This window comes from Styela clava, chromosome 12 (assembly GCF_964204865.1).
Source record: "Styela clava chromosome 12, kaStyClav1.hap1.2, whole genome shotgun sequence".
In the NCBI taxonomy this organism is placed as follows: domain Eukaryota; kingdom Metazoa; phylum Chordata; class Ascidiacea; order Stolidobranchia; family Styelidae; genus Styela; species Styela clava.
The window spans coordinates 9584065-9655931 of record NC_135261.1 but is presented as its reverse complement, the minus strand read 5'-3'; the positions used below and the strand labels follow the sequence as shown (position 1 = coordinate 9655931).

At 37.5% G+C, this 71867-nt stretch overlaps 6 protein-coding genes across 6 annotated transcripts; 5 read left to right on the top strand and 1 right to left on the bottom strand.

The window, feature by feature from the left end:
• The first annotated feature begins 27952 nt into the window (after window positions 1–27952).
• Window positions 27953–30220, top strand: LOC120329610 (uncharacterized). The gene is made up of 5 exons (XM_039396318.2): window positions 27953–28113; window positions 28266–28385; window positions 28612–28739; window positions 29037–29196; window positions 29811–30220. The coding sequence occupies exons 1-5, from the start codon at window positions 28062–28064 to the stop codon at window positions 30125–30127; spliced, it is 777 nt and encodes a 258-aa protein (XP_039252252.2). The 5' UTR covers window positions 27953–28061; the 3' UTR covers window positions 30128–30220.
• Window positions 30221–30334: 114 nt separating this feature from the next.
• LOC144430746 (CD320 antigen-like) lies at window positions 30335–33973 on the top strand. The gene is made up of 5 exons (XM_078118818.1): window positions 30335–30743; window positions 31902–32021; window positions 32231–32358; window positions 32673–32832; window positions 33438–33973. Exons 1-5 carry the CDS (start codon window positions 30695–30697, stop codon window positions 33620–33622), a joined length of 642 nt encoding a protein of 213 aa, XP_077974944.1. The 5' UTR covers window positions 30335–30694; the 3' UTR covers window positions 33623–33973.
• Window positions 33974–34648: 675 nt separating this feature from the next.
• Window positions 34649–43726, bottom strand: LOC120329972 (uncharacterized). Its single transcript, XM_039396779.2, has 10 exons — window positions 43611–43726; window positions 40387–40479; window positions 38803–38900; window positions 38578–38659; window positions 38380–38451; window positions 37743–37862; window positions 37206–37228; window positions 36611–36769; window positions 36133–36329; window positions 34649–35631 (listed from the first exon to the last, which is right to left on the bottom strand). Exons 1-10 carry the CDS (start codon window positions 43680–43682, stop codon window positions 35549–35551), a joined length of 999 nt encoding a protein of 332 aa, XP_039252713.2. The 5' UTR covers window positions 43683–43726; the 3' UTR covers window positions 34649–35548.
• Window positions 43727–48605: 4879 nt separating this feature from the next.
• Window positions 48606–60978, top strand: LOC120329609 (beta-1-syntrophin-like). The gene is made up of 11 exons (XM_039396317.2): window positions 48606–48884; window positions 50272–50471; window positions 50828–51062; window positions 51550–51633; window positions 52201–52341; window positions 53171–53272; window positions 55199–55338; window positions 56351–56461; window positions 57155–57246; window positions 58112–58305; window positions 58839–60978. The coding sequence occupies exons 1-11, from the start codon at window positions 48723–48725 to the stop codon at window positions 58938–58940; spliced, it is 1563 nt and encodes a 520-aa protein (XP_039252251.2). The 5' UTR covers window positions 48606–48722; the 3' UTR covers window positions 58941–60978.
• Window positions 60979–62462: 1484 nt separating this feature from the next.
• LOC120330075 (cytochrome c oxidase subunit 7C, mitochondrial-like) lies at window positions 62463–63362 on the top strand. The gene is made up of 2 exons (XM_078118246.1): window positions 62463–62654; window positions 63191–63362. Exons 1-2 carry the CDS (start codon window positions 62533–62535, stop codon window positions 63297–63299), a joined length of 231 nt encoding a protein of 76 aa, XP_077974372.1. The 5' UTR covers window positions 62463–62532; the 3' UTR covers window positions 63300–63362.
• Window positions 63363–66512: 3150 nt separating this feature from the next.
• On the top strand, window positions 66513–70788 carry LOC120329682 (uncharacterized). Its single transcript, XM_078118596.1, has 5 exons — window positions 66513–67003; window positions 67600–67719; window positions 68560–69010; window positions 69249–69359; window positions 69551–70788. The coding sequence occupies exons 1-3, from the start codon at window positions 66858–66860 to the stop codon at window positions 68765–68767; spliced, it is 474 nt and encodes a 157-aa protein (XP_077974722.1). The 5' UTR covers window positions 66513–66857; the 3' UTR covers window positions 68768–69010; window positions 69249–69359; window positions 69551–70788.
• The last annotated feature ends 1079 nt before the right edge of the window (window positions 70789–71867 follow it).

Below are 71867 nucleotides of genomic sequence, written 5' to 3'. Positions count from 1 at the left end.
CGACAAGAGAGAGTGCAACGGTTTTCGGACCCGAGCACCAGGCCCTCGGCCCAAGAAGTATAACTGCTTTAAGGACGTAATAATTCAGTTCATCTGCCGAAAGCCTAGGTAACTTGAAGATTGGAATCTGATTTACTTGGACTATTAACTCGGACTAATTGGATTACTAACACTTGGACAATACATTGGGATTTATCGGACCTGAAGATGGCTTACGCTGCAGCTCTATCCAAAGGACAGGCGCCCGAACCAAAATCGAGGGAGAGGACACTACTTGTAGAAACCTCCAAAGAGCTGACGTTCCCTCAAATCTACGAAATATTTCGGAAGTCACCACAAACGGCAATATACGCCAAAGATATAGTATGCTTGTGGGAGTCGTCGCAAAACAAATGGATTTTATCTTTCAAGCCCCTGGTTGACGGGACGGACAATCGCCGAGAGACCCTCCTAGACAAAACTGACGGCCGTTTGGTCTATGGAGACGTCACCATCACCCTCTCCTTGCCTTCTCCACCGCCAGTCAGGATTTCCGTCCGCGGAATCGCGTACGAAACATCCCGGGAAGCAGCGATTGCAGCTGTGAAACGCACCGGATGTGGAGAAATAACCAAGGCTGTGCGACTTTGGCACAAAGGTACTGATGTCCACAATGGGCACACGGCTTTCATCATCAGGAATTTTAAGATCGATAAACTACCTCCATTCGTTACCATCGATGGCATGAGGTGCAGGACGTTCCTGCCAAAACAACTTTATGTACCACGCTGTAACAACTGTTTTGAAAGTGGGCACACAACGGCGTCTTGTGTGAACGAGGTTCGATGTCGTGCCTGCAAACAACCAGGTCACCTACAGAGACATTTCACTAGTGGGAAACCAAATCAACCAATAGAAGAAGAGATAAGAACGAATCGAAGGTCAAAACCAATTGGAACAGAAGCTTTGACATCTATGTCTGTAGTTCCAGCGGTATTTAATCAAACAATTTACCACAAAATTGATGATGACGTCTCGATAGGGCTGGACACAGCTACCTCCTTCAAACCAAGAGGTTTCAGTTCTGTTAAAGCGCCAACAACCCAACATAAAAATATTGTCACAGAGGTACAAATACACAACGAAGACGCCGAAGTAAATAAAGATAAATCTGAACCCAGGAAACCTGTTCCATTTGAAATTACAGAAATAATATCACCGATAATTGAAGCTTTGCCCAGAAATAACAGCCAAGGAATCACTTTGGACTCGCAAGAACCAGAAATTCAGCTTGCCCAAAACGTGCCTCCAACACAATGGGGAGAGGATAGGACGTTCTTATGTACGCCGCCTTCCCAGCTTAACACAGATAATGTTTTCGAAGCCAGAGAAAGTGAAGACGGAGGTCCAATGGCATACTTATTTGCCCCAAGGTCACAGCAAACTTCTCGGAAGAATGCTATTGCCAACAAGAATGTGACTCTGTTAAAATCGTCGAACCCAGTAGCTGCTCTAAACCGACCAAGGAGTCACAGCGACCTGAGAGGGAGACCGGATTCACCATCACAAAAAAGAATGAATACCAGTCCCGAAAAACCCGACTCCAGCGAAAGGAAAAAAAACCAAACCGGTTAAAAAAGCAGTCAACACCGAAAAGAAATAAACTTACTAGATGCGGTTGTGCTCCATCAACGTAAACGGATTTAGTATACACAGGGCAGAAATAGAAACTCTTATCAAAAACTACAAACCGGATATCTTACTCATACAGGAAATGCACAAAATTAATATAGTTACAATAGAGTCATGGTCCAAAAATCTTCATTACAAATTATATCACAATACGCTATCTCATAACAGGTCGGACATCAAATTCTTTGAATCGGGTACTGGTATCCTAGTTCACGAAAAAACTGAAAATACTGTTATCAACTATGAAATCATAACTGAAAACAGGGTTGATCTGCTACGTATAAAACTCGACGAAACACCTTTAAACATCGTGAACGTTTATGTCCCATCAGGAAGACAAGGTGCTCAAACCACCTTTTTTCGAGATTTATCGGAAAAATTGACTGAAAAGTTGCAATGTATGCAGCATCTTGTGATGTGCGGTGATTTTAACTCTATATTGGACAAAAAGGATGCTTATTTTGTAAAGGAATTTACTCTCTCCAAAGCCGAAAAAATTTTTGAAGCCTTCCTTACGGAACATGATATTATCGACCCATTTAGATATAGATACCCGGATAAAAAAGTGTTTACAATGAAAATCCATAAACAATCTCGACGTATTGATCGAATCCATCACTCAAGAAACTTGGATCCAATAGTCAGAAAATTTCAATATTATCCAAATCTCGTTTCGGACCACATGCTATTCTCATTCCTTGAAATTGGGGAGTACACACAACCTCGGTGGGGAAAAGGTGCATGGCGAAACAACGTGTCGCATTACGCCGACGATATTTATATTGAAATCATAACCCATAAGTTTGAGGAGTGCCTTGATTTCATGGGCCACTTCGTTACAGCCCAACAGTGGTGGGACTACTTTAAACACCAAATTAAAAGTGAGACAATCAACTTCTCGATATATAAAGCAAAATATAAAAGGGATCAAAAACTTCAAATTGAACAAGAATTAGCGGAGCTGATTAGAAACGGAAATGACTCGGACACCAATGAAATTTATGAATTAAAATCAAAATTACAGGCCATACAGAATCAAAAAGTTGCTTTTACCAAAACAATAACTCATATCGAAGCCACTGAGGAGGAAGAAAAACCATCCCGCCTCTTCTATGATAAAATCAGATACAGGAAAAACAAATGCACTCTACGAAAGCTTGTCCTCCCCAATGGGGAAACTACAACAGACAAAGAAACCATCTTAAAAACAACTCATGAATTTTATAGCGACCTCTGGGGAATGAAATCAAACACAGATGAAATACAACAGCGACACCTAGTTGACCTAATGAGTGAACCTAAAATCATACATGAAGTTTCCGAAAATCTGGACGTACCTATAACTGAAGAGGAAATTTATAATACTATCAAACAAATGGACAATTATAAATCACCTGGTTTTGACAGTCTAGCAAAAGAGTTTTACATCACTTTTTGGCCTTTAATAAAATTACAGTTCACCCAATTGATGAATAATATCTTGATATCCGGACAAATACCGAACAGTTGGCGCTACGCAAGGATTATTCTGTGTCATAAAAAGGGGGGAAAGGACGATGCTAAAAAACTGGCGTCCAATTGCGAACCTTAACGTCGATTACAAAATCATGACAAAAATTCTGTCCAACCGCCTTAAAATCGCTTTGGACGGGGTAATCTCAAGTACTCAAAAATCGACTTTACCCGGAAGATCAATACAGGATATCCATAACAACCTGGATAGCGTAATTCGTTACTCTCACAAAAAAAATATTCCGTCATGCATCATGACAGTCGACCAACTCAAGGCATTCGATACGGTTGACCACCAGTTTCTTTTCAATCTCCTGGAAACGGTAGGAGTGACCGAAAAAACAACCAATCTGATAAAAGGCCTATACTCCAATATCGTAAGCATCGTTGATGTTAATGGTGCATTCACCGAGGTCATTCTACCCCTCCAGGACAGCATTCTTGGTTTAGTGCAGTTAAGGATTTGCCTGACATTTGCACACTTTTCCTTCCTTGTAGTTTCAATAGATCCTCGACCGAAGTAAACTCCCAGAATTTTTATTCTATTTTTCCCAAATCTTTTGTATTGCGTTAAGTTTAATGAAGTTTCAGCTGGGTATGTAATGCACAAAATCGCAGTTTTATCCGTGTTCACCCTCTGTCCTGTTGCTTCTGAGTATCTCCCTAATTCATTGAAAATGTGTTCCAGTGAAAAAGGGGAGCATGTTATAAAGGTGGCGTCGTCAGCATATTGTTCTAATTTTTCTTCTTTCCTCCCCAGCATAACTCCATTGATACGTTTATTTGCGAGAACAAGCCTGGCCAGCGGTTCCGCATTCAACGTATAAAGGAGCATGCTGAGGGGGCATCCTTGTCGTATCCCACGCAGGATCCGGTTTCGGTGGTTAGGTCAGGTACCGAATAGTATAGCACCGTAGGTCAAAGATAGTTGAGTTGTCGGAGGATAGGTAGGTTCATGGAGATAGGACAGTAGGTCGAAAAGAGAGAGGTTGAGGGAGATAAAGCGGTGGTTCGAGGATTTGAAAGTTGGGGAGATAGAGCAGTGGGTCGAGGATAGGAAGGTTGAAGGAGCTAGGGCAGTGGGTCGAGAATAGGAACGTTGAGGAAGGTCGGGCAGTGGGTCCGAGGATAGGTAGGTTGAGGGAGATAGGACAGTAGGTCGAAAAGAGAGAAGTTGATGGAGATAGAGCGGTGGTTCGAGGATGTGAAAGTTGAGGGAGGTCGGGCATTCTCAATCCTCTGCCCTGTCTCCCTCGACCAACCTCTCCACCTTCCTATTCTCGACCCACGGCCCTATCTCCCTCCCGTCCTATCCTCGACCCACTGTCCTATTTCCCATCCCCTTCGACCTCTTTATCCTCGTATCATTGCCATATCTCCCTCAACTTTTCTTTCCTCTATCCACTGCACTACCTGCCTCAAATTTCCCATCCTCGACCCACTTTCCGACCTCCATCAACTTACTAATCTTCGACCTACGACACTATAAAACTCAGCCCCTAACCTAACCGCGCTACCATCACGACTAGATCGTCAAAAAGAACTCCGTCATCTTGCAACCAACTTCATGTGTTATACTGGTCGAGTATGCCAATGAGATGATTCAATCGTACGTCGACAAAACATGATTGACAGCATTCGTAAATGTAGGCTGGAATCTCAATTGGTAATCAATAACCATAATGAGTGGCTTAAAAATGTGCTACTAATTAAGCTACTGATGGCGTCGGGTTTGAGGTGACTGTTTTTAAAATTTTGAAATGCCATTCGATATCGACATACCTGAGTTCATTTTCCGAAACTCATTCAATGTCGCTTGTATTTCCGTTCAAGGCAAAACGATAAGGAAATAATAAAATATTTGCACGCTTAGTCATTTTCAACGAATGTTCTGCCATATTCTGTTGTATATACAAATTTCTTTTATGTGACTGAGAAGGCTGAAAAGTCAAAAACAGTCAAAAATATAATTCGCTCAGTGAGTGTAATCCCTTCCAAACTATTTTAGAGCCATGAAATGTTTTGTCGTAGCTAGCGTTGCCAACTGCCCTTTAATTCAGCGTATAGTCCTAAAACTAAGCTTATCTTATCTGCAACTTAATGAAGTTGCAAAGGACGCAGTTAGTATGTAATCTTTGGCATCGCTTATACTATAAAATGTTGAAGAAAATTACTTTATACGAATCAGCATCATATTGTCACAAAACTCACGAGATGGCCAATTATTAAAGGCATAAAACGTCCTGTTAGAATTTAGAAAACTGTTATTCCCAACAAAAAACCATCAGTAGCCCAATTAGTAAAACATTTTTAAACTGCCAAGTAAGGTTATTGTTTTATATTTGAGATTTCAGCCTACATTTACGAATGCTGTCAATCATGTTTTGTCGACGTACGATTGAATCATCTCATTGGCATACACGACCAGTATGACCCATGGAAGTTGGTCGCAAGATAGTAAAGTTCAGTGTGGCGATCGGGTCGTGAATAAAGCGCCGTTAGGTCAGGTACCGAATAGTATAGCACCGTAGGTCAAAGATAGTTAAGTTGTGGCAGATAGGGCAGTGGGTCCGAGGATAGGTAGGTTGATGGAGATAGGACAGTAGGTGGAAAAGAGAGAGGTTGAGGGAGATAAAGCGGTGGTTCGAGGATTTGCAAACGACAAAAGTTTCTACCTTCAACATTTTATAGTAAAAGCGATGCCAAATATTACGTACTAACTCCGTCCTTTTCAACTTCATTAAGTTTCAGATAAGATAAGGTCAATTTTGGGACTATACGCTGAATTAAAGAGCAGTTGGCAACGCTAGCTACGACAAAACATTTCATGGCTCTAAAATAGTTTGGAGGGGATTAAACTCACTGAGCGACTTAAATTTTTGACTGTTTTTGACTTTTCAGCCTTCTCAGTCACATTTTGTATATACAACAGAATTTGTAAATACAACAGAAAATGGCAGAACATTCGTTGAAAATGACTAAGCGTGCAAATATTTTATTATTTCCTTATCGTTTTGCCTTGAACGGAAATACAAGCGACATTGAATGAGTTTCTGAAAATGAACTCAGGTATGTCGATATCGAATGGCATTTCAAAATTTTAAAAACAGTCACCTCAAACCCGACGCCATCAGTCGCTTAATTAGTAGCACATTTTCAAGCCACTCATTATGGTTATTGATTAACAATTGAGATTCCAGCCTACATTTACGAATGCTGTCAATCATGTTTTGTCGTTACTTTATACGGATCAGCATCATGTTTGTTACGAGACTCACGACATGGCCAATTATTGAGAGCATAAAATGGCCTGTTAAAATTTAGAAAACTGTTATTCCCAAATAAAAACCATCAGTAGCCCAATTAGTAAAACATTTTTAAACTGCCAATTAAGGTTATTGTTTAATATTTGAGATTCCAGCCTTCATATACAAATGCTGTCAATCATGTTTTGTCGACGTACGATTGAATCATCTCATTGGCATACACGACCAGTATAACCCATGGAAGTTGGTCGCAAAATAGTAAAATTCAGTGTGGCGATCGGGTCGTGAATAAAGCGCCGTTAGGTCAGGTACCGAATAGTATGGCACCGTAGGTCAAAGATAGATAAGTTGTGGCAGATAGGCAGTGGGTCCGAGGATGGGTAGGTTGAGGGAGATAGGAAAGTAGGTCGAAAAGAGAGAGGTTGAGGGAGATAAAGCGGTGGTTCGAGGATTTGAAAGTTGGGGAGATAGAGCAGTTGGTCGAGGATGGGAAGGTTGAGGGAGCTAGGGCAGTGGGTCGAGTATAAATAGGTAAGTAGATGGAGATAGGGCAGTGGGTCGAGGACAGTTTTTTACGTGTCATTAACGGAGTAATTTTGGCCTGCAAACGACAAAAGTTTGCCGGGGAGATAGAGCAGTGGGTCGAGGATAGTAAGGTTGAATGAGCTAGGGCAGTGGGTCGAGAATAGGAACGTTGAGGAAGGTCGGGCAGTGGGTCCGAGGATAGGTAGGTTGAGGGTGATAGGAGAGAGAGGTTGATGGAGATAGAGCGGTGGTTCGAGGATGTGAAAGTTGATGGAGGTCGGGCAGTGGGACATGGAGATAGGGCAGTAATAGTTTGCCGGCCCCTGGTTAGACTTAAGAGCCAGCGAAGTTACTGCCCTTTCTCCCTCCACTTTCCTATTCTCGATCCTCTTCCCTGTCTCCCTCGACCAACTGCTCCACCTTCCTATCCTCGACCCACCGCCCTATCTCCCTCAAACGTCCTATCCTCGACCCACTGTCCTATTTCCCATCCCCTTCGACCTATTTATCCTCGTCTCACTGCCATATCTCCCTCAACTTTTCTTTCCTCTATCAACTGCACTATCTGCCTCAAATTTCCCACCCTCGACCCACTTTTCGACCTCCATCAACTTACTTATCTTCGACCTACGACACTATACAACTCAGCTCCTAACCTAACGGCGCTACAATAACGACCAGATCGTCAAAAGGAACTCCGTCATCTTGCAACCAACTTCCATGTGTTATACTGGTCGAGTATGCCAATGAGATGATTCAATCGTACGTCGACAAAACATGATTGACAGCATTCGTAAATGTAGGCTGGAATGTCAATTGGTAATCAATAACCATAATGAGTGGCTTAAAAATGTGCTACTAATTAAGCGTCTGATGGCGTCGGGTTTGAGGTGACTGTTTTCAAAATTTTGAAATGCCATTCGATATCGACATACCTGAGTTCATTTTCCGAAACTCATTCAATGTCGCTTGTATTTCCGTTCAAGGCAAAACGATAAAGAAATAATAAAATATTTGCACGCTTAGTCATTTTCAACGAATGTTCTGCCATATTCTGTTGTATATACAAATTTCTTTTATGTGACTGAGAAGGCTGAAAAGTCAAAAACAGTCAAAAATAAAAGTCGCTCAGTGAGTGTAATCCCTTCCAAACTATTTTAGAGCCATGAAATGTTTTGTCGTAGCTAGCGTTGCCAACTGCCCTTTAATTTAGCACATAGTCCCAAAACTAAGCTTATCTTATCTGCAACTTAATGAAGTTGCAAAGGACGCAGTTATAATCTTTGGCATCGCTTATACTATAAAATGTTGAAGAAAATTACTTTATACGAATCAGCATCATATTGTCACAAGACTCACGACATGGCCAATTATTAGGGGCATAAAACGGCCTGTTAGAATTTAGAAAACTGTTATTCCCAACAAAAAAACATCAGTAGCCCAATTAGTAAAACATTTTTAAACTGCCAATTAAGGTTATTGTTTTATATTTGAGATTTCAGCCTACATATACGAATGCTGTCAATCATGTTTTGTCGACGTACGATTGAATCATCTCATTGGCATACACGACCAGTATAACCCATGGAAGTTGGTCGCAAGATAGTAAAGTTCAGTGTGGCGATCGGGTCGTGAATAAAGCGCCGTTAGGTCAAAGATAGTTAAGTTGTGGCATATAGGGCAGTGGGTCCGAGGATAGGTAGGTTGATGGAGATAGGACAGTAGGTCGAAAAGAGAGAGGTTGAGGGAGAAAAAGCGGTGGTTCGAGGATTTGAAAGTTGGGGAGATAGAGCAGTTGGTGAGGATAGGAAGGTTGAAGGAGCTAGGGCGGTGGGTCGAGAATAGGAACTTTGAGGAAGGTCGGGCAGAGGGTCCGAGGATAGGTAGGTTGAGGGAGATAGGACAGTAGGTCGAAATGAGAGAGGTTGATGGAGATAGAGCGGTGGTTCAAAGTTGTGAAAGTTGAGGGAGGTCGAGCAGTGGGTCACGGAGATAGGGCAGTAATAATTTGTCGGCCTCTGGTTTAGACCTCAGAGCCAGTGAAGTTACTGCCCTGTCTCCACTTTCCTATTCTCGATCCTCTGCCCTGTCTGCCTCGACCAACTGCTCCACCTTCCTATCCTCGACCCACCGCCCTATCTCCCTCAATCGTCCTATCCTCGACCCACTGTCCTATTTCTCATTCCCTTGGACCTCTTTATCTTCGTCTCTTTGCCATATCTTCCTCAACTTTTCTTTCCTCTATCCACTGCATTATCTGCCTCAAATTTCCCACCCTCGACCCACTTTCCGACCTCCATCAACGTACTTATCTTCGACCTACGACACTATACAACTCAGCCCCTAACCTAACGGCGCTACAATCACGACCAGATCGTCAAAAAGAACTGCGTCATCTTGCAACCAACTTCCATGTGGTATGCTGGTCGAGTATGCCAATGAGATGATTCAATTGTACGTCGAAAAAACATGATTGACAGCATTCGTAAATGTAGGCTGGAATCTCAATTGGTAATCAATAACCATAATGAGTGGCTTAAAAATGTGCTACTAATTAAGCTGCTGATGGCGTCGGGTTTGAGGTGACTGTTTTTAAAATTTTGAAATGCCATTCGATATCGACATACCTGAGTTCATTTTCCGAAACTCATTCAATGTCACTTGTATTTCCGTTCAAGGCAAAACGATAAGGAAATAATAAAATATTTGCACGCTTAGTCATTTTCAACGAATGTTCTGCCATATTCTGTTGTATATACAAATTTCTTTTATGTGACTGAGAAGGCTGAAAAGTCAAAAACAGTCAAAAATATAAGTCGCTCAGTGAGTGTAATCCCTTCCAAACTATTTTAGAGCCATGAAATGTTTTGTCGTAGCTAGCGTTGCCAACTGCCCTTTAATTCAGCGTATAGTCCCAAAATTGACCTTATATTATCTGAAACTTAATGAAGTTGAAAAGGACGGAGTTAGTACGTAATCTTTGGCATCGCTTTTACTATAAAATGTTGAAGATAAATACTTTATACGGATCAGCACCATGTTTGTTACGAGACTCACGACATGGCCAATTATTGAGGGCATAAAATGGCCTGTTAAAATTTAGAAAACTGTTATTCCCAACAAAAAAACATCAGTAGCCCAATTAGTAAAACATTTTTAAACTGCCAATTAAGGCTATTGTTTTATATTTGAGATTTCAACCTACATATACGAATGCTGTCAATCATGTTTTGTCGACGTACGACTGAATCATCTCATTGGCATACACGACCAGTATAACCCATGGAAGTTGGTCGCAAGATAGTAAAGTTCAGTGTGGCGATCGGGTCGTGAAAAAAGCGCCGTTAGGTCAGGTACCGAATAGTATAGCACCGTAGGTCAAAGATAGTTAAGTTGTGGCAGATAGGGCAGTGGGTCCGAGGATAGGTAGGTTGATGGAGATAGGACAGTAGGTCGAAAAGAGAGAGGTTGAGGGAGATAAAGCGGTGGTTCGAGGATTTGAAACTTGGGGAGATAGAGCAGTTGGTGAGGATAGGAAGGTTGAGGGAGCTAGGGCAGTGGGTCGAGGATAGGAAAGTTGAGGGAGGTCGATCAGTGGGTCGAGTATAAATAGGTAAGTAGATGGAGATGGGGCAGTGGGTCGAGGACAGTTTTTTACGTGTCATTAACGGAGTAATTTTGGCCTGCAAACGACAAAAGTTTGCCGGGGAGATAGAGCAGTGGGTCGAGGATAGGAAGGTTGAAGGAGCTAGGGCAGTGGGTCGAAAAGAAAGAGGTTGATGGAGATAGAACGGTGGTTCGAGGATGTGAAAGTTGGGGAGTATAGGAAGGTTGAGGGAGCTAGGGCAGTGGGTCGAGTATAAATAGGTAAGTAGATGGAGATGGGGCAGTGGGTCGATGACTGTTTTTTACGTGTCATTAACGGAGTAATTTTGGCCTGCAAACGACAAAAGTTTGCCGGTGAGATAGAGCAGTGGGTCGAGGATAGGAAGGTTGAAGAAGCTAGGGCAGTGGGTCGAGAATAGGAACGTTGAGGAAGGTCGAGCAGTGGGTCCGAGGATAGGTTGAGGGTGATAGGAGAGTAGGTTGAAAAGAGAGAGGTTGATGGAGATAGAGCGGTGGTTCGAGGATGTGAAAGTTGAGGGAGGTCGGGCAGTGGATCATGGAGATAGGGCGGTAATAGTTTGCCGGCCTCTGGTTTGGACTTCAGAGCCAGTGAAGTTACTGCCCTTTCTCCTTCCACTTTCCTATTCTCGATCCTCTGCCCTGTCTCCCTCGACCAACTGCTCCACCTTCCTATTCTCGACCCACCGCCCTATCTCCCTCAAACGTCCTATCCTCGACCCACTGTCCTATATCCCACCCCCTTCGACCTCTTTATCCTCGTCTCACTGCCATATCTCCCTCAACTTTTCTTTCCGCTATCCACTGCACTATCTGCCTCAAATTTCCCACCCTCGACCTCCATCAACTTACTTATCTTCGACCTACGACACTATACAACTCAGCCCCTAACCTAACGGCGCTAGAATCACGACTAGATCGTCAAAAAGAACTCCGTCCTCTTGCAACCAACTTCCATGTGTTATACTGGTCGAGTATGCCAATGAGATGATTCAATCGAACGTCGACAAAACATGATTGACGGCATTCGTAAATGTAGGCTGGAATCTCAATTGGTAATCAATAACCATAATGAATGGCTTAAAAATGTGCTACTAATTAAATTACTGATGGCGTCGGGTTTGAGGTGATTGTTTTTAAAATTTTGAAAACCATTCGATATCAACATACCTGAGTTCATTTTCCGAAACACATTCAATGTCGCTTGTATTTCCGTTCAAGTCAAAACGTTGAGGAAATAATAAATTAATTGCACGCTTAGTCATTTTCAACGAATGCTCTGCCATATTCTGTTGTATATACAAATTTCTTTCACGTGACTGAGAAGGCTGAAAAGTCAAAAACAGTCAAAAATATAAGTCGCTCAGTGAGTGTAATCCCTTCCAAACTATTTTAGAGCCATGAAATGTTTTGTCGTAGCTAGCGTTGCCAACTGCCCTTTAATTCAGCGCATAGTCCCAAAACTAAGCTTATCTTATCTGCAACTTAATGAAGTTGCAAGTGAAGCAGTTAGTACGAAATCTTTGGCATCGCTTTTACTATAAAATGTTGAAGAAAATTACTTTATACGAATCAGCAGCATATTGTCGCAACACTCACGACATGGCCAATTATTAAGGGCATAAAACGGCCTGTTAGAATTTAGAAAACTGTTGTTCCCAACAAAAAACCATCAGTAGCCCAATTATTGAAACATTTTTAAACTGCCAATTAGGGTTATTGTTTGATATTTGAGATTCCAGCCTACATATACGAATGCTGTCAATCATGTTTTGTCGACGTACGATTGAATCATCTCATTGGCATACACGACCAGTATAACCCATGGAAGTTGGCCGCTAAAAAGTAAAGTTCAGTGTGGCGATCGGGTCGTGAATAAAGCGCCGTTAGGTCAGGTACCGAATAGTATAGCACCGTAGATCAAAGATAGTTAAGTTGTCGGAGGATAGGTAGGTTGATGGAGATAGGACAGTAGGTCGATAAGAGAGAGGTTGAGGGAGATAAAGCGGTGGTTCGAGGATTTGAAAGTTGGGGAGATAGAGCAGTGGGTCGATGATAGGAAGGTTGAGGGAGCTAGGGCAGTGGGTCGAGGATAGGAAGGTTGAAGGAGCTAGGGCAGTGGGTCGAGAATAGGAACGTTGAGGAAGGTCGGGCAGTGGGTCCGAGGATAGGTAGGTTGAGGGAGATAGGACAGTAGGTCGAAAAGAGAGAGTTTGATGGAGATAGAGCGGTGATTCGAGGATGTGAAAGTTGAGGGAGGTCGGGAAGTGGGTCATGGAGATAGGGCAGTAATAGTTTGCCGGCCTCTGGTTTAGACTTCAGAGCCAGTGAAGATACTACCCTTTCTGCCTCCACTTTCCTATTGTCAATCCTCTGCCCTGTCTCCCTCGACCAACTGCTCCACCTTCCTGTCCTCGACCAACCGCCCTATCTCCCTCAACCGTCCTATCCTCGACCCACTGTCCTATTTCCCATCCCCTTCGACCTCTTTATCCTCGTCTCATTGCCATATCTCCCTTAACTTTTCTTTCCTCTATCCACTGCACTACCTGCCTCAAATTTCACACCCTCGACCCATTTTCCGACCTCCATCAACTTACTAATCTTCCACCTACGACACTGTACAACTCAGCCCCTAACCTAACGGCGCTACCATCACGACTAGATCGTCAAATGGAACTGCGTCATCTTGCAACCAACTTCCGTGTGTTATGCTGGTCGAGTATGCCAATGAGATGATTCAATCTTACGTCGACAAACCATGATTGACGGCATTCGTAAATGTAGGCTGGAATCTCAATTGGTATTCAATACCATAATGAGTGGCTTAAAAATGTGCTACTAATTAAGCTACTGATGGCGTCGGGTTTGAGGTGACTGTTTTTAAAATTTTGAAAGGCCATTCGATATCGACATACCTGAGTTCATTTTCAGAAACTCATTCAATGTCGCTTGTATTTCCGTTCAAGGCAAAACGATAAGGAAATAATAAAATATTTGCACGCTTAGTCATTTTCAACGAATGTTCTGCCATATTCTCGTGTATATACAAATTTCTTTCATGTGACTGAGAAGGCTGAAAAGTCAAAAACAGTCAAAAATATAAGTCGTTCAGTGAGTGTAATCCCTTCCAAACTATTTTAGAGCCATGAAATGTTTTGTCGTAGCTAGCGTTGCCAACTGCCCTTTAATTCAGCGTATAGTCCCAAAATTGACCTTATCTTATCTGCAACTTAATGAAGTTGAAAAGGACGGAGTTAGTACGTAATCTTTGGCATCGCTTTTACTATAAAATGTTGAAGATGCTGTCAATCATGTTTTGTCGACGTACGATTGAATCATCTCATTGGCATACACGACCAGTATAACCCATGGAAGTTGGTCGCAAGATAGTAAAGTTCAGTGTGGCGATCGGGTCGTGAATAAAGCGCCGTTAGGTCAGGTACCGAATAGTATGGCACCGTAGGTCGGGCAGTGGGTCACGGAGATAGGGCTGTAATAGTTTGCCGGCCTCTTGTTTAGACTTCAGAGCCAGTGAAGTTACTGCCCTTTCTCCCTCCACTTTCCTATTCTCAATCCTCTGCCCTGTCTCCCTCGACCAACTGTTCCACCTTCCTATCCTCGACCAACCGCCCTATCTCCCTCCCGTCCTATCCTCGACCCACTGTCCTTCTTCCCATCCCCTTCGTCCTCTTTGTCCTCGTCTCATTGCCATATCTCCTTTCAACTTTCCCATCCTCGACCCACTTTCCGACCTCCATCAACTTACTAATCTTCGACCTACGACACTATAAAACTCAGCCCCTAACCTAACGGCGCTACCATCACGACTAGATCGACAAAAAGAACTGCGTCATCTTGCAACCAACTTCCATGTGTTATACTGGTCGAGTATGCCAATGAGATGATTCAATCGTACGTTGACAAAACATGCTTGACGGCATTCGTAAATGTAGGCTGTAATCTCAATTGGTAATCAATAACCATTATTAGTGGCTTAAAATGTGCTACTAATTAAGCTACTGATGGCCTCGGGTTTGAGGAAACTGTTTTTAAAATTTCGAAAGGCCATTCGATATCGACATACCTGAGTTCATTTTCAGAAACTCATTCAATGTCGCTCGTATTTCCGTTCAAGACGAAACGATGAGGAAATAATCAAATATTTGCACGCTTAGTCATTTTCAACGAATGTTCTGCCATATTCTGTTGTATATACAAATTTCTTTTACGTGACTGAGAAGGCTGAAAAGTCACAAACAGTCAAAAATATAAGTCGCTCAGTGAGTGTAATCCCTTCCAAACTATTTTAGAGCCGTGAAATGATTTGTCATAGCTAGCGTTGCCAACTGCCCTTTAATTCAGCGTATAGTCCAAAAATTGAGCTTATCTTATCTGCAACTTAATGAAGTTGCAAAGGACGCAGTTCGTACGTAATCTTTGCCATCGCTTTTACTATAAAACGTAAAAGAAAAATACTTTATACGAATCAGCATCATATTGTAACAAGACTCACGGCATGGCCAATTATTAAAGGCATAAAAGGGCCTGTTAAAATTTAGAAGACTGTTATTCCCAACAAAAAATCATCAGTAGCCCAATTAGTAAAACATTTTTAAACTGCCAATTAAGGTTATTGTTTAATATTTGAGATTCCAGCGAACATATACGAATGCTGTAAATCATGTTTTGTCGACGTACGATTGAATCATCTCATTGGCATACACGACCAGTATAAGCCATGGAAGTTGGTCGCGAGATAGTAAAGTTCAGTGTGGCGATCGGGTCTTGAATAAAGCGCCGTTAGGTCAGGTACCGAATAGTATAGCACAGTAGGTCAAAGATAGTTAAGTTGTCGGAGGATAGGTAGGTTGATGGGGATAGGACAGTACGTCGAAAAGAGAGAGGTTGAGGGAGATAAAGCGGTGGTTCGAGGATTTGAAAGTTGAGGAGATCGAGCAGTGGGTCGAGGATAGGAAGGTTGAGGGAGCTAGGTCAGTGGGTCGAGGATAGGAAAGTTGAGGGAGGTCGAGCAGAGGGTCGAGTATAAATAGGTAAGTAGATGGAGATAGGGCAGTGGGTCGAGGACAGTTTTTTAAGTGTCATTAACGGAATAATTTTGGCCTTCAAACGACAAAAGTTTGCCGGGGAGATAGTGAGTGCCCTGTTTCCCTCGACCAACTGCTCCACCTTCCTATCCTCGACCCACCGCCCTATCTCCCTCAACCGTCCTATCCTCGACCCACTGTCCTATTTCCCATCCCCTTCGACCTCTTTATCCTCGTCTCACCACCATATCTCCCTCAACTTTTCTTTCCTCTATCCACTGCACTATCTGCCTCAAATTTCCCACCCTCGACCCACTTTCCGACCTCCATCAACTTAGTTATCTTCGACCTACGACACTATACAACTCAGCCCCTAACCTAACGGCGCTACAATCACGACCAGATCGTCAAAAAGAACTGCGTCATCTTGCAACCAACTTCCATGTGGTATACTGGTCGAGTATGCCAATGAGATGATTCAATCGTACGTCGACAAAACATGATTGACAGCATTCGTAAATGTAGGCTGGAATCTCAATTGGTAATCAATAACCATAATGAGTGGCTTAAAAATGTGCTACTAATTAAGCTACTGATGGCCTCGGGTTTGAGGGAATTGTTTTTAAAATTTCGAAAGGCCATTCGATATCGACATACCTGAGTTCATTTTCAGAAACTCATTCAATGTCGCTTGTATTTCCGTTCAAGGCAAAACGATAAGGAAATAATAAAATATTTGCACGCTTAGTCATTTTCAACGAATGTTCTGCCATATTCTCGTGTATATACAAACTTCTTTTTTGTGACTGAGAAGGCTGAAAAGTCAAAAACAGTCGAAAATATAAGTCGCTCAGTGAGTGTAATCCCTTCCAAACTATTTTAGAGCCATGAAATGTTTTGTCGTAGCTAGCGTTGCCAACTGCCCTTTAATTCAGCGTATAGTCCCAAAATTGACCTTATCTTATCTGCAACTTAATGAAGTTGAAAAGGACGGAGTTAGTACGTAATCTTTGGCATCGCTTTTACTATAAAATGTTGAAGAAAATTACTTTATACGAATCAGCATCATATTGTCACAAGACTCACGACATGGCCAATTATTGAGGGCAAAGAACAGCCTGTTAGAATTTAGAAAACTGTCATTCCAAAAAAAAAACATCAGTAGCCCAATTAGTAAAACATTTTTAAACTGCCAATTAAGGTTATTGTTTTATATTTGAGATTTCAGCCTACATATACGAATGCTGTCAATCATGTTTTGTCGACGTACGATTGAATCATCTCATTGGCATACACGACCAGTATAACCCATGGAAGTTGGTCGCAAGATAGTAAAGTTCAGTGTGGCGATCGGGTCGTGAATAAAGCGCCGTTAGGTCAGGTACCGAATAGTATAGCACCGTAGGTCAAAGATAGTTAAGTTGTTGGAGATAGGGCAGTGGGTCGGAGGATAGGTAGGTTGATGGAGATAGGACAGTAGGTCGAAAAGAGAGAGGTTGAGGGAGATAAAGCGGTGGTTCGAGGATTTGAAAGTTGGGGAGATAGAGCAATTGGTCGAGAATAGGAAGGTTGAGGGAGCTAGGGCAGTGGGTCGAGGATAGGAAGGTTGAAGGAGCTAGGGCAGTGGGTCGAGGATAGGAAGGTTGAAGGAGCTAGGGCAGTGGGTCGAGAATAGGAACGTTGAGGAAGGTCGAGCAGTGGGTCCGAGGATAGGATAGGTAAAGAGGTTAATGGATATAGAGCGGTGGTTCGAGGATGTGAAAGTTAAGGGAGGTCGGGCAGTGGATCATGGAGATAGGGCAGTAATAGTTTGCCGGCCTCTGGTTTAGACTTCAGAGTCAGTGAAGTTACTGCTCTTTCTCCCTCCACTTTCCTATTCTCGATCCTCTGCCCGGTCGCCCTCGACCAACTGCTCCACCTTCCTATCCTCGACCCACCGCCCTATCTCCCTCAAACGTCCTATCCTCGACCCACTGTCCTATTTCCCATCCCCTTCGACCTCTTCATCCTCGTCTCACAGCCATATCTCCCTCAACTTTTCTTTCCTCTATCCACTGCACTATCTGCCTCAAATTTCCCACCCTCTACCCACTTTCCTACCTCCATCAACTTACTTATCTTCCACCTACGACACTATACAACTCAGCCCCTAACCTAACGGCGCTACAATAACGACCAGATCGTCAAAAAGAACTCCGTCATCTTGCAACCAACTTCCATGGGTTATACTGGTCGTGTATGCCAATGAGATGATTCAATCGTACGTAGACAAACAATGATTGACAGCATTTGTATATGTAGGCTGGAATCTCAAATATTAAACAATAACCTTAATTGGCAGTTTAAAAATGTTTTACTAATTGGGCTACTGATGGTTTTTAGTTGGGAATAGCAGTTTTCTAAATTTTAACAGGCCATTTTATGCCCTTAATAATTGGCCATGTCGTGAGTCTCGTAACAAATATGATGCAGATCCGTATAAAGTATTTATATTCAACATCAGTAGCTTAAATAGTAGCACATTTTTAAGCCACTCATTATGGTTATTGATTACCAATTGAGATTCCAGCCTACATTTACGAGTATGGCACCGTAGGTCAAAGATAGGTAAGTTGTGGCAGATAGTTCGGTGGGTCCAAGGACAGGTAGGTTGAGGGAGATAGAGCAGTGGGTCGAGGATAGGAAGGTTGAGGGAGCTAGGGCAGTGGGTCGAGGATAGGAAAGTTGAGGGAGCTAGGGCAGTGGGTCGAGGACAGTTTTAAGTGTCTTCAACGGAGTACTTTTGGCCCGCAACCTCCTCGACCTCGACCCACCGCCCTATCTCCCTCAACCGTACTATCCTCGAAACACTGTTCTATTTCCCCCAAACTTCCTATCCTCTTCAACCCGTTTATCCTCCTCCCATTGCCATATCTCCCTCAACTTTTTTTCCTCCATCCACTGCACTATCTGCCTCTAATGTCCCTCCCACCCTCGACCCATTTTCCGACCTCCATCAACTTACTTATCTTCGACCTACGACGCTATACCACTCAGCCCCTAACCTAACGGCGCTACACTCACGACTAGATCGTCTAAAAGAACTCCACCATCTCGCAACCAACTTCCATGTGTTATACTGGTCGAGTATGCCAATGATATGATTCAATCGTACGTCGACAAAACATGATTGACAGCATTCGTAAATGTAGGCTGGAATCTCAATTGGTAATCAATAACCATAATGAGTGGCTTAAAAATGTGCTACTAATTAAGCTACTGATGGCGTCGGGTTTGAGGTGACTGTTTTTAAAATTTTGAAATGCCATTCGATATTGACATACCTGAGTTCATTTTCCGAAACTCATTCAATGTCGCTTGTATTTCCGTTCAAGGCAAAACGATAAGGAAATAATAAAATATTTGCACGCGTAGTCATTTTCAACGAATGTTCTGCCATATTCTGTTGTATATACAAATTTCTTTTATGTGACTGAGAAGGCTGAAAAGTCAAAAACAGTCAAAAATATAAGTCGCTCAGTGAGTGTAATCCCTTCCAAACTATTTTAGAGCCATGAAATGTTTTGTCGTAGCTAGCGTTGTCAACTGCCCTTTAATTCAGCGTATAGTCCCAAAACTAAGCTTATCTTATCTGCAACTTAATGAAGTTGCAAAGGACGCAGTTAGTACGTAATCTTTGGCATCGCTTATACTATAAAATGTTGAAGAAAATTACTTTATACGAATCAGCATCATATTGTCAAAAGACTCACGACATGGCCAATTATTAAGGGCATAAAATGGCCTGTTAAAATTTAGAAAACTGCTATTCCCAACTAAAAACCATCAGTAGCCCAATTAGTAAAACATTTTTAAACTGCCAATTAAGGTTATTGTTTAATATTTGAGATTCCAGCCTACATATACAAATGCTGTCAATCATTGTTTGTCTACGTACGATTGAATCATCTCATTGGCATACACGACCAGTATAACCCATGGAAGTTGGTCGCAAGATAGTAAAGTTCAGTGTGGCGATCGGGTCGTGAATGAAGCGCCGTTAGGTCAGGTACCGAATAGTATGGCACCGTAGGTCAAAGATAGGTAAGTTGTGGCAGATAGTTCGGTGGGTCCAAGGACAGGTAGGTTGAGGGAGATAGAGCAGTGGGTCGAGGATAGGAAGGTTGAGGGAGCTAGGGCAGTGGGTCGAGGATAGGAAAGTTGAGGGAGGTCGGGCAGTGGGTCGAGGACAGTTTTAAGTGTCTTCAACGGAGTACTTTTGGCCCGCAACCTCCTCGACCTCGACCCACCGCCCTATCTCCCTCAACCGTCCTATCCTCGAAACACTGTTCTATTTCCCCCAAACTTCCTATCCTCTTCAACCCGTTTATCCTCCTCCCATTGCCATATCTCCCTCAACTTTTTTTCCTCCATCCACTGCACTATCTGCCTCTAATGTCCCTCCCACCCTCGACCTATTTTCCGACCTCCATCAACTTACTTATCTTCGACCTACGACGCTATACCACTCAGCCCCTAACCTAACGGCGCTACACTCACGACTAGATCGTCTAAAAGAACTCCACCATCTCGCAACCAACTTCCATGTGTTATACTGGTCGAGTATGCCAATGATATGATTCAATCGTACGTCGACAAAACATGATTGACAGCATTCGTAAATGTAGGCTGGAATCTCAATTGGTAATCAATAACCATAATGAGTGGCTTAAAAATGTGCTACTAATTAAGCTACTGATGGCGTCGGGTTTGAGGTGACTGTTTTTAAAATTTTGAAATGCCATTCGATATTGACATACCTGAGTTCATTTTCCGAAACTCATTCAATGTCGCTTGTATTTCCGTTCAAGGCAAAACGATAAGGAAATAATAAAATATTTGCACGCGTAGTCATTTTCAACGAATGTTCTGCCATATTCTGTTGTATATACAAATTTCTTTTATGTGACTGAGAAGGCTGAAAAGTCAAAAACAGTCAAAAATATAAGTCGCTCAGTGAGTGTAATCCCTTCCAAACTATTTTAGAGCCATGAAATGTTTTGTCGTAGCTAGCGTTGTCAACTGCCCTTTAATTCAGCGTATAGTCCCAAAACTAAGCTTATCTTATCTGCAACTTAATGAAGTTGCAAAGGACGCAGTTAGTACGTAATCTTTGGCATCGCTTATACTATAAAATGTTGATGAAAATTACTTTATACGAATCAGCATCATATTGTCAAAAGACTCACGACATGGCCAATTATTAAGGGCATAAAACGGCCTGTTAGAATTTAGAAAACTGTTATTCCCAGCAAAAAACCATCAGTAGCCCAATTAGTAAAACATTTTTAAACTGCCAATTAAGGTTATTGTTTTATATTTGAGATTTCAGCCTACATATACGAATGCTGTCAATCATGTTTTGTCGACGTACGATTGAATCATCTCATTGGCATACACGACCAGTATAACCCATGGAAGTTGGTCGCAAGATAGTAAAGTTCAGTGTGGCGATCGGGTCGTGAATAAAGTGCCGTTAGGTCAGGTACCGAATAGTATAGCACCATAGGTCAAAGATAGTTAAGTTGTGGCAGATCGGGCAGTGGGTCCGAGGATAGGTAGGTTGATTGAGATAGGACAGTAGGTGGAAAAGAGAGAGGTTGAGGGAGATAAAGCGGTGGTTCGAGGATTTGCAAACGACAAAAGTTTGCTGGGGAGATAGATCAGTTGGTCGAGGATAGGAAGGTTGAAGGAGCTAGGGCAGTGGGTCGAGAATAGGAACGTTGAGGAAGGTCGGGCAGTGGGTCCGAGGATAGGTAGGTTGAGGGTGATAGGAGAGAGAGGTTGATGGTTCGAGGATGTGAAAGTTGAGGGAGGTCGAGCAGTGGGTCATGGAGATAGGACAGTAATAGTTTGCCGGCCTCTGGTTTAGACTTCAGAGTCAGTGAAGTTACTGCCCTTTCTCCCTCGACCAACTGCTCCACCTTCCTATCCTCGACCCACCGCCCTATCTCCCTCAACCGTCCTATCCTCGACCCACTGTCCTATTTCCAATCCCCTTCGACCTCTTTATCCTCGTCTCACTGCCATATCTCCCTCAACTTTTCTTTCCTCTATCCACTGCACTATCTGCCTCAAATTTCCCACCCTCGACCCACTTTCCGACCTCCATCAACTTACTTATCTTCGACCTACGACACTATACATCTCAGCCCCTAACCTAACGGCGCTACCATCACGACTAGATCGTCAAAAAGAACTGCGTCATCTTGCAACCAACTTCCATGTGTTATACTGGTCGAGTATGCCAATGAGATGATTCAATCGTACGTCGCCAATCAGCAAGATGCAAAAATAAACGTAACAATGCCCCTTTTCGCATACGCTCAGACAATTTCTCGCCCAGACAAATTTTCAGGCGTGGTCGTAAACATTACCTCAATTTCTCGGTTTTTGAATTATATTCGTTAGTTTTTAGTTGTGTTTCGGAAATTTAATATAAATCAAATAATTCAATGATCACTTTGTCTTCCTAAGAGTTTCAGTTTAATTGCAGTAATCAAAAATTAGTGTAGAAATAGCTGTGATAGACTATAGGCTAAAAATCTTTACCGGTAATTTTAAAAAACAGATTGTTGAATGGTATGAATTAGAATAATAGTTTGAAACAAATACCCCATTTTACAGGCCACATCTCGCAAACCACTTTTAAAATAAGAACCGGAAAGGTCGGGGTCTTTTCCGGGGTCAAAGGTCGGGAAAAAGTCCATTTAGTGTGCGTCCCGGGCCAGATTATTTCACTCCGGCCGTATTTTGCCGACCACTGGGATACGCAAACTACCGTACCTTACGGCGGAGACGAGTCCAGCAATCCTTTCGCGTATGATATCGCCCACTTTGGGAATCACTAGACTAAACTACCAATGCATTCGCAAAAAATTATGCAAAATGAACCAAGCTCATTAGTAAACTAACGTCCTGCATTTATGTCAGTAGCTCATGAATTTTTAAAAGGAAACGACAACTAAATAATGAATTTTTAAAGTGTAAATGGGCTCTTTTAAAATTATTCTCGACGTCCTGGACACAGAACATATATATACATCAAGTGGTAATTTACTCCTATTTGAAATTCAATCATAGGAGAATGTAGATTGCTATTTTTATTGAATTCTACTTCACTTTGTAAATACATTTTAATTATAATATACTAATAACGGCATCCAATATAAATGGTTAGTTTTCAGTGCTATCAAATTACAGTGCCGTTCATGGGTTTGCAGATCACACAGCTACATTGCATTTAGACTGGGGGAAACAAATTAAGCCGGCCAGGCAGAATCTGGTAAGACCGGACTCTTTTCAAAATGTAGCTCCCTTCTTTGTGTTGAATTCCAGATTATTGATTTCAATTATTAATTCTCCATGGCATTGGACGAAAAATTTAGATTTATATTTCTTGTAACTCCTGTAGAAATCTTTTATTTAAACTTTATATATGAGGATATATAATTCAAAAACTGTTAATATACAAATATTGTATACCGTGCTATTAATTTGATTTACTGAATTATTGCTATATATCTATCCATCTCAATCCTTGTCCCTAACATGGTGCCATAGTGGTAAATGAGCTTCAGTATCTCAGATCACACTCAAAAATACAATTTTGAAGCCAGTCTGAAATAATGCAACCGAATAAATAATCCCCATGGCTTATATAAATATACACTGTAATTGTCATATTATTAATTGAGAGTATTAACAAGACGCCGAGGCAATTTCCGAAACATTTACTTTAAATTAAATGATCGCCTTGCTGGTAACAGCTTACATAAAATAGAAAAACCAACTGGATGAATCGTGTATTTGCTTGTCCGGGTAACATGATGGATGACTTGAATTAAAGAGGTGCACTTGAAGTCAGATAGGTGCCGAATGTTATAAACCTTTTCCATAAAGACTGACGCAAATGCACTTTATTCGTCTTAATACATTTAACAGACGTCAACAGGCTGGTGAATAATTGTATAAAAGTAAATACCATTCATATATGGGTAGTGGATGTAAAGTAAACAAAACAGTTGAGTTTGTATAAATACATACTTTATAGAATTCATTAGTTTGCGAAAAAAGTAAAATTTTGTTGCTAACTTGTTGTTATTGTTGCCAATAAATCGTTTTCTCCGAAGCTAATGGACCAATCGATCGATTCCAAAGGCACGGGGTTTTATCTGCGGCCGAGGATATGATACTGATGCAATGATGACACAATCTGAACTCAAGCTGTGAACGACCAGATGTGCAATTGCGCAATATATCCCACGCAAAGAGTTACGCATGAAACGTCGCATAAACGTTATCACGACAATGTCGTCGTCGCCCTTTGCGTCGTTACGCAAACTTGGCGTCAAAATAGTTGATCAATTTTGTTCGCAAACCATTTGAATCGATAGTACAAATTCTGCAATAAAATGAGTTATGCGTATGTTAAGAAAGTCATCCGTATATCCTCCGTAAGGTAATTTTGTATACTTTTTAAAAATTTTACTTATATTGATGATACATTTCTAAAAAATGTATTAAATATTACCCAAATACAAAAAAAATAGTAGATGGGGCTAAAAATAGGCTTACACATCTCCTCAAACATCTCGTGAAAAATAATGCCAGTTAAAAATAAAAGACTAGATAAGCTTTTATATGACATATAACAGACCATCTGATATCTAATGGTTTAGAAGTTATTTTGATTTGAAATTAGAGATATTACAATTTTTTAACGCGTCAAATCGATGCGACGCCGTGGAAGGTCAGGGTGAGAGAGTAGCATCGTTCTGGGTATTCAGAGTTCAAGGAGTTAATTACTTATACCTCAAAAAATGTACACGAAGTTTTCTCAATTTTATAAATTTCATTTTCAATCAATACAATGTATTGAAGTAATTAAAATAATTATTCGTGTGAAGTTTTTTTAGAAAAGATTCGGAAATACCAAATCCAAAGCTTTATCCAAACGAGTTATTTTGCGACAATCTGAGACAAGGCGTTAAATACATTCTCGGGATTGAATAAACAAATCGAATTTTTGCTGAAAAATAAGGAAGGTAATATTTGTAATAAAAAGAGATGTCGCAAAATATGTATGTATAAATAAAATATATAAAACGGAAAAATCATTAATTTTGTTTTAGGAGTGTCGCGACAAATTAAAAACTCTATTTTAGACGTGGTTAAATTGCAAAATTTCGCAATTTTCGATCGATTTTCTGATCTATTTCATCATTTTTCATTAAATTACCGCTGGATCGCACATGGCTTCTTTCTGTTTGTGTGCCTTGAAAATAATCTTGGGCGACTCAAATTTAACAAATTACCGAAGTCGCAAAAATGTGAATTAATTCTTTTTATAATCGGGTAGTATATCATCTATTTGTTGTACGTAGATTGGAGTATTTCGGAGCAAAAATATTTTTATTTTATCGTAAGTAAGCGCAACGGCGAGTTACGTTGAAAATGATTAAATTAATATAAAAAAAATAATTGTTAATACTCGTATCGGCCATGGAGTATAATATATCTGGCATTTTAACGAAGTATAACTGTTGATTGTTTCGTCTCTAACATCCTATTTGGTGAAAACGGGGTCATCAACTCAAAGAATGATCATTTGAAATTGTACCTTACTAAATGTCTTCAAATATGAAATAACCTTGTTAAAATTCATCCATCTTATTAAAAACATCATGCACCATGATTAGTGTCTATTCGTTTCATTAATTTGTTTGTCATGTTTTGTTGTAATGCTGGGGGCGACGATACAGAAAAGTTTGAGAATTACTGGTTTAGTTAACGAATATGATTCTACTGTTATTAACATGACAACAATTATTTTGTTCGTTTCTAAAATTTATAATGGTCTTAAAAGTTTACAGTAATACTGTTAAAAATCGCCAGTCGATGGATGTTCGAATGGTATTTTACCGTGACTTCAATACTGTTAAATTGCCAAACGTCGGTCGTTAGGAGTGTGTGCCAACCTTAAAAATACTAACAACAGCAACAAAATAGCAAAAACATAATAACAAAACAATCCATAGCTCATCTTCGTTATCAATAAAGAATACTATACATCAGATTGCCAAGTAAGAATATAATATACAAAAACGCGTATAAGTGGCGCAAAATTCAATTGAGTATTTCAAGTTATTTCCAGTTTCATGCCTAATACTCGGAGAAATGGTCTATTTTAATCCACGAACACTTTTTCTGTGGAATATAGCAACACTCTATCTTTTCAGTAAACTCTGTGCTTAGTCGTGCATTGCTTTATTCTTCGAATAAACGGAGTTCATTTTGGCCAGTACATGTGGGAGTGAATAATTATTGCTAATTTCAATACAATTTGCGACAGAAAACATTCAATCTCAGGAATACATTGGATATTAAAAATCACCTCGATAAGAATTGCAATAAAAAATCAAATATGCATGCAAATTCAATAACAGCATTTTCGTCATAGAAGATAAGAAATTTTGTTTGCTATTATGAATTTATGCAAAAACTTACGGCGAACCCAAATTCCATTTAAAATCCTGAAATATCACAGTTATACTGCAAGATACAAATAGTTACATGTGCTGAAATAGCTATAGGTGATAAAAGGTCGACGTGGAAATCACGAATTATTGACAGAATGTAGTGCAAAGAAGAGACATCGTCAAGCAAGTTTGTATTATTTGTAAATTTCCCGAAAGAAGTTCATATCACCTGACAGGGAAAAAATTACCGAGGACTTGTCAGTAAGAAAACAATTTTCAAATAAATATATATCGAATTCTGAAATAAAATCTTCCGATTCGAACGATTATATAACATTTTCCTTTTTTTGATATTTCACTTAGATTGTGAAAGACTTCGGATCAGTTTCTGAGAAATGAAAGCTAAAGTTAAAACAAGAAAGCATTTATATGGACATGGAGGTAGAGCATCGGTACCGGTACGGTAAGCCTGGAAGAAGTGACCCAAAATTTTTTTGTTCCATTTTATTTGGTGGGAACACTTTGGGCCTTCTTGTTCAATATCTGAAAATTGATCTCATGCTAATCTTTAATTGAAAGTTGGTCTAGTCTTCGAAATACATGGGTGTGCCATAGCATTCTTTTTACATTGCTCAATTTTGTTTTAACCCCCCTTTGTCCTGTTTGCTTTCAGTCTGTACCGGCAGCATCCAGAATAACATAAAGATCCTGAAAATCCTTAGTACAATGTGTCAATACTGGACCTTTAGTCTTTAATTATTTGTGATTACAATCATTGAAACTATGTGAAAATTTATAACCACGAGAGAAGAATTCAAAAATTATGTTTGTATCTATGGGCCCAAAAATAGTGGTGTGTGTTCGGCTGCTAGGTCTTTTGCACCAACTGGGATTTACAGTTCAAATGTATTGACTGCTGCGACAAGTGCGGTGTATGACATAAATTATTTATGTGCTTCTACAAAATGTACACTTATTATTTTTCGCATTGAGTTACATAGACGTACGCCATTCGCCAGACTCCCAGTATCGAGCCGATAAAAATAGCTAATTAGTACGCATGGGACAGACTGGATAGTAAATATATGGAACCCTATTTTGGAGAAGAGAGGGAGGCAAAAGTTTTGCTGCCTTTTCCGTTAGTTGGTGATTTTTTTTTGTATGTTCCATGATAGGGGTGTAATTTCACAAAAAGGAGGTTGTTCGAATAACTCTCGTCATAGAAATTCCATTAACAAGCCGGGACCTCTGCAGTGTATTACATTTTCTTGAATATATTTGAGAGAAGTGATAATCAGGCTGGTATTCTTGGTATCATGATTTTTCTGAGAACCGACTTGGAATTCATATTAAAAGGCTTATCAAAATTCTGATTAGCCTCCCTTCGCTAGAAAATGACCTTTGGATAGGTTCTCACGCGTGCAGAAAAGGCACCGTGGCTATATTTAAGGTTCAACGTTGTTGAGCATTCGCACAACAAAACCAAACACTAATGTGGGCCACGAGGTTGAATTAAGAAAGAAAATATTATAGACCAAATAGGTTCAAATATGAGCTGTGAAGCAGGTCTTCTTGGAAATTTTTTTTGATACAACGGCTGAAATTGATTTAGCTTTGAATCGCCTTGCCGTAAATTATAGTCGGGAATCAAATTGAGTTCTGCAAGAGAATGAAAATACAGTAGTAACCATCCTATATTATTTCAGGCCCTGTTGTGACGAAATAATTGTTTGATTACACCTTCATATTGAAAGTACCTTTCTAATAATAGAGTAATTTTGGTCGTGGTACGGTAGACGTCTCCTCGGCAAGTAGTTTGCAGATGTTTCAGTTGTGTTCAGTTTATGTTTACTTTTAGTTAGGTTATAGTTTTGTTTCTTTGATTTGTACGCACCATGAGTTACTCGACGAGGATATTCCTATTTGTCTGCTTATGTACCTTTGAAGGTGAGTTTATTACCAAATTTTATTTCAAGTAAGCTAGCAAAGATTTTGGCATGAAGAATGTCCCCGAGACTTAGCCCTGGTTCGCAGCCAATCGCATAATTTTCGTCGTTTGTTGAAAAAAAGATAATCTAATCTTTTATTTGAAACTTTAGTGCTTGCAACAGAAGAGCTTGTATTGTGGGATTGCCATAACGGCCAACAAATTGAAGAAATATACCTGTGCGACATGGTTGCAGATTGTTGGGACGGATCTGATGAATTGAGGGAAGTTTGTAAGTATTGCTGATGACGAGTCAGCATGGTTTCCACGCTCTACTGCTAAAGATAGATTGGTACTTTAGCTGATGGGGAAGGAATTTACGAATATAATAGGTGGGCCTGACGCAGGATTGATGTTAATAATATCTAATTAATAATAACAATCGGTTATATATATATATATATATATATTTCCCGGTTTATCAGAAAGGTGATAAATATTATGTTTATGTTATTTAGGTAATTCGAACTGTTCGGCCGAAGAGTTCGCTTGCAAGACGAAAAACGAATGCGTTGCACCGGAGAATGTTTGTGATAAATTCGATGATTGTACAGACGCCAGCGACGAAGCCTTTGATTTGTGCGCTGTAAGTGAACATAGAATAGACCTAGATCTATCTAAACGCTTTATTAACTTGGTCGGCGTGAAAGCCGATTTTCACTAGTTTTTTTTAAATACCACGCCATTCGCGGTTTCCTCCTACTACAGTCTAAAAAACAGGCAATAAGGCGACGAATGCAAGATTAATATGGGTCTTACACGTAAATCATTCAAATTAATCTTGTACATGTATACGGTTCTCAAATTCACGCCGTATACTGTTCAACCCTGTATAAAGCTTGGATAAATGCTCATCCTAACTGACTCAATTTGAATATTACAGCCGGTCGCAACCACCGAACCTCCTGACTACGGTTTATGTCCCGAGTCGGATTTTGGATGTTTGGACGGATCGAGATGCGTGAGCAAAAGATTTGTTTGTGACAATCACCCGGATTGTGCTGATGGTTCAGATGAAAGCAACTGCGAGAATGCCGAAATCGGTGAGTGAAAGTTTGGCGATTCTCTACATATTTCTCTACATCTTCCTTATAATAAAAACTTTGCCCAATTCACCACGGTGTATAACAATTAGTACAATATTTCGCACGTACTATATTGCATACTCACAACGGGTTAAATTTAAATTGGGGTTTGTAAAGCCGTTCAACTGGACCATTGAGTGAGGTGGACCGTTTCAACCGACGAGTGTTATTCTACCCGGGCCATGGGAATCGAACGTCCCATGGGATGGGACAGCACATATTTGTATTTCCCATGGGACACGAAAACCGTATGATTTTGGGGAAAATAATGGTAAAAGATTTCGTTATGGTTTTTGTGTCCATATATTTTGAGCACAGCTCTCTCGTTGGGTATGAAGACCCAAATATATTCTGCATTAACAATATGAAGGGATGATGGACATATGTATAGTGGTTATGGATATAAAGTTGAGGTCTATTAGTACATAGACGTTCAACCTAAATTTAACAATTATTTGATCTTATAAATTTAACATTTGATTTTTTGCTTGATCGACCTAATGTCTCAAATCAGTTGCGCAAAAGAATTACTCGCGTTAAAAATATTTTAATCTTGTTTCAATCTCCTTCAGATGTTGTCGTCGATCCATCTCTGTCACCGACTACCAAGCCATCAATCAACATTTCGAAGAAATGCAACAAGAAGCCTTTTCTTACCAAATGCAAGCCTTTCTGGCCAGCTCTTGCAATGAATCTGAAAGAAAAACTAGTCAAAAAATGCATCAAGAAGCCAAACTCAAAACGATGTATCAAGTACGCTGGTTTATTAGCATTACGCGGACCACCTGCTCCCAAGAAACGAAGGAATAAAAATAAGGCGAAGCTGGCTAAGAAATGCAAAAAAAATCCGAAACGAAAAGGCTGTGACGGACTTCAAGAGTTGAATTAGAATCTGATTGTTCCATCTACAATTGTTATTTGAATCATATTACTTGTGTTGTCGAAAACATGTATCGTAATACAATATTGTAATTTTTGTTGATTTTTGCCTGGTTTCTTTGAGTTTGACAGCGTGTTACAACAAGAGTTTTGTCGTTTCAGGGCTGTTCATTGGAGGTTACATTTGACGGTCGTGGTGTTACCCATATCAATGCGTTCTGATTGCCGTAATGCAGTAAATGTGGTTCGCCTCTTAAGTCGATCTTAATACATGGGCAATATAGTCATCTAGGGAGCGATGAAATAACGCGACCGTATACATGACTTCACTGACGGATCCTGGGTAAGCTTCTCTGTGAATATGTTGGGAATGCTTGGAGCTTATAAAGAGATTCAGGCCCTGTTGTGATGTAATAATTATTTGATTATACCTTTATATTTGAAGTACAGTACTTTGTGATTTTGGTCGTTGTTAGGTAAGAACTCTCTGCGTGTTAAGTTCGCAAATATTTCCCTTGAGTTCAGTTTGTTTACTTTTAGTTGGGTTATAGTTTTGTTACTTTGATTTATACAAACCATGATTTACTCAAAGTTATTCCTTCTTGCCTGCTTCTGTTTCTTTCAAGGTGAGTAGATGGTTAGTGTTATTTCGTCCTCAATTTAACTTAAAGGCCAGCCAACATTTTAGTAGCTATTGCGGCGAAATTATTCTAGTCTGTCACATTTGATTGGCTGTACCCGAGACTTAACCTAATACAAGCGAAAGTGTTGGCATCAGTAAACAAGAGAGTTATGCTCAAATATATGTACACGTTTGAAGTAAATGAAGGTAATAGCTGCCTAAAAATTTTTTTTATCTTTGAGCACTGAAAATTTGAGAGCAATTGGTCCAGTAATGAAAGAGAAAAGCGACTTTTTGGGTTTAGGTAAAAAGTGGGCGTGGCTTTTCACACGTTTTCTCCCCTCTGAGGGGGCGGAGGCACTGTCCCCTCCCAATGCAACTTGAAAAATTCCCAATACTCGGGCAAACGCTTTCCCGCCCCGAGACGGAATTTAACGGCCTCTTAACGCCAAAATCACTCTAGCGTGACTTGATCGATGGCTTGATTGACAGATAGCCTATTCCGGGCCACTAAAAAGCTGTTTTGGTTCACATCCCTTTGCCTGATCGTTCTGAATTTTTTTTTGTTAGTTTGGTAACACTTCCAGGGTTCACACCAAATTTCGTCCAGATCGGCCCGCCAGTTCTCTGGGAAGTGGTCAATCTCACAGGGCTGTGGCTTAGTCTTTAGCTATTGCACTTGCGACTTACGCGCAAAGATTTTTGATCTATACTGTACTACTCAACTACTTCCTACAAGTATATCAAAAGCAAGCGAAGCAGTACTTCACCTTACCTTTAGCATTGCGGTACCGGTAACCTCAAGAAAGTTTCGAGTTTTGAGTAGCGAGAATTTTCGGAATCGGTCGTCACGCTTGGCGGATTAAAATCCGTGTTTCCATGATTAAAAAGTGGTACAGCGAAATTGTGGATGAAATATCAGATCTCATACCATTCATAGAAAATTTAGGAATAAATAAAAGTAATAGCCTTCTGGAAAAAAATTAAACTTTAACCACTGAAAATTTCAAAGCAATTGGTCCAGTATTCGAAAATTAAGGCGATTTTATAATGATGGTGACGAAGAAGAATAACAATAACAACAACATAATATTGAAACGATCGTTATGTACACTTCCGTGTCCAATAAGTCAAAAACCTAATCTTTTTGTTCAAATTTTAGTGCTTGCAACAGAAGAGATTGTAATGTGGGAATGTCACGACGGCCAAAAAATAGAGAAAGCATACAAATGCGACAGGATTAGAGATTGCTGGGACGGGTCCGATGAATTGAGAGAAGTTTGTAAGTGTTTGTGAATTACAATTCAGCATTGCTGATAGTTTCCATTTTCTATGGTTTGAAGGGAGGTTGAAACTTATGTGGTAGGAATTTACGGACGCAAATGGTGGGCCAAAAGCAGGGTTAATGTTATTGATATATATTTAATTAATAATAACTTGCACAGAATAACGGCCATATCAGGAAGATGATAAATGTTATGGTATGTTCAGGTAATTCGAAATGCTCGGTCGAAGAATTCGCTTGCAAGACGAAAAACGAATGCGTTGCACCGGAGAATGTTTGTGATAAATTTGATGATTGTACAGACGCCAGCGACGAAGCCTTCGATTTGTGTGGTGTAAGTGAGCGTAGAATAGATCTATCTTTCATTGCCGATATTAACTTGCTCTACGTAGTCCAACAAGACCAGGGAGGCCAGTTTTCGATAGTCTTTTTTTAATACAGCGCCACTCGAATTTTCTTCCTACTGCAGAGTAAGCAGACAATAGAGCGACGAATGAACTAATTTTATCGGCTTGACATTTTTTGAAGACTTAAGTCAATCGTCGAGTATCCGATATGGTCCTCAAATTCACGCCGTTAATATGCTGAACCCTGTAAGAGCTTAGATAAATCGCTCGCTTTTTAACTCACTGAATTTGAATATTTCAGCCCGTTGCAACCACCGAACCTCCTAAATTCGGATTATGTCCCGAGTCGGATTTTGAATGTTTGGACGGATTGAGATGCGTGAGCAAAACATTTGTTTGTGACAATTTTCCAAATTGTGCCGATGGTTCAGATGAAAGTGACTGCGAAAATGCCGATAACTGTGAGTGAGGGTTATTTTACAAGTCTGTATAAAAATGATTATGTTTTAAACCAGGGGTGTGCAACCTTTAATACATGAAGGCCAGGTACAAATAACTGGGTAAAACCGTGGGCCACATCTTTTTTCAACATAGGCTTTATAGTAGTTGCAAAAACAAAAAAAAATTTGGTTATTGATCCTTTGACATGCGTTGTTCACTTCGCACAAGATAGCTGTTAGGGCATTGTAACGTCATATACATAGATAAAAAAAAAATTGCTAACAATGTAAGTCGCAAAGGGATTGTAATCACTCGCACAAACCAGATTATACCCAATTAAAAACTCGTTTTGCGGGCGCACATCATTCGAAATTGGCACTTCTCTGCGGGCCGCACAATTTTTCTTTGCGGGTCGCAGGTTGTACACCCTTGTTTTAAACCATTGAGTGTTATCAGATCTTAATCCTTGTGGCTGTTTTTTTGTTACAGATAATTGAATAATATAAATAGTTTATAATATATAATAATTTTATAAAATTGAATCTTTTGCTGAACATAATGTCTCGAATAGGATGCACGAAGAAATTACTCGCGTTAAAATATTTCAATCTTGTTCATAATTCAGATGTTGTCGTTGGTCCATCTGAGCCACCAACCACCAAACCACCAGTGAGAATTCCAAAGAAATGCTCCAAGAGGCCTTTTCTTACCAAATGCCAGCCTTTCTGGCCAACTCTTATAGTGGATCTAAATAAAAAACTAGACAAAAAATGCTTCAAGAAGCCAAACTCGAAACGATGTACCAAGTAACGTTCGTTTCTTAAAATCAGCATTGCGCGGACGACCTTATCCCAAGAAACGAAGGAATGAAAATAAGGCAAAGCTTACTAAGAAATGAAAAACGAATCCAAGATAAAAAGGTTGTAATGGACTTCAGGGGTTAAATTAAAACGAATGTAATACTTCAAGCATAGCTATATCAAAGTGTTCCATCTACAATTGTAATTTGAACCATATCACTCGTATTGTTGAAAACTTTTCTTGTAATACAATATTGTAATGTTGGTCTCTTTTGGTATAATTTCCTTGGACAACTGGTTGCACAGTTTTTTGTTGTAACATTGCGAGACTGCTGCACATAGCCAAATTCCATGGAAGATATAGCTTCTTGTTCTGGTTTTGCGGGGGAAAATCTGCGTCCAAATAGGGAATAGGCCATCCGACACGAAGAGATTCCATCCGGCGGTTCTTTACATTTCTCTGTATTAGTACGTTCTGATTGCAGTAAATATGGTTCGTCTTCCCCAGACAGTCTTCATGGTTGAAGCAAGCGCAATTGAACTGTGTATGGATACCGCTGAGATTAAACCTGTTTGCAACGTGTCAGCACTGTAGCTTTTGAACAGCTCACGTAAAACCGCAAGTATCTATCCTTACTGACCCATAGCAGACTTTTTTCAGTATAAGCACGCTCTGAGCTTTAAAAGACCGTGAAAATTTCCAACACTTAGTAAAAAAAACACTACTTGGGTCCCTAATCCAGTGGCTGGATTCAGGGCGTTCGATGAGACACGTTCCTGAAATTCGTGAGCGAGATTCAAATCTCATTATCGGTTATGACGTAACAGTGCGCATGTCTTCTATTCAGCTGTTATGTAATGTTAATTGCGGTTTACTCGTACTATTCTAGAAGGTGATATTCTAGCTAGAGACTTCTAAATTTTTCTTGAACATTACGCTTTTCCAATACGCGACCACTCCTATCTGCTATTTCATGTAAATTTCATGACGTGTCCCGTATAGGTTTGAAGTATAGAAGTCGGCTTTGTTTCTATGATCTCGGGAAATGTATATTTATGAATATATATACCACATGAAAATACCACTTCACAAAAAGTGTACGAATATGGGTATATTTCGATGAACTATAATCGAGGCAAAATGAAAATATGAAACAAAGTTTCAGTGGATCCGGTGTAAATCGGGAAAAATAGAAATCCAAATACAGCAAATATAAATTAAGTAAAACAGCATATTTGAGATTTCAAATTTAGGCTTTTAATGGATTACAGAGTCATCTTTGCTCTACCGAGGGTAAATATATACAAGTGAAAATCTGCAGCAAATTTCTAAATTTTTGCTGTCAATTCAAGGACCCTGTTTAGAACAAATATTTTTCATTTGACAGCGTGTGTAAATACTCCATCATTATTAGCTTATTTTCAAATCAGCGAGTTTCAACAATGCATCGTTCTAAGGGTGATCACAATATTTATGAAAAAAGACTATAATATAATTAGATTATAAAATTACATTTTATCCTCTCCCACTTTTTTCTATGGGGATAACCCACTGTTTTACTATAACGAGGTATGAGTGTGGTTCATGACTGCCAATGTAAATATTTGCTTCAGAAAGTACTGAAAAATCAGTAAGATTTTTGAAAGAAATATTCCTCTTCATCAAATATTATGTCGATCCGGTAATATTCGATATTTCCAAAAACTTAGTACCTTATACCTCCTTTCGATAAACAAGAAGAAGCTATTAACAAGAACAACAACAACATAATAACAAAGCGATCCATATGTATATTTCGTTTGCAATAACTTGTGACATGTGGTATTGCTCGATGGTATTGCCCTTTTTCTTTTATAAGTTTTATAGGGATATGATTCAAAAATTAATCAAAATAGAAACAAAAAATCAACTGTACAAATAAAATAATGAAAAAAATCAATATCTTCTTCCATTATTCTCATACGAAAAGTGGCGCGGACGTCCCGGTAGTTCATTTTCGTAAATCGGGGTATTCGGTCCTGTAATAAAAACACATTTTAAATGTGAATTTTCCTGAGGAAAACTTATAAACTTATTGTGAGAATCGTTAACGAAATTTGATTTTATTTGCTCCTTCTACAGATAGTATAACGGACTGATGAAATTTTTTTTGTACATTTCATTACATTTTCTCTGATTAAATTGAAATAACTTTGAGTCTCGTGTTAATCAATATAAGTTAGCGACTTCAACTGGTTCTTGGTTATTTTGATTCTGCTTTGGGCACTCATCTTATGATTACATCGGTGTCTCAAAATGTCGTATAACATTTGTGCGAAACTTTTTCTATATTTTTCACATTCATACCACTTGTGCCATATGTACCACTGTTCTATAGAACTTTCGGCAAGTAGTTTAGCGTACGAGGTATGGGGGCTATAATACAAGTGGCGCAAGAAGGACATGCGATGCATTTTTGTGACGCTGATTCTCCAGTCATAAACTATACCTCCTTAGAGTAAGCGTTCAATCAATCTTACCTGGAAAGAGTCGTTGTTCATATAAATGCGAGGGTGTTTCAATGGCGACAGAGAGACGACGATATTTATTATTACTTCTAGTTTCGAAATAAGCAATCATAGACTCAAGTGAGTCCAGTCTTGGATGTTTTTCATTTACTAGCTGTATCTGATATTCACCGAGTTGGCGATTGTATTTCACCTTGAAATGTTTGAATCTGTAAGGGAAAAAATTATAATTGAATAATGTGGCGTCAGTTTTTTCTTGACAATTATAGTTAGCAAATTCTTCTCTTGTCGAAATGAGTAAGTCATTTTTCATTAACGACAAAATCCATTATTTTCTCCGAAGCAGAACGTTTATTTAATCTCCGGTAGCTCGATTGATTTATTATGTTTATATATCTGATAAGAAAACCGCACAAAAACTTAAGTATTCTTTATCACAGTTGGACGTGGTCTTATCGGTACAATCAGTCGGTACAATCAAAAATCTCACGGGTTACTGTCAGCAACAGTTTTAGTCGAGATTGCAAAATCGTATTCATCTGCAGTATTATCAAGTTGTCGTCGACGAATCAGCATGTTTCCAGCACCAGTATTTTCGTTCAATATTTGCTCAGCATCATGTCGAGCGTAGATATTTGGATAATACCATCTGTCAATAATAACGTAAAAAGGGTTACAATTACAACCCAACCTGTTACGAAATATAGTTTATACAAATTCTTGGAACAGTGGTTAACAACCCATAGTCCACTGGTTACCCACGGATCCAGAGAAAATATTTTAGATGTTTGAGAGCAGAAAATGTAAACAAATGGCAAAAATGAAAGTCATTGTGATTCAGCTGTGACAAATCAACTGTATTAGCAGGGTAACACTAGATCCCATTTATATAAACAAACATGTTCATTTTCTTCAAGTTTTTCGATCTGCCAGTTAATCCAATATTTTAAATTTAGACATGCATATATTAGTATTAAGCTGTTTTATTCATATTAGTCCACATATTGCAGGCAAAGCCCTAAGAAGTAAATTTGACTGACTATATATCGCATAGTAACAAAATAATCTAAAGATCAAATACTCACGGATATGTTTCTTCTCCGATAAGCTGCAAAAGAAAATAGATAGATATATTAAAATAAAACGTCTAATATTGGAAGGTTGTGTGACAACTTTTGTAATAATTCTACATCAAATGTGTTTGAGACCTGCTTTTCTCGTGATCTGTTCGTACCGAAGCTTAAAAATTATTTTAGTAACAGAGGTAAATTTTTGTCTCCAAACAAGGCCTTACAAGCTTACATATATACATATTTTATCAAGTGTTTCACAATTTTGCTCTAGAAAGAGCTGTTGAGACGAATAGTGTTACAATAGTGTTTGGTTTAAAATATAAGATAGTCAGTATATCAGAGCTAATGCTTACTAAATCGACTGAATGTGTATTAAAAAGCTGATTAAGTTTGTGTGAATAACTGTTTGAATTGTATACATCGCCATTTTTTTTAAATCATCTTTGTTTATTTGAAGTTACTTCATGTTTATCCTTGCACTTTGGTAATGATGTGGAAATCGCGTGTATTAGCTTTACTTATCGTATCAAAACATTTCTGTATATTTACCCCGTTTACGGGATCCATCGGGGTATAATCGGGTGTTTGACTTCCATTTCCTTCTGTCGTCTGTCTTCGCTGGTTTTCTTGCCTTTCCTGTTCCAATCGTTGCTTTTCGGTGTTTTCTTCCTAGAATTTTCGAAATGGGCTTTTAATTGATACTTGTGCCAATCAGAATTAATATTCCCGTATCAAGGTCCAGGGGTGGCCAGGTGATTAGTTTCATGTTTCCATGATTAGAACTGTGGCTAAAATTAATAACGCAGAATGTATGTCAGTTACTGAGTTTATAAAACCTAAAAATTACCGGATTCCGGTATTTCACATATATGTCGCCTAATTAAAGACCAATCAACAGAAAACAGTTTGTTAAAAACTATGCAACCGCAAAAAGTCGACAATGATTCTCATCGGACAAGCTCAACGCACATTGCAGTTCCATGTCCAGCATAATACAGTAATCATGACAGTGTTGCCGAATTGTATTGCCGCCTTGATTCTCTTGGTATATATTTTTAAATGCCTATATGATCAAAAGATAGATCAAAATAAAGAAACAGACACGGTCCGAATCCAATACTCAAAAGGGTTGAATTAGGGCCACGGTCCGCTAGCTGATTATTCCTGTACTATGATTTTGACTTACATTTTCAATAATATCTTTTATTTCGTGTATTTGTCCCGGAAGTAAATTTTCCGTCTTCTGTGGAAGTTTACTCTGAATTATCATAAATTATGTTATATGTTATTATTAGTTTCAGAAATATAAGAAAAAAATCACTTTTTTGAATTTTTATACTTCTTGACTTGCACGATAGCCCTTCTAATGTATTGAATAACTTACCAAACCAGCAGCGCGAATATATCTTTCCCAAACGGCTCTGTCATCAAAATATTGAAACCGCATTTTGATTTCAGGTTGATGCCTGTGGTTAAGAAAAAGGGAATGAATTTGATTGATAATCTCGCGGAGAAAATTGTTTAAAATGTCATCTGTTATATAAATTTTTTTTATTGCAATGATTCAAATCTACCACAAAAATGAAATTTCTAATATTCGAAATTTTACTTGAACTTGAGTATTATGAGATATTCTGCATTTGCTGCTCTTCGATCGCTCCTCATATCAACGTCAGTCAAATATCTGAGATCAACTTGAAATTGACACTAAAAAGAAAAAGAAAACTGTTTACTTGAATTCACATTTTTTATAGGTGATTCGGAAGAATTGACACCTCTATTAAAAAATTCAACGAAATATGTAATTTAAAACATTATTATACGTTTGGATTTATTCAAGTTAATATTCTGCGTTTTCCATAAACTATGCTTGCAATAATTTGCATCGATTAGCGGCAATCGAATCGCGTACCATGACCTAAATGAGGTTTGACATGAACAATTGACTTATTGGCATCCGAAGTCAGATATCAAACTTATAAAACTGTATAAAACGCTCATATGAAAGTTGAAATACTCCTAGAATTAGAGTAATTCTTATTAAAGTTTAGAAAGCTCATTCCAAATTCTCATTTTTATTCGATGTTTTCACGATTTCACCCCGAATAAAGCTCCGTAAATGCACCCACCGATATGTAAAAAGCTGTGATTCTTGTGAAACCAGAGTAAGGTGGTGGACTTGGGTTTGAACCCGAGATATTTAACCCACTGCGCCAATCAAAGTAGTAAAACATTGCTTTTCCAACCTTTTGGTGTAGCGGAAGCCCAATGATACATTCCTAGGCTAGGGCAGTAGTTGCCAAATTTTTTTAAGTGGGGCCCAAATAGTATAATGAAAAAGGTTTCAATTGCGTTGGTATTTCAAATTTAACCACGCAATAAACTTCATTAAGGGACATTGAAATTGTAATTAAAACCAGTGAAACGTACCGGTACACATGGCGGTACAAAGATTGAACAACCGAACGTAACGGTACACGTCCGTTAGCTTGTCCAATTTTGATGGTGTAATGTAATGAAATAACCGTATACGCAAGAATGAACATACTAAAATAGTTGCACTGCCGGAACTGTAAATGAAAAATGAAATAAACTTAAAACGAGAATATCGGTCAGAGACCGACGACTTATCGATCGAAAGTTACAGGATCCCCCAAAACAGCGCTCTTACTCGATAGTGACACCTTGTGTCCCATCACTAATTAATTAATAACTCAGATTCAATCTCGCTTTCGTGAGATATCGCGTGCATCTAACAGACAGACAAATACCTATCAACATACTTACCGATTAAAATCGATAAGTAATGAACGTAATGTATGATAGTTTGATATATGAACAAAAAACATTTAACAAAATATTTGGATTTGTAGTACTTTTTTGTGTATCTCTGCCCATAATTGAAATTTATTAGAGGGCCACAGTTTGCCTACCAGTACCACTGCGCCAGATAAACCTTTGTGTAAAGGCCTAATTAATTTTTATCGTCAGAATTATTTAAACTGTAAATTTATATAAAAGCAAATATAATACTGACAAAACAAAATGATCTTTGGAGTGCAGAAAGTTTAATAATAGTGGCTAACCCAATACACAGTATTTAATCAACGATTATACTTAAAGTAGCGGTACCCTGGACTGAATTGACGGAACCCCGATTGAAAAGCAATGTCGTAGAAGATGGAATACTCACGTTTGAAACAGCCCCAGGTCCAGTTCTTGTTTCATTCTGGTAAAATCGGAGTTCTTTTCCGGACATAAGCTGTGCATACAGTCGACAGTATGTCTGAAAACAAAACAAATAGTCGTTCAGAAAACCTTGAACTGAACTGTAAAATGTCCCTTAAAGGTCATTCATTTTACAACACAAAATAATATATTTCCTGCTATGTAGTTTATGAGATATATATTTCTAATTGTAGGTGTTATAGTACAATACATAGATCAGAATACGGGACAAATAGAACCGAGTACTGCGACCACAAACAAATAGTGTTAATTTTATAATACGGCTCACGCGATGCTGTATGTTACATTCTCTAAAGTCAATTCTATTTTAATATAACACATCACGATTTTATGCTGAAATCCCGTGATTTTGATAAATACGAACAAAAGGAATGCAAAACGGGGTCGAGAAAGTTCATGATATGGGTGTCAATGTTCTTTCACAGCTTTGGTTGAAGCAGCTAGAGATACACAAGACAATTCCAGCCTTAATTGTCAAAACATTCACTCATAACTAACCATATATTTTGCTGATTTCAATAATTTTTCTAGGCCCGCAGAATAACGTGATTTTTGAAAAAATCACTTGATTATTTGAAGTTGTGGATTCGATAAAGAGCTTGGAGTTCATTACAAATCTGGTAAATATTTTGGGGTAGTCCCGTAGTGTGTGTTGTGTACCACGTTAGGGTGAAGATTTCCGATTTCTCTTATTTTAGTTCTATTACAAGTTCGGGGACTGTCTGTGTTAGCCAAGTGAATATACCTCCTGCCCATAGGTTTCAGTCCCTTTACACAACTTGATGTAAAATAGACGAATAAAATTAGTCACCTACATATTGGTACATACACTTTTGGAGCGCCTACTTTCAAATTTCATTCAATTAGCAGTGGCAGCTACCGGCAAAGTTGCTAAAATCTAATTTGTAAACTCCCTTGAACCAAGTTTACGTACCGATTACATGTCTGTACATGGTTTTCCACGAATCACGATCTACCATTTCGCGTTATATACGAACGAGTTACATTCAGGGCAGATACAAAAGGGTTGTGTTGTTTTGTAACGCTTCAAGATATGAATATGCATAACAGACATTCCACTTATTTGTAGTTTATCAATTTGACGTCTATTCGATTGTAATATATCATGGGAGACAAACAATACAAGAAGTAGATTTGGGTCCGTGAATGGCGGTACCGAGTCGTATAAGATTTATTGAACGTGGAGTCACCTTGTTTAATATATACCGTATGTATAAATCGATATGGCTAATGCTGATCGCGTAGTTATATTAATATTGGCAGTATAGTATATTCAGTAAATTATTAACACGATGCCAAATATTGAAATAAATTATCAAATTTCGCACAAGGAATGGCCATTGCATTTATAGCGGATAAGACGCCATCCCTTTAATACAATCTGCTCCATCGCAATGCGTTTAGCAATTATTCTGATTAGCGACGAATGAACTAAAATTATGTTCAATTCTCAGATGCAAATTGGATTACTGAATTAATTTCAGAGATCTGCTATCAGACATTGTTATCATGAAACACTTTCGTGATTATCGCAATATATCATCAGGTAATATTGAGGGGAAAGAATTATGGATTAAATATTGGAAGGGTTAAAAAATGAAGAATGCGAGATACGCATTTTACAACTCTTTAGTTTAGTGAAATGCATGAACGGGCTAACGCAATACTCGTCTGAACAATTGATCACAAGTTGACCTAATCTCAAACACCATTGCGCAACCGCATACATTATAATTCATTTAGCCATCATTTAACCTAAATTTGACAGTAAGTGAACCGTTTCGGTGCATTGTTGAGAGTGAGAACGAGGGAAAACATGGAAACATAAAGTATATAGGTATTCTATCAATTTCAATAATATTCTATTATGGAAAATTGATATTTTAGTACCGTATATTCAACTGAAATCGGATCCTCAAACTTCCCCAGTGCGAGTGGAAAAGCACCGAAAGTGAAAATGAGCTCTCTGATGCGTGACGTCACGGACGATAATCGCAAATGATGATTCCGATGATTTTTGAAGGTGACCAGGACAAAATTTTAAGCCATTATTATTGTTTGGGCTCTATGGGTAAAATACATACTGTTTCGCCTAGGTTTTTATCCATGATTTGTTGAGAAGTAACAGTGGTAAGTAATTCACAATAACCTGATACCAATGCTCAAAATAATGGACATAAAGGTCAAATGTTGAAACAGTGTTCCATACATTTAAATAAAACAAGCAAAAACGTTGGGGAAATATCGTTCCAGTAGTACACCTTGTAGTGGAAATTCTAGAATACCAACAAATAAAACAAAAAATCCTGAAGATTTATGGACACAAAAGTCGAATATTAAGATACTTTTACCATGAATTCAAATAAAACAGCTAAATTTTGGGCGAAGTGTCGGGCGCCGTAGGCCTAAAAAATAAAAGCAATAATCATCTGCAGATTTTTTTTACATCCAACTACTTAAAAATAAAATCGGTTTGCCCATTAGTTTCGAAAAAGGAGAAATGGCTTATATTTTTATAGCGTTACGCCTAAAGTATCAAACCTTTCACACAACTAATCATTTCATACGCATCAGAGCTGAAAGTACATTTGAAAACTGGCAACCATGAAATGAAGTATTTCGCTACACAAAGGGTGACATATTTGTTTCTTTTGACGACGTGCAGATAATGAAAGTGTTTTGCAATGAAGCACGACTTTCAATGTTAAACATTAATCGACTGTTAAAGTTTAAAACACAGCGATGACTATAAGCGCGAAACCGTACATGGAACGCAATTGAAAGCTTGACTTTTCCACGAGTCATACTTGATTGGTACGAATGTGCCTTGACTGTATCTTTTAACATTCTTATAATATTACACCTTGCACTAAATATTGGTTTTAATTTTTTTCTCGTTAGGAAATTTTACTTTTACTCTGAAAAAAATCTTTTAAGCAGTTGTCAAAAAGTAGGGGATTCTGAAAAGGATTCCTGGATGCGCTTGTAATTTTGGTATATTTTACCCAATTTTCACACTCTTTGAGTGAAATACTAAGCTTGAACAAAACAATAAATTTTCGGAAACTGATACTTTTATGTCAACATAGTCAACAAATTTCAAAAAGTAGTGAAGTTTGCATAAAAAATAATGTAAATTTTACTAACATGTCCCTGTTTAACGTTCATCCATCCTCGGTGATAGATTCTGACGCTATGCTTCCTAGCTTGAGTACTCATGTTTGCATTATATTAGTAAGCTTAACAATATCAAATAAAATCCTACAAATTGAAAATAGGATCATATGTTAATTACATAACAAAACATTAAACGAGCTCATAATATTATAGATAGTTATTTTCTGCCGAGTAATAATTTCAAAATATATATGATAGCAAGTCCTTCGATCAAAGGCACAAAGGTTGTTTCGGCTCGTGTTTAGAAAGCTTAGTATTGTCTGGAATTTAATTATTCATTCAAACTTGTCCTTTAAGCTGTTGCTTTTCAAATACGAATATAACCAATACTGAGTGATTATCATCAGTTCTATTTTTAGTATCGCATACACAACTCGTCAGAAGCCAACTACATAATTTAGCTAAAGTTATCGTTTGCTTTTTAGGCCGAAATACATTACCGAAACCGTAGAAAAACGACTATATTTTGTGTCTTAACAATTTCTATATACTGTATTATATTCCAAGTCTTCTTACAGTTCCTCATCTATAGAATTAATTTAAAATGAACTCCGAATTGTTGGCTGGAATGCTATGTCTAAAACGATTCTGTAGTATCGAGTTATCAACGATTCCCATTTGGTGAACCCCACATAAAATAGAGGAAGAGTTTATATTACCATACTATAATATGGGTAACTGATATCATTACACGTCGTACTTTATAGTTTACATGATATACACACATTACCTTACATGTTTCAAGACCTGTGTTATATTTAGCAACTACTAAGGTGAGTGGAAATATACGTCTGTGAAGAGGAAGTTTGTGTTGAGAAATCAGGTTTAAAATAAGTTTGAAACAATTTCTCCCAACCATCCCCATCGTCGTAAAAGGCTACGGATTGTTAGGATAGGGCCTAGGCTATACGGGTACGTTCCTGTTTTATAGATTTCTACCTCAACTTCAGATTGTTGGGGCTATGCTCATCTCAGTTATTTTAATACCCTTTACCTAACACCGGCAGTTAAAACAAGAATGATTTTTATCTGAAACTTCACAGCCTCGTGCTCAGTAACTAACGGCACTGTCTTGTCGTTATTCTAATCCTCGTACATATTTGACAATATTAGGTTGAGCCCAACAATTGCGAATTGTGTTGTTACGTATCTGATTTTTCAATTTAATTTAGAGTTTAGACGACAAAACGAATATGCTTCAGCTTCATTGTCTGATGAAAATACCCGATAATTTCACATCCACAAACCTAAAGCAGTCAAACACATCAAAGTCCCACATCTAGCTAATGGTAGTTGAGCAACAATACGGCAAAGTGAAACTAGCATTGAATACACATGACCATATATATTTATTGAGCGTCGGTTTCTCGGTAAAGTAATTAAAACCTCGCATAAAGTTAATTGCTTTTCGTGGTATATAATCGGATTGTACAACATTAAACATTGACATATCCTCCCCGGGGAAACGTCGTAAATGGTAACCTAAAATTGAGCGATCGGGCCATATTCGATCTTTTTCACTAACCCAAGCTGAATGAAAACACCGGAGACCGATACTTCTAAATTTAAAAATATTGCTGGTTGTTTCCAAGTATATATATCGTGCTGGCTAATGTTTGACGCGTGTAGCCTGCTCCTACAATGATCCAATTCGGGGTATCTATAATATAGATATGGCCCGCAATACTAATGAATAGGTAGTTGGGTCAGAAATTTGGACTCTCAATTGTAATAAATATTTATATTTCAGAAATCTAAATATTTTTTGAAATTACACCGTGACAGAGCTTCAAATGAAAAAATATCATTTCGCTTCTCGTATACACATTCGCGTATAGCTAGAATTTTTACAGAGCATAATGTCACATGATGTTTGTAAGAATGTCGACAAAAAGATATGATAAGGACTTCAATGAAATAATGTTTACCTAGTGTCGCTTGACGAATTATAGCCCCATAAATGCTTGACCCGTGCAGCATATGAAAAACGATTTGGTGGTGTGGCTCAACGGGCTAAGCGTTAGGAATACGCTCGCCACCGCACCTCTAATTACTCTGCTTGGGTTCGCAGGTTCGAATCCCATGCGGGGATGGTTATGTGCGAGAGGATTGCTGGACTCCTCGCCGTCGTTGGGTGGTTCGCGTAACCGCTGGTCGGTTACGGCTTCCTCCACCACCAAGTCCATGCTTCCGAAAAAAAAAACAATATAACTAATCCCATACCCGACTTGGAATGGTAACCGGACGAGAGGCCGTGGTTCGCCATATGGATAAGCCGTCTTATCGGCTTTCCTCTCCCCCGGGATAAATATGTAAATCCTATCCAATCCTATATTTGTGTTCGACGTGATTAATACGTTTTCATGAAAATATTGGAACGGGCAACATGAGCGCCTCTACCAATAGTTCAACATATAGTAGGATGGAATTGTCTTATTTATTGAAAACAAAAATAAAGTGTTTATAACGAATACATTGAATGACGGACTGATCACCTCACCGTTTACCAGCACCAGTCGGTTATTAGTTACAAATGAAGGGCCGGTCGGTATAGACCATAGGGCTATAATACGATTACGACTCGGAACCCTCACTGTCAAATATATATATTTTCGATTACGCTGCTACGTAAATTATATTACCCAAAATTCATATATAAATAAAAACGTAGGTTCGAGTAACTCAAAAAAAGTAACTAGCCTGACAACATAAATTTCAGATCGTACAACGATCTGTTATATATTTATTATTTTTTTAAAATAGCATTGTGATCTACTTGTTGATATCACAACTTATCTACGTGGAAATCCCCAATCTGCGAAGGCTACATGAAAGAACAACGTACGGCAGTACGCTCGACTGACTGATAGGGGTAAATATGTAAATCCTGTTACGAACTTGCCTTATTGTCACGATTACCTCAAAACTAAACGTTAGTTTCTGTCATTTTCCTCATTCGGTTACATTCAGTCTTTTGTTTATTATATAACTACTAATTTTTCAATGCGACCGACTGAGTCCTTTTTGCAATTAACATAACCGCATCGTGTTCTGTGTAAACTTCAACATAAAATATGACAGGTAGTAGTGGCGCAAAATCGATTAGACGAAAAACTAAAGGCATCGTTTTATGAATCCTATGAGGTCTGATATTTCTCCAAAATTTCGTTATATTTTTATTTTTAATAGAAACACGATTTTTAATCCGCCAAGCATGACGACACACCAATTTGATGCGACGCTACGCTAATCGCTCTTTTGTTTATTATATTTAGTTATTTTCTATTATTGGACACGTAAGTGGACATAACGATCGCTTTGCATTTTATGCTGGCACTCTTCTTCTTATTATTCGATTTCTTCTTGATATCGCTTTTCTCATTGATTACTGGGCCATTTGCTTTGAAATTTTCAGTGGTTGAAGATGGAATTTTTCCCTAGAAGGCTATTACTTTTATTTATTTCAAATATTTCGGTGAGCTGCATCGAATTCGTTTTTTTGAGTGCTACGACGTCTTCCGAATTTACGTGTTCATATATTTGTGCGTAGCTCTCTTGTATTTTATGCACTTCAATTGCTGAAGATTTTTTAATGTGACAATTATTTGTAAGGGGTTTCAGTTCCGGTAATTGGCGCATCCTGCTACTCGCTTCGAACACTAACCATTGCCTTATTTTTATTTACTACTAAATCCGAGTCATCCAAAAACAAACCCCACGATGACTCCCGTCCTGGTGCTGACAGCACCTTTTCAAATAACCAAAATTTGACTTCTACTGCAGCTGTCGGCTCCGTAAAAAGTAAATTTTGACCATAAAAAAATTTGAATTATAGTTGTTTTTGTCGTTGTTGAGAAAAAATGGGATTCAACTAATGGATTTATTCATATTCCATTTACAGTACTTGTGCAATGGCTGAAGCCAAAAATGAAGGCTATATTTTTTTCCTGTTGCACCCGATATCTCATCCAAAATCTTGCTGTTTAATTTATAGGTGTTGAGAAGACTGATAAGCAGATTCTTTACAGATCACCAACTTGAGTGTCTTTGTATAAATTCAATGTTTACAAATTGAGCATTTACTCTAACATGAACACATTTAGCATGAACACATTTAATCTAAAGTAAGTCCAACTCCTGGAAAATATGTTAATACAACCAAATGCTCCAATCAGTTAAATAGAAAATGACACAAACATGTTTGATACAGGTAAGGAGAAATGGCATAGAAACAGGATGGGAGAAATGGCATAATGCAATAATGGGTACATTTTTTTAAGAAAGATAGAGAATTTTAATTCCATCACTTTTTTCTGCTTCGTCATGCTTGTTTATCGACTTTTTCAGGTGCCCAGCTAATAGGTTATTAAGGGTACCTACTACCTACCGATGCTCGACTTTCGTGTGTGTAAATATATATTTGGACAAATCTCTCTTGTTGACGTCTGTAGAAAAATTTGAATTTATTGGACACGTCAGTGTACATAACGATTGTTGCAATATTATGTTGTTGTTCTTGTTTTTTTTTTTGTCTCCTTCGTCATGATAAAATCGCTCTTCTCTTCGAATACTGGACCAATTTGCTTTGAAATTTTCAGTGGTTAAAGATTGATTTTTCACGTCAGAAGGCTTTTACTTTTACTTAATTAAAAAAATTCTGTGGACTTTAAAAGATTCGTTTTTTATGTGTCAGAAGAAAAAATAGCGACCTTGTGACGTGTTCATATATTTGAGCATAGCTCTCTTGTTTCAGTTTTTATTATTAATTTTTCAGTGGTCGTCACTTCTAGAATTCACAATTTACGATCCATACTTCTTACTTATAGGAGATGAGAATTTAAGAATCCGGGGAGCTTGAAATTTGATTCCACCTCAAACACTAGCAAATGCTCTAAAACTCCGGCGTCGACTCGCGACCACTTTGTCGTTATAATTCCCCAGGAAATTGAAATCGCCAGTGGGGGTCACAGAGTCTCAATATATTTACAAATTCCGCATTTTTCGGGACAGAGATGACTTTTTAGTCCAAAGCTTTGCAATCCTGTTGCTCGTGTCATCCCCGTGAGTTGTTTTATTACGAGAATGACGTCCCGTGCGTCCCATGATATCATGCCTACAGAGGCTGAAATTCTGACGCAAGGACAATGGTGCCCTGTTAATATTGATGTGCAAGCACTGCACGTTCGGATTAAACTGAGCAGTGAATTAAGGAAAGATTCAGATTCAAATCAAAGTTCTTCCACGGTGAGAAATGGTTTTTATTTCGGGACATTTTTGGGTTATGATAAATTTTGCTTATCGGTCTACAGGTCTGCGCGACTGGGGTCTCATGTAGTTTCGTACCTAACATACTTCTAGTAGGCATAGCATGACAATTTTTTGATATGTCAATCTAACCCCCATCTGACTACGCCATCCAAAAATTACGTCACTACGACATCACAATCACGTCATAGAGCTTGCCAAATATAAGTACGATCGCCCGAAATGGCATTGGCGCCGACGATAAAGAACTGACTGACGTTTTCGATCTCTCTCCTATCGGAATCGTTGCGACGAGAAAACGAGAGAAATAACTGTTTGATTTAGGGTGCTCGTTTGCGCGTCTTGGATGGCAGTTCATATAGTTTGAAGGGCTCTATTACGTTACTGTGACGTCGTAATGATGTAATTTTTGAATGATGTAGTCAGGTGGGGGTTAGGATTGATACGTGAAAAAATTGTCATGCTACGTCTACTAGAAGTATGTTAGGTACGAAACTACATGAGACCCCGCGACTGTTTTACATTCAAATATACATTTAAATTTCATTCGCCAGTTTGTACAGAGCAATGCTTATAGTTTTTCTGCTCTATGATTAACGGGTCTAGTATAGTTTAGTACCACAAGTACTTCCAGTGGGCGTAGCATAACGACTTTTGCATATGTTATTCCTAACCCTCATCTGACTATGCCATCCAAAAATTATGTCACTTCGACGTCACCATCACGTCATAGGGATTGCCAAAGTATAATTACGATCGTCCACAATGGCATATGCGCCGACGATAAGAACTTGCTAAAGCCGGCGATCTCTCTCCTATCGCGATCGTTGCGACGAGAAAACGAGAGAAATATCTTGCTCGATTTCGGGTTATCGTCTGCGCGTTTTGGACGACCACCCGCATACTTCGGTGGGCCTTATTACGTCACTGTGATGCAGGAATGACGTAATTTTTCGGTGACGTAGTCAGATGGGGGTTAGGATTGACATATGCAAAAATTGTTGAGCCAGTCCAACTAGAAGTGGATGTGGTACTAAACTATACCAGATCTGGATTAACTTGGAGCATAATATGTTTATTTATGCCATTACATCGTACTTCTGTGCTTTGTTTATTCCAATAAAGTAGTGAGCTAGTGTAGTTTCGTACCTCAAGTACTTCTAGTGGGCGTAGCATAACAATTTTTACATATAATATTCCTTACCCCCACCTGACTGCCTCATCCAAAAATTACATCACTACGACAGCACAGTAACTTAATAAGGCCCTTTAAACTATAAGAACTGCCCACTAATGCACTAAAAGTACTTGAGGTACACAACTACACAAGACCCAATATTCAACAATAGCGAAATATATTTTTCAGGCAACATCACAAATTCCAACAGATGGCTCCTTTTCTCCAATAACAGTTCCTGAAACAGTTGATTATATTCCGAGTTCTGAGGAAGTATCAGATCAACCTCGTGTGGTCAATGTATTAAAGCAAGATGCCGGTGGATTGGGAATTAGTATCAAAGGAGGCAGTGAAAATGGAATGCCAATATTAATAAGCAAAGTTTTCAAGTAAAAAAATCAACTTATAATATTTTGTATTTGACTATAATCATTTTATAAATATTTGTGATTATTTTGACAACTCATGCCTCTATGATTTCATTTTAATGTTAATCATACCCCATTCTTCATTTTTTCCGATTGTTAAACAGTAAAATCACAGTTAAATCAATAAAGGTGACCAAACTATAAAAATCTTGATTTTTTTATTTAGGGGTCTCGTTTTGAACATTGAATTTAGGTCAACCCTACTTACTGTATAACAATTATTTCAACTTATTGTTTCAACTTTTGAAAATATTCTTGTAATCAAACAAAAAAAGTTGTTCAAACTTCAAATCACAAATTTTTCAATCATTCTGCAGGGGTCTAGCAGCTGACAACACAAAGCAACTATTTGTTGGTGATTGTATAATGTCAGTGAATGAAGAAAGTTTGCAAAATGTAACGCATGATGAAGCCGTCACTGTTTTGAAAAACAGTGGGAAATCTGTACAATTAGAAGTTCGTTTTATGAAAGAAGTTACACCGTTCTTCAGGAAAGGAAGAGTTTTAATGGATATTGGTTGGGATTTACAACCTCCTTACGCTGATCTGCAGGTATTTGATATAGAGGGCTAAATGTTACTTATTTATGCCCAATACCATGTCAGACGAGACAAAAATAATTAGTGCGCCCAACTTCGCAGATTTTATTTATACTTATATATATATCCAGAAAACATACCCAGAAAAACTTGAAGATTGCCATTTTTCATGACCGAGATTTTACTTAGTATATATATATATGCCATATAACTCATGGAATGAATACTTTTCTCTTTAATAGGATATTTTTGAGAGATCTTTTTATCCATCTATCCCTGAATATGATAACTCGTTCATTGATAAGGCTTATTGCTTATTATTAATTTAATGCTATTTCTGAATGGTTTTACTAAAGGGTATTTTGTACATAAATCTTCAAATTTTTCTTGAAAGCTGAGTAACGAGGTTTTATTTTGTGTATTGGATAGTCCTTCTATTGAATTTCTTTTTCGGAAGGGACAAATGTTATTTCTAATGCATATATTCAACCTTATTACAGAACGGGCTAGATCAGTCAGTGTCAGAAAGACAAATTCCATTGAAGTTAAGTTATGTTACAAGGGATTTAACGGTCACTGATCAGGTGGGTTCACACTGCTTTATTACACATTCTATTAGGAGATATATCCATGCAAAGCACACTATTGCTGGTCGTCTTAGTGAGATTGTATGGTTTTGTGTTGTACTAATACCTAATTCTTGGTAACAATTTTTATCTAACTTGAATTCCTTTTTTTAAAATGATGAAAAAAATTAAATCATACAAAAATGTATTCAAAAAATAAAAAAATTCAAAATTGTATCGTGAAAAATTTCATTCATAATTTACTTTTTATATTTTTAGTTGATTTAGTTTTTGGTCATTCCATGAATTGTAGCTTCCTATATAACAGTGGCTGCTTGTACACAGCCTGGACGTGAATAAGCATTGCATTTTATTAAAAAAAATCTCGAGAGAAACCTGAATGCAATTTAAAGTTTGCAATGGATGTATTTTTTTTTTACACTTTTAAAAATCAAAAATATTCCTAACTTCGAATATTATCTATAATAGGCCTACCAATTTTTGTAAAAATACTAGTATTTTCAGCTATTTTTGAGTGAGACTGATAATAATGTTTTGAAATTTTGGTGTTCCTCTTTTTTTCAGGGTAATAGAGTGATTGAAATCCATTCACCTGATGGTAGAAATTCATGTATAATCAGGTTCAGTGAACGGGAGACCGCAATTATATGGTTCGAACATTTACATAAGATATCATTCCAAGCAACACAACATGCTGTTGTACAGGTGCGATATTTATATAATCAATTATTAATGTTTATAGAGATAAAAGGAAATTTTTATATTTTTGAATGTAATTCAAATGCTTGATTATCTGTTTTACTTTCATCTTTAAATAAGTTTTCAAAATCGTTAGTCGTTCTCTGAAATTGGGGTATATTTGACCGATCTTTGTTCATATATGTATAATGAAAAATGTTGAATTTTTGATAACTTTTACGTATATATATCCAAAATTTCTGAATAGTACCGGTAATTGACGATTTCTTGTATTGTGTTATCCTGAGCTGTGCAACACAATTAGGATAATGAGAAAGTTGAAGAGAAAGGCATTTCATGATTATATAGTACATCATAACCTATGGTTCGAAAATGCTCTTTGCAATGCTTTTAAATACACATGATCATGAACTTTGACAGAAGGTGTATTTGATGCTTCTTGTTGACATTTATTTTTGTATAGTAGAACTACACTTTTATGATCTTCATGGAACAGTAAGAAAATATATTGCAGATGTGAAGTTTTCTATGAAAGTTATGCACAAAATTTTGTTTTTGAAAACTTCATGATTTCTTGATTTTGTAATTAGACCTTGACTTGACCTATGGATCGTTTTGCTATTTTGTCGGTGTTGCGATAAAAAATTGTCTGGAAACTAGCTAGGCAGGTCTACTAAAAATCAACTAGAAACCATACTACCTTTATTATATTATGTTAATGTCTTCGATCATTACTCTCTTTATGCTTAACAATTGTTTAGATACTTTGGGGCCTTACTGCTCAAATTATTTGCATTCTTTGTACAACAAATTATCTGTTTTATGTTATATTTAGGCAAACTTGATACTGAATTCAAGTGATGACAGAGGAGACTCGGAAAAAGTCAAACAATTAATGTTGAAACAAATCAGGTTCATGGGATGGCTTTCTGAACAGGTTGGTTAGTGCCGGTAGTGTTAATTAGACTATGCATAGATTATGATGAATATCCAGGCTGGTATTTCTTGAACTATTGTGGCCCATTGCTCTTCTATTGAAATACCTGGCTTTGATTTTAATAATGAGTTACGATTAATTATTCCATGTGTCACATTTGATAATGAAAGCCGGCAAAGAAAAAGCAAAAGAATAAATTCTTCACAGTCGAAGAATTAATCACAGGCAATTGTCCTGGCGAAAGGTACTTGATTGTTCTGTGGATTGAGTTTTTCAAGTTTCCTTGTTTCAAGTGACAATATTTCATGAAACAATTAGCAGCTCATTATCAAGTCTTAATAAAGTGGTAATTTTGTATTCTCACCTCTGTGAGTTGATACTGGAGAATAACCCAATGAATTGATTTAATTATGCGAAAAATAATTTTTTAATCCTTTTGAGATGGTCAAATAAAGCTAATTTTATTTACATTGAAAATTGGTGAAATTTTATATAAGAATTTAGAATATTGGAAATTTGAAAATTTATATCTTCAAGCTGAAATATCAATGGAGTGAAATTGTTATTCCATCACTGGGTTATTTAGGATCCTACTTATCCGAGATGTCTCCAAATAATTATTAAAAAACTTATTGAAAATCACCTAGGTCGTCCATCTCATTAAAAAAAAACACAATATACTATGATTAGTTGATTGATAAATTGATTTTTTTTTTCATCTACGCTTTCATATATTCCCTTGGGAGGAGGGGGCAGTCGTGGTAAATGAAAGTGTGAGTTCATCCTATTTAATTTCAGCCAAACTGCAATTATATCTTTTACCTGTTTTTTTTTGTTAAATATTACGGTATGTATTTTAGTTAGAACATGATCGATATTTCATATTCGAAAAAAATATATATTCCAAATTTAGGCATCCCTGAATTGTTCTCTTGTATTGGTAATTTATGGTTCACCATGCCATATTTCTCTTAGTTATAATTCAGTTTCTAGTATTTTGGCTTTTGTCTGTGACCAATATGTGTGATCTCATGGGTCACGTTTGTTGTTATTGGCAGTAAAATATTGTTTATACAAGAAATCAATTAAACAAACATTTTATGAATATGATATCGCCTCAATTTCACATAGTAATAGGGTGCCATGTTAGTTCTGGTATTTTATTATATTGAAATATCAGCAACCGTCTGCTCAACAAATCTATATATTTAAACAGTTAAAAATCATAAATAAAAACTGTAATTGTTAGCCCCCAATGCAAATTTATCCAGTATTTAAAATTATGTTTAAGATACGCCTTTTGTTATGAAAGATGATGTCTAGTTCTTTTCAACGTTATTGCTAATCCTTATGAGTAAGAAGTATGGTACTTTTCACGATTTTCTTTAATATTTTATGGACTCTGAAGCACATGCTTTATGCACTGTCATATTATATTAGATTTTGTATCACACTTTTATGAGCTTCATTCAACAAGCAACGACTTCCTTTATTGGATCTAATACTGATAATTGGCAATAATTGATTTGCTCAATAGTTCAGGGAAATGTTTTCCTAGTTGATTAGGGACAGAGGATAGAATCTAATGGTTGTTGATTGATTGTATATTAGAAGCTATGTCTTCAATACTTATTAAAAACTTTTTTTCAAATGAAAATTGCAGTCGTCGCCTTTTTTTTCATTTCATATTTTTAATGAAAAGTTCTCATTCCGAACATAACTCTGTTCAGACAGCCACTGAGTGGGGGTTATTTGAAAGGGCCAGAAGCTCTTCTAAACAGAAGATGTTTAACGACCTCAATATAGTCAGATACTATATGCTTCAACCACTATTTTTTCTTCTGTAGGATTTTAATAATCTTAAATATTTTTTATTCTATTCTCCGTTATACAATTTCATCAATTTATATTAAACATTTTTTTTAGATTTGCACAGACACACAGACAATGTATAAACCAGTGTTTGTCGCTGTAACAGATAAAGAAATTTTAATTTATGATTTTGTGCCTTGGACTAGCGAAGATTGGTCAATTCCATTTCTGAGTTTACCATTACTAGCTACGAGGTAAGGGTTACATGTAATAAAAAATTTTAAATCCATGCAAAAATAGATTTTTCAAGTTTGTTAGCGGATGTCTGAAGAACTTAATAATTGTATTTGAGTTGGTGATATTCAATACAGTAAATAAATAATATTATTAATAATTTGAAATATTGTATTTCCAAACTTTATTATGTTGCTGGGATATAAAATAGACTTATTAATTCCACTTCTGACATGTAAAAAAGAATCAATTTAAATAATCTATTCTGTATTACCAATTTACCAACTTCAATTTTTATTAATTTTTTATTGATCTTTCGGCATATTTAAATTGGCGATGCAAACATAATTAGAATCTAACTCTAGCTACAGTACCATCATTAAATTAATTCATATCGAAGAATGCTAAAATGACAGTATTTTGTTAAAAATGTAAACCAACTACAAGAATTTGAAAATATTGTGTTTGCCTCATGTTTACTGTGTTTGGTAGCAGGACAAATTCTTGCGGTTTCTCTGGAATTCTGTGTATTTTGACCATAAACATAGTATTAGGTCTTGATCGGTATTGATATTTTTACGATTATTCGTGGTTGGCCACAGGGTGATTTTGTTGAAATTCCACATTTTAATTGATGGCATATCGTCTGTTGTATTAATAGCGTACTGGATTTAGTTCAGCATTGTAATTGAAGATCAGATGTCTCCTAAAAGCATAAATTGACAATTGGCACATTGTGCTAAGCCCTGAGCCCGCACAACTGATGATTTTTAGTGGTTGTACATGTTGAAATCCCATGTACGATATTTATGTGCGAGAGGATTGCTTGGACCCTCACGATCACAGGGTGGATCATGTAACCTTTAATCAGTTACAGCTTTTTCTATCACCAAAGCCAATGCACATGGAAGCAATTGATAACTATTGTTGTACCCAATTTGGACTGCGGGTTCCTCTTCCCTGGGATAAATATACAAATCCTATCATCATCAGTGTTATGGCAGAATATTTTCATTTTTTTCTTCTGTTCAGGCTTGTTCACAAACAAAATGCAGAAAATGGTGGAATATCACATTCATTCGATAATATTATGTTTAGTGTAAGAACTGGTTCAAGGGAAGGAATCGAAATGCACACATTCAAGTAAGCCGTGATATCAAAATTGTTTATAACAGTTAAATTTTTGAAACACTGTTTGTTATTTGTCTCTAATGATCTCAGAAGCAAAGTTCATGCACATTTATTTACTTTGGCACGATAAGATGCCGTTCCTGTCTTACATTGCATCAAAAATATTTGCTGAAGGGCATTACTGCTGATAATCATTATGTAAATATATGCATCAGGTTTCATGTACTTTTATTATCAGGTAAACATGGTTGTTACTTATTCACATACATAGAAGTCTTTCACATATATACTGAATTAGAATTTGGAGCCATTAATAAATTTGTACATCATGAATCATGATGATTATGTTATGATATTCAACTGCAGTCATTGCCTCTGGATCCAATAATCTAGCGAAAATTTTTTAAATTTTAGGTGGATGATATTTTGATAGCTTAATAAATATGGCAGGACCACCCTTTTGATTTCCCTGTCTTGTATGAAATTATTGTTTTTCACAGTGCATAAGGCGTGCTTCAAATACGTTTTTCTCGGAAATTAATCGTGCACCCTATAAGCTGGCACGCCTGATGTAACGGTTGTGCCTTATGTACGAATAAAAACCCAATCTAAGCGATTTATTGACAGTACGCCTAATGGTCCGTAAAATACGATAAACAAAATTTATGCCAACCTTTATATAAGCCCTATTCAACTCTGTTTCAGATGCGGTACACAAGAACATTTTAAACGATGGAAACAAGCAATTATAAGAAGTTGTCATCGTGCTGTAGAAATTATGAAAGAAATAACAATAAGTGAGTTATCAGCCAAATAATTTGAAATTTTAACATACATCATTGTAGGGATGTCCAAATATAAATTATTTCTTGTTCTGGACACATTCTAAAATAAATAATACTGAATATCGAATAAATTTGGTCATTTCAACAGAAGCACATTTTGAATGTATATTCAATGACACTGATTTGAAAATATGAGGAATATTTAGATAAACAGTGATTTGACTCGTTTTAGATTTTTAATAGTTTTCAGAAATTTAATGAAGGCAAGCCTATTTGATCATAACGTGAGACTTACTGAATGATAATTTTGTTGGTACCATGCAAACTGTTGATGTACTTTTTTTATATGATGTATTTATGTGTCCTTTGCTTCAAACAAGCCTCTGCATGATAAGCCAGCAATATGAAGCGAACTACGAGGATCTTTTTAGTTTGGCATTTCCTACCCAATTTATTACTCTCGGGGTGAGGTGGTGGGCATGGAATTTGAGCCTAAGAGTTTAAACTGAGATATCATTATACCGGGCATAGCCGGGAATTTCCAAAGGTGGAAGGGGGGTTCTGAACTTCCTAATTGCCCCAGCTAGCCGTTCCAGCCAATGGTTTTCAGGAGTCATTACAGTCAAAAAAATCAATTTAAGCTACGAAAAATTATTGCTATGTATGATACAGAAAAGTTCCGACCCGCAAAACCACCCCCATGGGTACGCCCCTGTCATCATACTCAAGTCTAACACTTCAACCACTAATCCAATGATTTAGAATCAAAATTGGGTTCCCACCAGGATATTTGATTTTTTTTCTTTAATATATTTCTAATTGTTTATCGCCCTTTCAACCACAGCTCTTATATATCCTCATATTTTTCTCTGTCTAGAAATCCAATGGAAAGAACGTGAAGCTCGTTTGACAATACATTGGGAAAATGGATTCACTTTACGTGCACTTCCACTAGGATTACTGGATGTAGAGTCTGCTCCTGTAATATGGGAACATCCTTTCCGAGATCTGAGGCATTCGTCTGATGATGGAAAAAGAATTTTGACACTGGATTTTGGAAAAGGACCAGAGGTTGGTTTTGTTTTATTGTAGAGTATGGTATTGTTCGTGATTTCCTACACTTACCAGTTACCATACACAGTCTGGGACCCGCTGCAAGGTCCCAATTTCTTCAAGTATATACTGATTTATATAGTATCCAAACTCTCAGTCATTAAAAAATGACTGTGGTTTAGACTTTCCATGGTTGACAAAAATTCTGACTCCAGGGCGAAGGAAATTTGTTTCAATCGACTCTATCTCCCAACTCTAAGAAAACGAAATTTTGGCCAAGAACTTTGGCGGTGCAAGTCTGTATTTTAGTCTGTTGGGAATGCTAAGTCAACTTGATGCTTTTTGTGTTTTCGTCGAAAAATTTTGACTCAAAAATTCTGACTACAAATAATTCAAAATTTTTACCTATACTCTCAATTCACACTGAGTCGGAGAAAATGACTCCGGCTCAAACTCCAATATTTATAGAAGCATATCGAAGTCGTCATTGCTGCCCTCTGTATCAACAATATATTTTTGTATGCTCATAAATGTATGTTTCTTTGTTCCAGGAATTTGACCTTGGATCCTGTCCAAAGCCCATCGTGTTTGTTCTTCATAATTTTCTATCAGCAAAGGTTACAAGAATGGGATTGATGACACAAGTTTCGTGATTGATTGAAACGATTCGATAACGTCAATAATATGAAGATAGAGCAATATTTTTATATATTTTCAGTCTTTAGAAAGCAAGGGTAATGACACTAAAGAATTACTATAGCATGACATACACCTAAAACGATTTTCAAAATAGTATTTCCAACTCATAAACCAGAAACAAAGATTGCAATGCAATTTTATCTCATTCAGTCTTTCATTATGCAAAAACAGTCTCATGTATTCCATTTCCTTCGACGTATCCAACCATGATTTATAAAAACGACCAATATTGATAAACAGCATACATGATACTGTAGCAGGATACTCACTCAAATTGTAATATAACTCATTCCTTTACAAATCATATCTTCAATCTTCTCAGGCATGTCAACTAATTGTATATTATTTTAGTGTTTTCGATCTTACCTTGTGTTTATGATATTTTTTCTATTTTTGTGGCTTTTTATTAGTATTTTAGCCAAAAATCGCATTTGTTTGCCCATTATTCAATTAAATGTAATCCAATTTTTAAAATATTTTAATTTTATGTATTAATATTATGTAATGAAAATATTATATTTCAAGGTGATGATTTATTTCTGCATTTTGTTGATTGTTTTGTAAAAAAATAGTTCAAAAAATTTGCCAAACGCCAACTTTTTTGAAATGAACAAAATATCAAATTTGGATCCTCACTATTTGGATCAGTTACAAAAAATGACACTGTTTGAAATCAAATATTAAAAATTATAATTTTTTGTATTACTACTTTGAACCTGGCGTCATAAGTTATCAATCCATTGTTTAACCCGGTGCTCTTCAAACTTCTTTCATCACGACCCACATTGCGCAGCCAAATTTTTTCGTGACTCCCAGGAACTAAACTAAAAATAAAGTTGAATTTAATATTACGGAAACGAATAAAAAAAATAAATAATCTTTCAAATTTGATCGATATTTTGTTTTAATATGAGTTAGTGTAGAAAAAGTTTTTATCATGCACCCCATTGAGCCCTTTCGCTACCCACTGGGTCGGGACCACCAGTTTGAAGAGCCCTGTTTTAACCCATGCCTGTAACCCTACCTATATTTTAAACGCTATGTCATACATGAAGAATTTTTTACAGAAATAATAATAATTTGCACAGAACGGTTGGGTATAATGAAGGTTGATGTACCTTATTAAGTATTGCCATACAGTATCTGACAGTGTATTGGTAATGCATCCTGCTTACCATGACGAATATATCAGCATTTGCTGTGTTCCTGCAAAATGGTTACAAGATATATACAACACGCAATATATTTTTGATTTGTTGACACTACAAAAAAAAATTAATAAATTTATGTTCGCACCACTGGTACCTTCTCAATTTTTGGAGGATGTCTCATAACATCATGTCACTCTGTAGTTCTGAAAAATGGCCCCAAATAGGACCCTGACCTTCACATCAATTCTGTACAATTTTTTTATAAACGTTGCACTATTACAAACTATGTACAATAGTTTTATTAGATCTTGTTAATTTTAATTGTTACAAAGTGTCCTCTTTATTTTTACCTATGATGATCTCTCGATTTTGCGTTGCCAGCAAATTTTTTCAGAAAGTTAGTTCGAGCTTAGCGTTGCCATATTGAGCAACTGCAATCCATTCTCATCCAAACTCTTTTATTGAACAATTTAGTCCAGAATAATAAAAATGCTCTAATTCAAGATAAAATTTAGCTCCAAGACAATAATCTTTCGAAAACGAAAGCATTTCCAACAAACTTCGAACTGCTTAGGATTGGCTGGAGCTCCTGCAAAACTAAATTACATTTTACCTCCCAAATGTCTTGATTTATGTGCATGTTTAATTTTCCATTATTATTTTATTGGTATTATAGCCTTTTCAAATGTAATATTTCCAGTGTTCAAATTATTTGAGATCTCTGTATTATTCTGGTAATTTTTTCTATTTAATCTTTTTGCTTCTGCTCAAATCACTTTTCTTTATTTTGTGTTGTTGGGAAGTGCATGCATCAATAAACAATCAAAGATTTTTTGCAGCATCAGTCTCGTTTTACTGTCAATGTAGATGTAATTCATTCGAGGAAATTCTGAAATATTTCATGACACCGAAAAGAATTGTATTAAGTTATTGTTTTTAAAAAAGCAGGTTCGTTGGGTTTGCGCGTGAATGCCAGAGTTACCCACGTAATTTTGCGCCATCGTTTTTTCTTTTACCGTGTGCTCAAAACGGTACAAAATACTTTGTGTAAAAGTAATTACAAAAATAACCAATGGCTTTGCTGACATGGCTTTAGTCTCCGTGCCACCCTTTGTGAAGAGGCCAATACAAGTGTCCGATATCTCACAACTTTTGAGCAAAAAGTCATTTTTAAAATGCTCATTCGAATTACAGTTACGGTATCTGTGGTGCGCATAATAACAAGAGTTCATATTGTTGATGAATACTGGTCTAGATACTATAGGTCCAAGAAGTGAGAAACATGGTCGCAAGTTCAGTGTTCCTTGACTGAGTGTGATGCCATTCGACATACCGGTGATTCAGTAGCCATTATGTGAGGTTTACTAAAGATGTTTAGAAATACCAAAACTTGGTCGTAGGAACTTCTATTCAGCTTGAAGTTTCATATATTATATCCCACTGTATGGACAAGATGGCCCTACTCTGCGTGTCCTAACCCCAGTACTAATTACCCTATTTTAGAGAGTAGTTTCAACTGTTCTCCTTCAGATTGGTTATTTTTTAGGTAATAAACAAGGAAATCGATGCTCAGGGAAATACAAATGTTAAGCAATAGGGTATTGTTGCACACTAAATATTGTATTTCATATGATTTTAATAACAAACACTAGACTAGACATCAAAAAAGCCAAAACGCCAAACGGAAATTATGACGCCAAACGTGTTTTAAAAAGAGCCAAATTGTTAAACTTGGCGTTAAAAAAGCCGATATGAGTATGACAACCCTGAGGTACGAGACTAGTTACATTGTGACTCAATAATGCCGATTGACATGATGCCAACACTTTACGTCCAGCCTTCTCATAGATCAGCGACGAGGATCACAAGAGAAACTGTTAAGACAGTGAACGTCTAAATCACCCCTGAAAATTGACAAATTAGCCCGTTAACGATGACCCAAAGTTTGGAAACCACTTTTAAGTTTATTTATAAGCTAAAAATGATTTATATATGAGTGGACATCTGGCAACTATACAATCTCTGACCGGAGTCTTCTTGACTCTGACGTATGAATGAGAGGTAGAAGTGATGAGGGTTCGCTGGGTGAGTGAAATGAAGCTATTCCGCCGATTGAGAGCGGACAACATCATTTTGTTTTAGTCTATTTGATAGGTAGCTTAAGCGAAGCAAATGTACGCATTCTATATCAATGGTGATCTATGTTTAAAATGCAAAGCCGGTATGTAACAGTAAGTACTGATTAACGTTCATCAAAATTGCTTTGGATACAGCGTTAAAGGGAATGTGAGCCCGATAACACCTCCAATTACCGGCATTGCTTTAATAACCTCCTTTTTGATTATAACATCCAGCATATAAAACTATATCGATAGAGTTAATATCGTCATATGCTATGTTGACAAGACGCTTTGCACCGATCGTCCGAAGGGGTTTCTCCACAACTATCAGGAGAAACGGGGGACATGGAAAACCGACTGCACAAGACATGCTTCCGTTTGATCCTTTCCAGAACCGGTAAGCCTCAGTAGTAGTGAAAAACCCAACGACATTTCTATTTATATTGCATTTTCTGCAAAGTAGGTCATTATTGAAATGTGTATTGCACGAAGTACAAGCTGTTCATACATTCACAATGTCGACTAGAACCCAAGCAGGTATGCATGTTAAATGATAAAAATCCTTTGTTCGGAAAAGGCAGCGAGCTCAAAAGTCGACTTATTATAAGTAATATAAGGAGATAGGGTGACCGTACATTTGAACCCATGTGTATATCCGCGGGTTCAATTTATATGCAGGGGGTTAAAACCCATGGGTTAGGGTTAGTATGGGTTCAAATATCCGCAAAACAAAAAAATTTCCATATGTGCAATAGTATGCAGGTGCAATTGTCGTGGGTTCAAATGCACGGGAACCGTAATAATAAAATGAGGACAAATACGACTTAAAACTTCGACAACTTTTACACGGTACAATTTGCAAGCCTACGATTAGTTTTGATTTTTTTGAGAATAATTTTGTTTTGATAATTAATATTTAACTCATTTTTATAGATACAAACTTCTGATCAAGATGAGCATATATATTGGAACAGCATTCTCTCTACCATTTTTCGCTGTATATTTCCAACTTAGAAAAAAATATGGCGAAGAAACACAGTGACGGATTTGTCAATGGCTTTACTGTTGGGCTTACATTTTGAAATAAAATTTAACTTAATTTGAAGTTGAAAAAATTAGTTATATCGTGGGCTGCAGATATAGTTGGGCAAAGATTATCAGACATTCAGGAAGTATAGGATTTTCCTATTTATTCCGGGGCAGGGAAAAGCTGATAAGACGGGTTAATTGATCATATGATAAACCACGGCCTCTCAACAGGGACTTGATAGGGCAGGAAGCCGTAACCGACCAGTGAGTCAACGGCGACGAGTAGTCCAGCAATCCTCTCATACATAATTATTTATAATAATTCGAACCTGCGAATCTAAACAGGGTGATTAGACGTGGGATTGCGAAATGTAACAGACAAAATGTATTCATGCCAGTGCGACCCGTGTCTATTGTACTTTGCGCTAGGAAGGATTAGCACCAGCAGTTCTTTATTCTTAGAAACTATCGGGTCCATCTCACTCCTATGTTCACTTACGTCTTACGCCATGAATGAGCGTAACAAACAATGAGGTTCTAATATCATTTCTAGCAAATCAGTCATTCGAATTGACCAATTTAAGTGCCTGGTATTTGAACCTTTACTTCTAGAATGAAACAAAAATAAGGACACATGTCAAAATACAGACGTTTCCTAGAAAAAAGGGCAAAAAAGTCTCTAAGACAGAACCCTTCCATATAAGGACAAGTTTTAGAAATAAGGATGTTATGGCAGCCCTGTTTATAAGTATATATATATATATATAGCCTATGACATAGGTCGGCAACCCCTGGCACGCGTGCCAATTGTGGCACGAGAGAGGATTTCTTACGGCACGCCAAGTGATTTGAGGCAGATTCAGGTATTTATTTTAGAATATTTATTATTGAACAAAAATTAACAATTCGACAAATTAATTGAAAAGCATGCAATATTTAACTGCAATCGACGAGAGGCCGAAATCTGTACGGGAAACCAGTGTAATTAAGTATGTGCGGTGCGTTGTTGCCACATTTCGCTTCTTCCGGAAAAACTATGATCAGAGGTCGAAATCTGTACGGGAAATCAGTGTAGATAAGCATGTGCGTGCAGTGGTGCCAGATTTGGCTACTTTCGGAAACGCTTCGCTACTTAAAACTACTCGTTTAACTACTTGCGACTTTTCATACTACTGTTAGGTTACTTTTTGCTATGTAAAAATCGTGTAATATTGAATATTATATTATTAATTCTTACTTTCGGGCAACTTTTCGTACAGCTTTTTGCTAAAATCGCGATTGTTTTTTAGTCAGAGTGACGCGTTAGGCTGTAAACACTTTTAGGTTGGTGTTTATTCTCCCTGATTCAAAAACATTATTTAACGACAACGATAATAATTACTTTCTTTTTCTACTTGTCCAGAATTGTGAATTTATTGAGAGTTAATGAACAATAATCGGCGGCGAGTTGCTTAAGTCAAATAAAGGAGTCAAACGGCGACGCAATTTTTTTCATCGAACAGCGGCAATATAAAATATCAAAAACAAAACCCTGAACAATTTGTTGTAGCTGGCCCGCGACAGATCAAAAATGCTTCTTTAGGCATTGTAACTTGCACAATTTCGTATGCCTATGGCACACATACAGTGAGTTTGAGCGGCGTTGAGAATCATAACGTCACTAAAATCGAAACACAGTTAATTGTGCGCGGATTTTTCTATTTTACTTGCCGTCGGAAATTTTCGTGTTAATATCATACGATTCATATTATAAGGATAGAAACGCTACTTTTTTCCGAGTCGTGGCGATATATGAGATTAGTAATTAGTATATATATTCAATCAATTTCTAACTAAAATAAATTTTATTTTATTGCAGACTTAGGAATTTTTCTAACGGTTTCATCTTAAAAATAATCTGAGTGGCAGCATTGCGATAGAGCGGAGTCATTGTTGCAAGTACATCTTAGATTTGTCGAGTTCGCAAAATGGCAAAAATACGGATCTATATTGTTGACGCAAACGCGGTTTAAATTGAAGACAATTAAATTATAATAAAGCAAGACCTTTTAAATATGGCCGTATCGGTCATGGATTGATTATCTCGCACAGCAGATAAATAATTATTATCCGTCGAAAAAGTCGTTCCGCGGGGATTTCGAGGAGATAAATATGTATTTTTGATTTACTGATATATATACTTCATATGTATTTAATTGTACTCTACGAGATTTTTATTACAGATCTTGAGATTCCTCTAACGGCGATAACGAACTCGTAAGATCACAAAAAAGTATCCACGCTGAATACAATCACGCATGTCTATCTCATATTTAATACACCAACAGATTGAGCGGTATTTCAGACAAGTAATGTTTATATTTTGACACAAGAAGACGGAACCGCGAGTTACGTTGGACACAATTATATCAATATAGAAGAAAATTTTATAGATTCTCGTAGCTGTCCTGAATTGAATATTTTACGGTATACGCTGAAAAAGTCGGCTCTTTTTATGAACGCGTAATCGCGGCGACTGTTTCAGAATGAAATGGAAATTTCCGATTTTGAACCCCCCCTTTTGAAAATCCTGGCTGTGCGCTTGGCTGGCTGGCTACCTCACGGAAGCCAAGATTTTCATCATTTCAGCGTGAGCTACATGTAGCCCTAACAAAGATGATGGGATAAATTTTATCTTATTTAGTATTGTCGCGTTCACATTGTTTCTGGCTACAAAACTAATCGTGAGTGACCTTTATACCTATGTCCTAAGTCGTGCAAAGACAGGTCGAAGGTAGAAATAGTAGTAAGCTAATTTCCATGCACGTAATCTTATAAAATAAATTTGTTTTTTATCCGTTTACTATTCAAATCAGGTAGTTGACTATGCAAACCAAACATAAGAATGTTTGGCACGCGAAGGTGCTCATTATTCATAAAATAATAACTTCACTACTACTGAGGCTTACCGGTTCTGGAAAGGATCAAACGGAAGCATGTCTTGTGAGTTCAAAAGGTTGCCGACCCTTGGCCTATGTTATCAAAATCTCAAATTTCACTATGCGATGTTACCGACGCGTCGCATTGTTTCCATACAATTTGAAAAAATATGCCACTACGTCAATTTTGTGACCTCAAACTTGTCGGTAGGCTATTTACTTTCTGAACTAGTGATGTTCATCAGACATTTATATTGAGTAACAAACTCAGTTGATTGGACCGTAAATATATACTAATTGGACAAATAAAAGACTTATACTTTTTTCCAATGTTTTTTTTTCTGGAATTTGAAAATAACGTATTGAACTAGAATAGAATACAGAAATCAGCATAAATAATTAGGGCGGTGCGGCGTAGATTTGTGACTGATTGTCAGTCCACTTTTATGGCCCGCACCAACATCGTGCATACCGAGGTTCGAGCAAGCTGTGAAGTAATATTTTTGAGGCAGGCGTATTCATACTATTGATCCTCGTAAAATGTTACGTTCTTTAGTGACACGGTCGGTTAGACACCGTCGTTGTGTATAATATCCACCAGTGACTGCGTCGCGTTACCAATTTTAGTCTTCCGGACATGTTTCTCGGGTACAATGGAGTTGGGAGTAATTGATTTCGCCAAATGTAAAATAAACTTTTCTCAGCCTACGTACGAAGATTTAAAAAAAGTTGGTGAAGAAATTTATGAAGCATTTTCAACGATTGGTTTTGTGTATTTAAAAGATACGGGAATTTCAGAGTACGTGTACTGCTTTCTGAATATTGATTAGGCATATTTGTAAACTTAATAATGTATAGTCATATATCAAATGCACAGATTGACAGATGAGTTAACGTGCAATTTCCGTCTAATTGACGTGGCTGCATATTAGAAGCAAGATAATTATCCGCAGTTTGAATGTTATTTTGACTTGAACTTTTGTTGTTTGATAATTGATTGGCTGTGAAGTACATGAACATGCACAGGATAAGAACGAATAAAAAATAGAGACGAGCTAAACACAGCAATACCTACGTAATTGACTAGTTGCCTGTACATTGACGGGCCATCCAACAACGCACATATTTTTAGAAACCATAAATTGGAGACAGTCATTTCACAAAGGCAAATGATATTCACTTGATCTTTAGATACATGTAAAACGTTGTGCTGTGATGTGACTCATAAAATAAGGTGTAACTTTTTATTCCATTGCAACATACTATATTTGAGTCTTCATACTATGAAGTATGAACGCATGTAAAAAATATGCGATTATTAATTTATTCGTGCCTTAGTGTATATTTTAGGATTTGGCCATTCTATTTACTTATATTTATAATTTGATGTTTTAGTGATGAAGCGGCTGAAGTTCACAAAGTATCGAAGGAATTCTTTGATCTTAATGATGATATTAAGCTCAAATATACACTTAACCAAAACTTGTTTGGATATGTTGCCCCGGGCGTAGAGAAGTATGCAAGTATTTTATTCGTCATTGTTAGTTCCTATAGTCATAATTCGCAAGACAAAAGAAAATTATTTGGCGTACTTTCGGTATCTGCTTTGAATTAAACAAATAAATCTTCGTTCAATGTTATTGTTTGTTTCTTCGCGCGAACATGCTACCAAACGAGTTCAATACAATTAGATACAATTACACGTGTTGTCAAGGTACTTTGCTTTTCTTATTGTACATAGGATACCAAAAATTTATTGCAAACGGGCCTAAACGTCGATCGCAACGCCAATACGGGTTGGTTTGATGACAGTTTAAATATTTTGTCTAGTATTACTGGTCTCGAATTAGACCTTAAATTCCATTTTGCTAAATTGCTGTTGGCTGGCAATTGACATGGGATGAAACTATTTTGGCTAAGTAGCGCCCAGTAAATGGTCCTTGTCAAAACGTGCAAAAACAGTGAAAAGTCGCCAAAAACCATTAGAAAGCTTGTCAAAACGTGCAAAAAGGTACGTATGTACGCGGTGAAGGCATCGCGCCGGTGCTGTGACGAATATATTTGAACAATATTGTCTGTTTTTACATTTGTGATGTAAGCAAAAGTATTCGGAAGAATCTAATTGATTCATCTTTCAATTGCATATTTAAGTTTCTACAACTAACTTAAGTGATTTGACTTCAAATCATATTTTATATTTCAAATAAATACTTATTTGGGTTCATTTTCACGCTTGGGTTTCTGTATTAAGGTCATGTCAGATATACCTTAAGAACATTTATATATTTGTGTGTATATTTGTGTCTCTTAATCCCAATAACATTTTACATCCTGATTAACTGTTTTTTTTTGCAGTAATGACCCGACAAAGCCTGGAGAATATAAGGAATCTTTTGATGTTTCGGGACCAGGCCTTGCTTCGCCGGATTCAAAATGGCCTGATGAGGATCTTCCTGGATTTTCAGACACTCTGAAGAATTTTACAAAAAAGCTAGGACAATTGGCTATGAGAATTATCGAAGCGCTTTCGATCGGAATGAAAATTAAGGCAAGTGACTTGTGATAATGAACGTGTTCCGTCGTGTTTTCTCCGCTAATTACATGACTTATTTTTCAGGATGTGGCATATCTTCAAAAACGCCATTCTCGAATCAACAATGTGAAAAATATAACAACTCTGAGATCTTTATACTATCCAGTGATACCAAAGGACTACGTAATAAAAGACGGAGAAATGAGATTGGGGGAACACACCGATTTCGGATCTTTTACGATTTTATTTCAAGATTTCGTAGGCGGTCTTCAGGTGATGATTTGATATTATTGAATATGTCTATTTTGATTCCGCTATTGCCTCACTTATAAACTGGCACCCAACAACCTTGTTCATAATATGCACACAGATTTCGATTTATAATATTAGAAACCAATTCATCAAAGTTTTTAAAGTTTCATTGTTTTCTCAATTTCAAGACTTTTGCGTGTTCTATCAACGAGTAACAATTATAAGAATTGGTCCAGGTTAAATTGCCTTTTTCTATCAGGTTATGCGTCAAGATGGAACATTCATTGAAGCAAAATCTATCCCAGGCACTGCTCTTGTCAATATTGGAGACTGTTTGCAATTCTGGACAAAAGGGAAATTGAAATCCACGGTAAGGAGCCGAGAAACCCTTTATTACAGCATTTATTTAGAAAGATATTGCAAAACAGATTCTAAACGCTGGAAAATCTAGTACAATTTCAACTGACTTTCACTACAAAATTCTTTCTCGTTTTACGGCTCGTTATGGCTAGTAAAATCGATTATTTCCGTGTTCACAATACCAGTCTATTGTTTGATTAGATTCACCGTATTCCGATGCCAGAAGTAGACGGACCAATGAACAAGAAAAGAAGTTCGCTGGTATATTTTGTAATGCCTGATCATGAAGCCGAGTTGTCAGAAATTGAATGTGAAGGCGTCGTTTTATCGCCAGATACAAACGACACACCTACAATTGCACTGGAACATTTGCAGAAGAAATATGCGGAAGTAAACATGCCTATACCAAATTAAGAGTTGGCATAGACGAAGAAAATGCTTTGCATTACTTTTTTGTTAAACCTGATTTATGGAGACAATTGTATACACCAGTGTGGCCCAAACCCTGGCATACTGGCCAGATGCTCACTGCAAGGAAAACATATTTTTTAGCGCTTTAGGGTATTTATTAGGGCATTATTAGACCTCAACTCAGTTTGAATACACGAAGAATATTTTCGGGAGGGAAAAGTGTTCCGATCCCTACCACGACGTTCTAACCATCAAATGATTCGAATATTTCACTCGGTCTAATGTGTAATTGAAAAGGAACCCGGAAGGTAATTCAGCATCGTCTCAAAGCTGCGACATAACCTGCCAAGATTATTGTAACCAGTGCTGGATTACCCATCTAAGCAAAATAAGCATGTGCTTAGGGCACCAAGGGATAGAAGACACTACAGAAAAGGCACCAAATTCTTCAGTGCTATTAAAAGCCTCTAAAATGCATGATCTTGCCCGGAAACTAATAACCCACGAGCCATACATTCTGTCGACACAAACACGCGTGGTAAATTATCCGATTAGATCTAGTTTTGATTAGCATTTTCCCGACTTCGTTAAATATCAAATTTGATCCGTTTTTTGTAACACTGATTCCTCCATATTGCAGTCAATCGGTTATTTTTAAGATCATTGGTAAAAAATTCCAATATATATCTGAAATAGAATCCCAAAAATGCATTTATTTCAGTAGAATTGAAAACTGATTGACCATACTTTGCATTGATTAGCTTAAATTTTATTATAATCCGGGTGAAGATGGCGTGTAGCCACTTTATTTCTTGGAACATCAAAATAATTTGATTCAATTAGCATTGATCATATTGTAAATGCTTATACTTCAACAATGTTTTTTTCATATCAAGTTCTTTGACATGAACTACTTTGTGCATTTATATCAATATCCAACATAATAACAACCTCAACCTCAAGATATCTCAGAAATAACTATATTTACTCTTTATACATTAATAAATATTCTTTATTTGACAGTCAAATTCATAAAGACAACACGTCATTTTTACTTTCTCGGTATGAGTTACAGTTATTCTTCTCCGAAAACTTGGAAGGGAGAGCATGTAGACACTTCATTTCTTGGAACATCAAAATAATTTAATTTATGTGAAAATACCGAAAAACATAATTAATTAATACTAAAATTACAATTATAAATTTCGTGAAATTCATGTTCGGAAGTTATTGGGTTTCGGACCAGCCAATTTAAAACTAAGATTTCATTTTCCTGTTGAAGTTCAACCAATTTAAATTCAAAATTACGACTACTCTATACTGCCGGAGGCTATTGTCAGGTTGGCATCTTGGGACAAAACAGTTGTCGGCCAAAACTCGTGTCACAATCAACAATTATTGTGTCGTGAGATCTTATACATACAGACCAGTGCCCTCGGCATAGCTTCAGAATAAATAGAAAAGTACATCACACACATAATTTCCTGCGTTTAATGTCTCGATCCTCGTCAGTAATGGTTGCTCAGGGGAAGCGTAGAGACATGGTCAAGCAACCAGGTCAGGTGAAAGAATGGGTTCGAACCCCAAAGGGTAGACCGTGTAGTAGGATAGGACCAGTAGACAGGACAGGTTATCGAGGGAAGATGAGGAGCCGGCGGACAGGAGAGAGCAGCAAAGACGCAATAAGTTAGCGAAGCTAGCAGCAGGCCATTCATGAAAAACAGAAAAAGTGATCATCAGGGAGCAGAACTCAACGAGGCGCTGCGTCATGGAACACCAGCAGTCAAGAAAAAGAGCCGACAGACGGCAGAGCAAGTAGCGGAAACCCAGAGCAAGGACAAACCGAAACCAGCAGCGGCCCCAAGCACAATGTGAAGTCAAGGTAACAGAGAAAGAGTGAGTGTCGTGGGAAACGAGGCACGCTGCCAGGTCACACCAGCAGTCAAGGGAGGTGACGAGTACCAATTATACCAACGAGTCACCGCGTCAGGTCACACACATTCAGGGGATGCGGATGCCAAGGAAAAAGATACTAAAACAGAGGCACCGTGTCAGGTCATACATACCAGCAGTCAACGACGGAAGCTGGCAGACAGGATTAGTAAGC

Excerpts from the sequence above, each read along its gene's own strand:
- LOC120329610 (XM_039396318.2), top strand. The coding sequence starts at position 28,062 with ATGAGTTACTCGACGAGGATATTCCTATTTGTCTGCTTATGTACCTTT. Across the intron at positions 28,114-28,265 it reads CTGCTTATGTACCTTTGAAG|TGCTTGCAACAGAAGAGCTT; the intron begins GTGAGTTTATTA and ends TTGAAACTTTAG. Across the intron at positions 28,386-28,611 it reads TGATGAATTGAGGGAAGTTT|GTAATTCGAACTGTTCGGCC; the intron begins GTAAGTATTGCT and ends TATGTTATTTAG.
- LOC144430746 (XM_078118818.1), top strand. The coding sequence starts at position 30,695 with ATGATTTACTCAAAGTTATTCCTTCTTGCCTGCTTCTGTTTCTTTCAA. Across the intron at positions 30,744-31,901 it reads CTGCTTCTGTTTCTTTCAAG|TGCTTGCAACAGAAGAGATT; the intron begins GTGAGTAGATGG and ends TTCAAATTTTAG. Across the intron at positions 32,833-33,437 it reads CTGCGAAAATGCCGATAACT|ATGTTGTCGTTGGTCCATCT; the intron begins GTGAGTGAGGGT and ends TTCATAATTCAG.
- LOC120329972 (XM_039396779.2), bottom strand. The coding sequence starts at position 43,682 with ATGAGTACTCAAGCTAGGAAGCATAGCGTCAGAATCTATCACCGAGGA. Across the intron at positions 40,480-43,610 it reads TGAACGTTAAACAGGGACAT|ACATACTGTCGACTGTATGC; the intron begins GTTAGTAAAATT and ends TTTTGTTTTCAG. Across the intron at positions 37,863-38,379 it reads TAAAAGATATTATTGAAAAT|GAAGAAAACACCGAAAAGCA; the intron begins GTAAGTCAAAAT and ends CGAAAATTCTAG.
- LOC120329609 (XM_039396317.2), top strand. The coding sequence starts at position 48,723 with ATGACGTCCCGTGCGTCCCATGATATCATGCCTACAGAGGCTGAAATT. Across the intron at positions 48,885-50,271 it reads CAAATCAAAGTTCTTCCACG|GCAACATCACAAATTCCAAC; the intron begins GTGAGAAATGGT and ends TATATTTTTCAG. Across the intron at positions 57,247-58,111 it reads TATGAAAGAAATAACAATAA|AAATCCAATGGAAAGAACGT; the intron begins GTGAGTTATCAG and ends TTCTCTGTCTAG.
- LOC120330075 (XM_078118246.1), top strand. The coding sequence starts at position 62,533 with ATGTTGACAAGACGCTTTGCACCGATCGTCCGAAGGGGTTTCTCCACA. Across the intron at positions 62,655-63,190 it reads TTTGATCCTTTCCAGAACCG|ATACAAACTTCTGATCAAGA; the intron begins GTAAGCCTCAGT and ends TCATTTTTATAG.
- LOC120329682 (XM_078118596.1), top strand. The coding sequence starts at position 66,858 with ATGGAGTTGGGAGTAATTGATTTCGCCAAATGTAAAATAAACTTTTCT. Across the intron at positions 67,004-67,599 it reads AAAGATACGGGAATTTCAGA|TGATGAAGCGGCTGAAGTTC; the intron begins GTACGTGTACTG and ends TTGATGTTTTAG. Across the intron at positions 67,720-68,559 it reads GTTGCCCCGGGCGTAGAGAA|TAATGACCCGACAAAGCCTG; the intron begins GTATGCAAGTAT and ends TTTTTTTTGCAG.